Raw genomic sequence first — 71,764 nt, 5'->3', positions numbered from 1 at the left:
ATCTAAAATGGCCGCTGCACATGTGAATTGTTTGTTTGTTTGACTCTGCTGAATTTGAGACTCGCATTGGGAGCTCGCTCGTGTCAGGCTTTCTGAGGACATCACGAATCTTAGGCTAATTTTACATAGGCAAAGGTGAAGGCGAAGCCAAGATAATGCTTTATATATTTTCCATTTGTCTGGAAAGTAGGAGACTGAGAACAATGCCACCCACGAGGTAACCGCGGGTTACCATGGACAATAGCGTTAGCTCGAAACAAAGATGGAGGCAGCTTTGTTTGCCACATTAGTAGTATGGGTGTGTATTGTTGGAGTACACGAGTCAAAAACAGGCGTTCCTGTTAAAACTGCGAGTAGTAACGTATGATTCACGGGCCTTATACATTTAATCTGTGCACTGCAGTGGCTACTGCCTAAACTAACTTCATGTTTCCCACACTGATTGACCGCCATTGACCGCATCTGTCCTGGGCCGGCAGAGAATCAAAAAAATAGAATAGTGGCGTGTCACTAATTACTTATCGGCTGTAATGACTTGTTGAATTTTTGTTTTAGTCGCTTCTTCCCCTCTGCCTACTTTCCCATAGGGTCCTTATGTGTTTATAAACTTAATATTTTTTTGTTTATTGGGCAGACTATTGCAGTGTGGAGTTTCTGGGGGAGGACACTGTCGGTTGTCCCAGTATCCTGGCTCTCCAAAAAGGATGGGGTAAGAACATGTTTGTGTGTTTGGTGTGCTACTTTTCAATTGTACAGGGAAGCGGCTACTAATGGTTTCACTCACAGTTGCAGATGTGTTCCTGGCCAATGAATGAGTCAGCCAACGGATAAAGAGCTGTGTGGAACCTAACCCTGGCTGGGCGCTCCACAGAGTCCGGGTTTTCCCAAAGTCCACAACTGGTACTGTTTGCATTTTAAGCTATTAAAAAATACTGATGGGGGTGGGGGGAAGATCATGACTCATTATTCTGAGGAAAAAAGGATGTCTGAAATGTATTGATTATGGTACTTTATGCACACAGATCATTACGAAGGTGCCAGGCTCATGGCAAAAGTCTTTGAGCAGCAGTCGTCAATGGACGAGTGCCAAGACGTTCGAAAGAGACGGCGCAACACATGCTATCACTCCAGTGACGAAGGTAATATACTAAAGTGCATTCAACAGTCCCAAAAGAGTAGTACTTTTGAAATCGAGTAATCTGAGCTAATTTACTGATATTCCACTAGATATTCCAAGCCCCGGGCAGCCATTGGTCCCCACTATGCAGGCCTAAGACCAGGTGCCGGAGTTGAAAGGCCTCTGCCAGCGGTCCAGTACAATCCACGTGTGCTGTACAATCCAGGTATGCATGTTTGTGTTAAGAATGAAATGTCTATGCCTACTGCACACTGATAGTTGGACTATTTTTTATTTATTTTGAATACCATTTTACTCATCTTGCAGATTTTCCAAGCTTGTCCCATGTGGGCGAGCGGGGCCCAGTCCCATGTATAGCACCCCAGCCAGATCATACAGCACCCCAGCCAGACCAGGTAAGAGTGGCATGTACTGCTGTGGCACCATTGACTCCATGTACCCCTCTACCTAATCGATGCTGCTCTGCAGATGCTGGTATGGGACTACTTCATGTTGCATGCAGGGATATATTTTGAGTTTCATTTAGTTTTATGTCAATGTACTTATAGCCACATCTGTGTTTATCTAGATTTCCAGAGGTCTGTACATCAGCAGTTCTCAGAGATGCGGGAGCAACTCCGTGAGCTTGCACGGACTGTGAGGGAACTGGCCCAGAGCACGCGGCCTGTGGAGTCTGGAGCCCAGGGAGAAGTGCTGGATGTACTGAACCCTGCCCAAACGGACGAGGAGCTGCAGGTCTCTGTGGCCAGGTTGAAGGACCGGGAACATCAGAGGAAGATGGTGAGTGTCTGCAGGGCGGAACTTTGTCTTATTTTTGCAGTGCAGGTAAGGGTACAGTAAATGACTGTCTTTGTTTTGCAGACACAATACCTAGGTGCCATTGGTGGCAGAGACTTGGTGGACACAGTCCGGCGGGTGCTGTCAGCTGTAGCCACACATGCGGTGTGGAGCGCCTACAGTGTGCACGGGAAGAAGGGGAAGAAGCCACTGAAGAGTATGACACTCTTCAATGTTCTAACACGTAAGAAATGGTTCATATTTTGAATATTTTTTAATACATCGTCTTTGTTCCATGACCGATGTGAATTGAAACCATTACCTTTCTTGATAACTTAAAGGTGCAGTGATGGTCTCCATGCCAAAGGCTACGATGGCGTAGGTGGCCGCCCAGCTGCAGGAGACATTGAAACATGCCCCTGCTAAATGCAGAAGGGTAAGAGGTTTTTTTTGGTTTCTCCTACCCAGTGACACTGCATGGTTCCAAAGATTGTGTACCATTTTTTTGTGCATGTATGTGCGTTGTGTATTTACGGCCATTTCATTGTGTCTTTAGGTATCTGCAGAAGTCCGCCTGAGCACAGCCCATCCAAGCACAGTCCATCTGAGCACTCCCCAGCATTCTGATGAGGAAGACTTCCCTTCCTAGCTGCCCCCCAGCCCATCTGAGCACAGCCCCCCCCCCAGCCCATCTGACGCCCACCCGCAGCCCATCTGAGCACAGCCCCCCCCCAAGCCCATCTGACGCCCACCCGCAGCCCATCTGAGCACAGCCCCCCCCCCCCAGCCCATCTGAGCACAGCCCCCCCCCCCCATCTGAGCACAGCCTGCCTTTTTTTTTTTTTTTAAATAACTTTTTTTGTAAATAACTTTTTGTATTTTTTTTTTTTTAATCCTTTTTGTTTTTAAACTTGTTTATCATGTTGCAGGCCAGACATTGTGTACTTTTTTAATAAAATAAATTGTTCTTGACTGAATGGTGTTGTGTCATAACTTTTGTACCATAATTTTGCTTGCTGCATTGACTATGACATTAATAGGCTCTTTGCACAAGCTCCACTACTTCCTGACACTCTACAGGCGTATTTCTTTCCTGTCCTATACTAGTGGATGGAAGTGATTGATCAGGTGTGCTGCACACCGGATTCATCGCTATTGCTATCCAATAGTATAGGACGGTAAAGAAATATGCCTGTAGAGTTTCAGGAAGTAGTGGAGCTTGTGCAAGGAGCGGATTTGTTTTGTAATGCAAATTATAAATGTAGCCAACGGAAGTGTAGACCACGTTGCAGCAACGTAACAAAGTAATATATAAACGTGTATACAACGTTGCAGCAATATACATCGAAATCATCGCGGAAATCACAACGTTATGTGCACATTGCAGGCACGTTGCAGACACGTTGGACCTGCACGTTGCAGCAACTTGTGTGCAGATACCGCGTTTGCGTTGCATGCACGTTTAACTTGACGTTGAGTGGACCATACAAAAGTCTAAATTGCACGTTTCTGCAACATTGCTGCAACCTGATTGTGTTAGTAGGGAATGGATCAACTGGAATATATATATAGCCTATATATATATATATATATATATATAATTTTTGTAAGATGATGTTACATAGTGTTAGGTTACCTCCTGCAAGTTGGAACCGTTTGAAGGAGAGGCCTCACCCATGGATTTATTATCCATATATTTAGAATCCATAGGGGCTCTGTTGAGACAGAGTGCAAGAAACAATTATTTTCTGCGCGCCACAGCTTCTGTTCCCCACTGCGTCCTCATTACATGTCTGGTCCGTAAACACTTTTGTTTTGTAGTGTGTTTGCCTTCTGTATAGTTTTTTCTGTACAGTAATGTTTTATATTGTTCCTTTACTCCTATTTTCTTAAATTTTCCTATTGTACAGCACATGGTTTAGAAATAAAATGTACTTACCACTTACAGGTGGTATTATATTTAAAAGTCTTCAAATATCTTCAAATAGTCTTCAAATATGAATTGCTGATTAATCGTGTTGTATAAGGATGCGGTTGTCCGTCAATGTGAAGTTAACTCTGAAACAATATTCAACTTTGTGGAATTAGCCTACTTATATAGAATTATATAGCCATTGTGATGTCGGTCATTATTACGCGCACGGATATCTGATGACTCTTGTGTGGTTGTCATGTGGTGATTTGAAATAACGTTACCATACGAACTAGCCTAGAATTGATTCATAATAAGACTGGCCCCTGTATATATACAAATTTGAATATATATAGCCTACAAATGTCAACATTCTACCCCTACTGTAGGCTACAGGAACATCTTTCCAAATCATATCCGGACGTAGCCTGTAACTTACATGTTTGCCAATTTATCAACGTGATGCTGCAGCCTACGTTCAGCTTATGTGTTCCTATTTAAGGGAATAAGCATTAACAAACATGTCAAGCATAATAGGGCATTATTTTTATTAGATCTTTGAAATCATATTCCGACTCCGAATCCATGCCTGTTGCAAAATGTTCATGGTGCGCTTCTAGATAGGGTTAAGAAAATGAACTTTCCCCTTATGTCCGCTAGGAATGCTGTTATGCAACATGATATTTACAAATAGGCCAATAGCCACAGCCAAATGTAACCCGGGAGTGTCTACGCGTTTCGCAGTTTAGCGATAACACCATTGAGTTTAGGGTTAAGACCCTAACCCCTAACCCTACACCTGACCCTCACCCTAACCTCTATGGTGTTCTTGCTAAACTGCGAAAAGTAATCTCGCAACCCGGTAGCCAACACGCAAAGTAGGCTAGTGCATGGCGAACTGGGCTAGCTAACATTGGTCGCAGATGTCCTTGAGAGAGACCTTTATGGGAGGCTAGCTTGCAGCTCGTGTTTGCGTGTGTGTGCGCGTGTGTGCGGTCAGCTGGCCCATCCAGTTCTACTAGCTGTTTGACGTGAAGGACGGACTAGAGGTCAAAAAAAGTAAGGGGAAGGGGAATGCCAGGGTAGATGAATGAAGGAAGGAAGCAAACAAACTCACTATGACATGCCAAGTACTAGCCTGCTTCAAGAGCTCCATCATCATCCCTGTCCCCAAGAAAGCAAGGACGACTATAAGGACGACATCACCCTGACCACTGTAGCAATGAAGGTTTTTAAGTGCCTTGTGCTGCAGCCTCTCAAATGCATCACAGACCCTCTCCTGGACCCCCTGCAGTCTGCCTACAGAGCCAACAGGTCAGTGGATGATGCAGTAAACATGGCCCTTCACTTCATTCTCCAGCTGGTTGATGGACTTCAGCTCTGCTTTCAACACCATCTTCCCGTTCACTCAGGAGCATGCGCTTACCTGACCCCACCTGCAGGTAGACCACAGACTTCCTGTCTGACAGGAAGCAGCACGTGAAACTGGGCAAGCACATCTCTGACTCCATAGTCTCAAGACCAAAACCATGTTACTGCATGCTGCAGATCTCTCTATGGTACTGGGACACTTCATGCAAAAATCTGGTGTTCAAATCCTGGCAATTCATTGGTAGCGCCGGAATCCCGGCGACACCAGTCAGTAACGACTTTCGCAATCAGGCGTTCCCACCCATAGATATTCCCTAACCTGGGCTAGTGTCTCTCATTTGCTGCTATGACCTGTCACTCTTTCAATTTTGACCCATCGATATGCCAACAGAATACCTGCTTGGGTGGCGAAGTGGCACAGACTCTATTATGTAGTATGCAGAGCGCAGCAATTCAATGTAATATTTGAGTCTGGAGAGAGACTACCATCAGTACAGGCTCCCACCAAGGCTGTTTTCTTTCCCCTCTAATCTTCGCAATGTCACCATTAGCAGGCACAATGTTAGTCAATTATTGATAGGAACTCACCCAACAGCCCTTGAGACACCGATTAAGTTCCCATCTTTTCAAGTGGCCCAGCTCAGGATTTGAACCAGCAACCTTTCAGCCACCGGTCTGATCCTAACTGTACTGCCCCAAAGACCAAAGGAGGACAGGAGCGGAGGAGAGCAGAGGAGATTGACCCCAGGTGGACATCAAGTTCAAGTTTCAAGTTCAAGTTTTTTATTTGACACTTGTATGTCTCTCTGGGGTCTCCCTGAGAGATCGGGTGAGAAGTTCAGTCATCCGGGAGAGACTCGGAGTAGAGCCGCTGCTCCTTTGCGTCGAAAGGAGCCAGTTGAGGTGGTTCGGGCATCTAGTGAGGATGCCTCCTGGGCGCCTCCCTAGGGAGGTGTTCCAGGCGTGTCCGGCTGGGAGGAGGCCGCGGGGTAGACCCAGGACTAGGTGGCGGGACTACATCTCCGCACTGGCCTGTGAGCAGCTAAAGATTCCCCAGGCAGAGCTGGTTGATGCTGCTAGGGAAAGGGATGTCTGGGGCCCCCTGCTGGAGCTGCTGCCTCCGCGACCCGACCCTGGATAAGCGGATGAAGATGATGATGATGATGATGATGACTTGTATGGCAGTTAAAAACTGAAATGCATGAGTATTTTACAAGAATATTTACATTAAACCTAGGCTAACTCAAATTACCAATAGAACAAACATTCAATATTTAAAATGGTCATTCAAGATTCTTGTCAGGGAGGGGATGGGAGACATCCTGTATCTTTTGGTTCTTGTCCTGGGTGTCTGCAGGTGTGCTTCATGTCTGGTGTGCCGACCGGACACCTGGGCTCTGAAGGGGGGGGAGCCAGTTCTTGAAGGGGGAGTTCAGGAGGCTCAGTGCAAAGTCCCTACAGAGTAACTTTCTTCTCTCATGGAGGGTGGGGAGAGAGAGGGTTTGGAGAGCGTTTGGAGAGAGTTTGGAGAGCGTCCTGGTAGCCAGAGTATGACATCTTGTGTGACCGGCTGAGCTGTCAGTCATGATCGTCCTGAGCACTCCCGTCTAGTTCAGCCAACCAATAACTCATCTCTTGTATGATTCAGATAAGCATCCGCTGGCTACCCCATGAGGGCCAAATATACGTATATAAGATGAAGAACACACCTGTAAGTGGTAAGTACATTTTATTTATAAACCATGTGCTGTACAATAGGAACATTTAAGAAAATGGGAGTAAAGGAACAATATAAAACATACAAAAACTACAGAAGGCAAACACACTACAAAACAAAAGTGTTTACGGACCAGACATGTAATGAGGAGGCAGTGGGGAACAGAAGCTGTGGCGCGCAGAGCAAGACCATAACATGCTACTGGCTGTTACACAAGCAGGCTCTGCTCTGACCGAACGAGACTAGATCCCATGGCTGCAGACGACGTCCATGCCGCTAGCTCTGAGTAAGAGGATGTCGGTTAGGCTGTAAAATAGGTGTTGGTTTAAGGCCACTAGAATGTAGTGATTTGAACCTGTCTCCCCAACCTTAAACCTGGTCCCAACCCTGTTCTGTCCTCTGCAGGAATAAGACCTAGTCTCAACCCGGCCCCAGTGAACAGGTGGCCATAGCTTCAGTCAACTGAATTGATGGTGGTGGATTTGCAGCGGCCTGGGTATTCTCTTACAGCACAGACGGACGAACAGAGTGGACGGATGGAGGGAGGGATGAATGGCGGGATGGATGGAGGGATGGATGGACAGAGGGGTAGCTGGGCCTGCTTCTCTCTGCTCTGAGGGGTTGTGTTGTATCTTTCAACAAGGGTTCTCTTGTTGGACAGTGGCGTGGATTCAGGTGAGCGTGGGTCCCTTGTTGACGACCCCTCCAATTCTCGGGGCTCCCCACGCCTCGACACGGTCCCCCGAGGCCGCGGCCAGGCGTCCTGCTCTCACGTTCACCTGGGAGAGAGAGACAAAGAGCATCAGAATGAGGAAGAGGGAGAGAGGTGAGGCCAATAAAATGTCCTAAATATTTGAGTGTCTTTTAGACTGAAAGAAGAAAGAGACTCACTCCATTGACGCTAGCCCGGTTTGCACAGCGTCCTCGGGCGCCGGCAAGGTACAGTAGGTGCACCTGTAAGAAGAGAAGATGACTTGACCTGACTTGTGGTGCCGCGAGTGTGAAATCCATCCAATCAGCATAGACAGACATACGGATGCACATCCCGCTCACTAACTGTCACCTCGGAGTGTGTGTGTGGTGTGTGTGTGTGTTTGCGTGTACCTGGAGTTTCTGGAGTGGCGTTCCTGCCCTTCGGCTGTGGTCACGGTGTGGTCTTGGCTGCCGGAGATGATGTAGTTGTCGTCCTCAGCCAGGCACAGCACAGCCTCACTATGGAGATGGAGACGCTCCACCAGGGGTTCTGCCACTGTGTGACATCATCAATCAGGGACAGCCGATAGCATATGTCTGACTCACCAAGTAACATTGCGTGATGTCTTCATACTATTTGTATTTGATTAATTCCCATACATTCCTGTTAATCCCTGTGGGAAGTGTGTGAGTATTCCCAGAATTTTGCATCCCTATTCATACTCTTTGTATTTTGTGGCTGTTTTTGCCAGACCACCACAGGTTAAAATGGCGTCTCAACTGACAAGATGCCGCAGAGCCTGGTGACGAGTGACGGCCCCACTCACCTCTGGAGCCGAAGACGCTGACCTTGTTGGGGACGCCGGCGAGCAGCACGTCAGCCTAGTAGGACAGGCATCTCTGGTCAGGCCCCTCCCAGCCCCTCCGCTCCCCAGGTCCCACAGCCTCGCCGTGCGGTCGGAGGAGTCGGACGCCAGCAGGGGGCCGCCAGGCGCCTCACTGTGCCCCGGTGGGAATGCATGAGGCCCGCCCCGTCAGCAGAGTGTGCCCTTTGACCCCCTAGGGTCTGATGCTCTTGTCCCGTGAGCCTGAAGCGCACACCGCCCTGTCCTTTCCCCTAGAGGAGGACAGAGCGCACCGTGGCGATGTGAGGGGAAAGCTATTAGCCAACTCCAAATAGTACAAAATGCTGCAGCACATGTCCTCACTAAGACCAGGGGGGCACACACTGCACTTGTTACTTGTCAGTTTTAGATTTTAAGATTATTTTATTAGTCTATAAGTCATTACATAATCAAGCACCTAAATACATACCAGATATGCTTTAAGATATACACCCAGTAGGGCCCTCAGGTCCTCTGACACTGAGCTTTTAATGGTCCCTAGAGCCAGGACTAAGAGGCAGGTAATTTTTAAGCAAGATCTTAAAACACAACTTTTTAACATTGCTTTTACCACATAGTTTTACTTGTTTTAATATCTTTGTGCTCTTAATTTGAATTCTGTTTTATAGTTTTTATTCTATTTTACACTATCCTAAAATGCTTTTACTTTTATAGTTTCTTTTAAATCTGTTCTCACTGTGTTGGTATGATTTATGTTTTTATCTGTCTCTTTTTACGAATAGTGCTATATAAATAAAATGGCATTGACATCTGGAAAAAAGAACAATGACTTATTATTGATTTACATATTTATTGATTGATATATATATTTATGGAGTATATTGATATAGTGGAGGAGGTTTGGATAGGCATAAGGATTGTGCAGGGGGATTGAATGGATTGCATGGGTGGTTGGGGTCTGGTTGGAAGGATTGAATGGTTATTGTTTGAGGGGGGGGTTGCTGGTGCTGCTCTCAGTCAACTTCAGTCATCCTTTGGGATCTGTGAGGAGCAGGTCATGATCTTCCAGAGGCCGCTGAAGAATTTACGAACCCCCTTCTTCTTCATCATATTTTTCTTGTTGTTCACTTCCTCTGCAAAAATGATCTCTAAATTGAGTATTGTGTAGAGAAGAGAGAAGTAAAATTGTTTGATATGAAATATAGATCATATTATAATATATAGAAATAGATGCCCTAACACCCAAAATGTCTAACCTGCTGACTGCTGGACCGCAATGGCCTCCTTGATGGCCTCCTCAATGGCCTCCTTGATGGCCTCCTCAATGGCCTTGGAGATCTCCATGGCCTCCTTGATGGCCTCCACGATGACCTTTGGTACCTCAATTGCCACAATGACCTCCTCAATGGGCTTGGGGGCCACAATGTCCTCCTTGATGACCTCCTCAATGGTCTTGGGGATCTCAATGGCCTCCTTGATGACATCCTCGATGACGGTGGGGGCTTCAATAGCGTCCATGATGTTCCAGATGGCCTCAATGTACTCCATAATGACCCTGGGGGCCTCAATGACCTCCTCAAAGACCTTGGGGTTTTCATTTACCTCCTCCATGAACTCCTCAACCTCTTTGAAGGCCTCCTTAATGACCTCAAAGATCTTGTCAATGTCCTCGGGGGCCTCACTGGCCTCCTCAATGCCAATGGGGGTCTCAATGACCTCATCAATGGGCTTGGGGGCCACAATGTCCTCCTTGATGACCTCCTGAATGGGCTTATGGTCACCCTGTTTCTGGCCATTCACGAGCTCAATCGGCTTTTTCTGCAAGACAGGTTCAATGATGACAAAACTGCGTCAATGGATCAACTGGAATATATATATAGCCTATATATATATATATATATATATATAATTTTTGTAAGATGATGTTACATAGTGTTAGGTTACCTCCTGCAAGTTGGAACCGTTTGAAGGAGAGGCCTCACCCATGGATTTATTATCCATATATTTAGAATCCATAGGGGCTCTGTTGAGACAGAGTGCAAGAAACAATTATTTTCTGCGCGCCACAGCTTCTGTTCCCCACTGCGTCCTCATTACATGTCTGGTCCGTAAACACTTTTGTTTTGTAGTGTGTTTGCCTTCTGTATAGTTTTTTCTGTACAGTAATGTTTTATATTGTTCCTTTACTCCTATTTTCTTAAATTTTCCTATTGTACAGCACATGGTTTAGAAATAAAATGTACTTACCACTTACAGGTGGTATTATATTTAAAAGTCTTCAAATATCTTCAAATAGTCTTCAAATATGAATTGCTGATTAATCGTGTTGTATAAGGATGCGGTTGTCCGTCAATGTGAAGTTAACTCTGAAACAATATTCAACTTTGTGGAATTAGCCTACTTATATAGAATTATATAGCCATTGTGATGTCGGTCATTATTACGCGCACGGATATCTGATGACTCTTGTGTGGTTGTCATGTGGTGATTTGAAATAACGTTACCATACGAACTAGCCTAGAATTGATTCATAATAAGACTGGCCCCTGTATATATACAAATTTGAATATATATAGCCTACAAATGTCAACATTCTACCCCTACTGTAGGCTACAGGAACATCTTTCCAAATCATATCCGGACGTAGCCTGTAACTTACATGTTTGCCAATTTATCAACGTGATGCTGCAGCCTACGTTCAGCTTATGTGTTCCTATTTAAGGGAATAAGCATTAACAAACATGTCAAGCATAATAGGGCATTATTTTTATTAGATCTTTGAAATCATATTCCGACTCCGAATCCATGCCTGTTGCAAAATGTTCATGGTGCGCTTCTAGATAGGGTTAAGAAAATGAACTTTCCCCTTATGTCCGCTAGGAATGCTGTTATGCAACATGATATTTACAAATAGGCCAATAGCCACAGCCAAATGTAACCCGGGAGTGTCTACGCGTTTCGCAGTTTAGCGATAAATCACCATTGAGTTTAGGGTTAAGACCCTAACCCCTAACCCTACACCTGACCCTCACCCTAACCTCTATGGTGTTCTTGCTAAACTGCGAAAAGTAATCTCGCAACCCGGTAGCCAACACGCAAAGTAGGCTAGTGCATGGCGAACTGGGCTAGCTAACATTGGTCGCAGATGTCCTTGAGAGAGACCTTTATGGGAGGCTAGCTTGCAGCTCGTGTTTGCGTGTGTGTGCGCGTGTGTGCGGTCAGCTGGCCCATCCAGTTCTACTAGCTGTTTGACGTGAAGGACGGACTAGAGGTCAAAAAAAGTAAGGGGAAGGGGAATGCCAGGGTAGATGAATGAAGGAAGGAAGCAAACAAACTCACTATGACATGCCAAGTACTAGCCTGCTTCAAGAGCTCCATCATCATCCCTGTCCCCAAGAAAGCAAGGACGACTATAAGGACGACATCACCCTGACCACTGTAGCAATGAAGGTTTTTAAGTGCCTTGTGCTGCAGCCTCTCAAATGCATCACAGACCCTCTCCTGGACCCCCTGCAGTCTGCCTACAGAGCCAACAGGTCAGTGGATGATGCAGTAAACATGGCCCTTCACTTCATTCTCCAGCTGGTTGATGGACTTCAGCTCTGCTTTCAACACCATCTTCCCGTTCACTCAGGAGCATGCGCTTACCTGACCCCACCTGCAGGTAGACCACAGACTTCCTGTCTGACAGGAAGCAGCACTTGAAACTGGGCAAGCACATCTCTGACTCCATAGTCTCAAGACCAAAACCATGTTACTGCATGCTGCAGATCTCTCTATGGTACTGGGACACTTCATGCAAAAATCTGGTGTTCAAATCCTGGCAATTCATTGGTAGCGCCGGAATCCCGGCGACACCAGTCAGTAACGACTTTCGCAATCAGGCGTTCCCACCCATAGATATTCCCTAACCTGGGCTAGTGTCTCTCATTTGCTGCTATGACCTGTCACTCTTTCAATTTTGACCCATCGATATGCCAACAGAATACCTGCTTGGGTGGCGAAGTGGCACAGACTCTATTATGTAGTATGCAGAGCGCAGCAATTCAATGTAATATTTGAGTCTGGAGAGAGACTACCATCAGTACAGGCTCCCACCAAGGCTGTTTTCTTTCCCCTCTAATCTTCGCAATGTCACCATTAGCAGGCACAATGTTAGTCAATTATTGATAGGAACTCACCCAACAGCCCTTGAGACACCGATTAAGTTCCCATCTTTTCAAGTGGCCCAGCTCAGGATTTGAACCAGCAACCTTTCAGCCACCGGTCTGATCCTAACTGTACTGCCCCAAAGACCAAAGGAGGACAGGAGCGGAGGAGAGCAGAGGAGATTGACCCCAGGTGGACATCAAGTTCAAGTTTCAAGTTCAAGTTTTTTATTTGACACTTGTATGTCTCTCTGGGGTCTCCCTGAGAGATCGGGTGAGAAGTTCAGTCATCCGGGAGAGACTCGGAGTAGAGCCGCTGCTCCTTTGCGTCGAAAGGAGCCAGTTGAGGTGGTTCGGGCATCTAGTGAGGATGCCTCCTGGGCGCCTCCCTAGGGAGGTGTTCCAGGCGTGTCCGGCTGGGAGGAGGCCGCGGGGTAGACCCAGGACTAGGTGGCGGGACTACATCTCCGCACTGGCCTGTGAGCGGCTAAAGATTCCCCAGGCAGAGCTGGTTGATGCTGCTAGGGAAAGGGATGTCTGGGGCCCCCTGCTGGAGCTGCTGCCTCCGCGACCCGACCCTGGATAAGCGGATGAAGATGATGATGATGATGATGATGACTTGTATGGCAGTTAAAAACTGAAATGCATGAGTATTTTACAAGAATATTTACATTAAACCTAGGCTAACTCAAATTACCAATAGAACAAACATTCAATATTTAAAATGGTCATTCAAGATTCTTGTCAGGGAGGGGATGGGAGACATCCTGTATCTTTTGGTTCTTGTCCTGGGTGTCTGCAGGTGTGCTTCATGTCTGGTGTGCCGACCGGACACCTGGGCTCTGAAGGGGGGGGAGCCAGTTCTTGAAGGGGGAGTTCAGGAGGCTCAGTGCAAAGTCCCTACAGAGTAACTTTCTTCTCTCATGGAGGGTGGGGAGAGAGAGGGTTTGGAGAGCGTTTGGAGAGAGTTTGGAGAGCGTCCTGGTAGCCAGAGTATGACATCTTGTGTGACCGGCTGAGCTGTCAGTCATGATCGTCCTGAGCACCCCCGTCTAGTTCAGCCAACCAATAACTCATCTCTTGTATGATTCAGATAAGCATCCGCTGGCTACCCCATGAGGGCCAAATATACGTATATAAGATGAAGAACACACCTGTAAGTGGTAAGTACATTTTATTTATAAACCATGTGCTGTACAATAGGAACATTTAAGAAAATAGGAGTAAAGGAACAATATAAAACATACAAAAACTACAGAAGGCAAACACACTACAAAACAAAAGTGTTTACGGACCAGACATGTAATGAGGAGGCAGTGGGGAACAGAAGCTGTGGCGCGCAGAGCAAGACCATAACATGCTACTGGCTGTTACACAAGCAGGCTCTGCTCTGACCGAACGAGACTAGATCCCATGGCTGCAGACGACGTCCATGCCGCTAGCTCTGAGTAAGAGGATGTCGGTTAGGCTGTAAAATAGGTGTTGGTTTAAGGCCACTAGAATGTAGTGATTTGAACCTGTCTCCCCAACCTTAAACCTGGTCCCAACCCTGTTCTGTCCTCTGCAGGAATAAGACCTAGTCTCAACCCGGCCCCAGTGAACAGGTGGCCATAGCTTCAGTCAACTGAATTGATGGTGGTGGATTTGCAGCGGCCTGGGTATTCTCTTACAGCACAGACGGACGAACAGAGTGGACGGATGGAGGGAGGGATGAATGGCGGGATGGATGGAGGGATGGATGGACAGAGGGGTAGCTGGGCCTGCTTCTCTCTGCTCTGAGGGGTTGTGTTGTATCTTTCAACAAGGGTTCTCTTGTTGGACAGTGGCGTGGATTCAGGTGAGCGTGGGTCCCTTGTTGACGACCCCTCCAATTCTCGGGGCTCCCCACGCCTCGACACGGTCCCCCGAGGCCGCGGCCAGGCGTCCTGCTCTCCCGTCACCTGGGAGAGAGAGACAAAGAGCATCAGAATGAGGAAGAGGGAGAGAGGTGAGGCCAATAAAATGTCCTAAATATTTGAGTGTCTTTTAGACTGAAAGAAGAAAGAGACTCACTCCATTGACGCTAGCCCGGTTTGCACAGCGTCCTCGGGGGCCGGCAAGGTACAGTAGGTGCACCTGTAAGAAGAGAAGATGACTTGACCTGACTTGTGGTGCCGCGAGTGTGAAATCCATCCAATCAGCATAGACAGACATACGGATGCACATCCCGCTCACTAACTGTCACCTCGGAGTGTGTGTGTGGTGTGTGTGTGTGTTTGCGTGTACCTGGAGTTTCTGGAGTGGCGTTCCTGCCCTTCGGCTGTGGTCACGGTGTGGTCTTGGCTGCCGGAGATGATGTAGTTGTCGTCCTCAGCCAGGCACAGCACAGCCTCACTATGGAGATGGAGACGCTCCACCAGGGGTTCTGCCACTGTGTGACATCATCAATCAGGGACAGCCGATAGCATATGTCTGACTCACCAAGTAACATTGCGTGATGTCTTCATACTATTTGTATTTGATTAATTCCCATACATTCCTGTTAATCCCTGTGGGAAGTGTGTGAGTATTCCCAGAATTTTGCATCCCTATTCATACTCTTTGTATTTTGTGGCTGTTTTTGCCAGACCACCACAGGTTAAAATGGCGTCTCAACTGACAAGATGCCGCGGAGCCTGGTGACGAGTGACGGCCCCACTCACCTCTGGAGCCGAAGACGCTGACCTTGTTGGGGACGCCGGCGAGCAGCACGTCAGCCTAGTAGGACAGGCAGCGCTGGTCAGGCCCCTCCCAGCCCCTCCGCTCCCCAGGTCCCACAGCCTCGCCGTGCGGTCGGAGGAGTCGGACGCCAGCAGGGGGCCGCCAGGCGCCTCACCGTGCCCCGGTGGGAATGCATGAGGCCCGCCCCGTCAGCAGAGTGTGCCCTTTGACCCCCTAGGGTCTGATGCTCTTGTCCCGTGAGCCTGAAGCGCACACCGCCCTGTCCTTTCCCCTAGAGGAGGACAGAGCGCACCGTGGCGATGTGAGGGGAAAGCTATTAGCCAACTCCAAATAGTACAAAATGCTGCAGCACATGTCCTCACTAAGACCAGGAGGGCACACACTGCACTTGTTACTTGTCAGTTTTAGATTTTAAGATTATTTTATTAGTCTATAAGTCATTACATAATCAAGCACCTAAATACATACCAGATATGCTTTAAGATATACACCCAGTAGGTCCCTCAGGTCCTCTGACACTGAGCTTTTAATGGTCCCTAGAGCCAGGACTAAGAGGCAGGTAATTTTTAAGCAAGATCTTAAAACACAACTTTTTAACATTGCTTTTACCACATAGTTTTACTTGTTTAAATATCTTTGTGCTCTTAATTTGAATTCTGTTTTATAGTTTTTATTCTATTTTACACTATCCTAAAATGCTTTTACTTTTATAGTTTCTTTTAAATCTGTTCTCACTGTGTTGGTATGATTTATGTTTTTATCTGTCTCTTTTTACGAATAGTGCTATATAAATAAAATGGCATTGACATCTGGAAAAAAGAACAATGACTTATTATTGATTTACATATTTATTGATTGATATATATATATTTATGGAGTATATTGATATAGTGGAGGAGGTTTGGATAGGCATAAGGATTGTGCAGGGGGATTGAATGGATTGCATGGGTGGTTGGGGTCTGGTTGGAAGGATTGAATGGTTATTGTTTGAGGGGGGGGTTGCTGGTGCTGCTCTCAGTCAACTTCAGTCATCCTTTGGGATCTGTGAGGAGCAGGTCATGATCTTCCAGAGGCCGCTGAAGAATTTACGAACCCCCTTCTTCTTCTTCATCATATTTTTCTTGTTGTTCACTTCCTCTGCAAAAATGATCTCTAAATTGAGTATTGTTTAGAGAAGAGAGAAGGAAAATTGTTTGATATGAAATATAGATCATATTATGATATATAGAAATAGATGCCCTAACACCCAAAATGTCTAACCTGCTGACTGCTGGACCGCAATGGCCTCCTTGATGGCCTCCTCAATGGCCTCCTTGATGGCCTCCTCAATGGCCTTGGAGATCTCCATGGCCTCCTTGATGGCCTCCACGATGACCTTTGGTACCTCAATTGCCACAATGACCTCCTCAATGGGCTTGGGGGCCACAATGTCCTCCTTGATGACCTCCTCAATGGTCTTGGGGATCTCAATGGCCTCCTTGATGACATCCTCGATGACGGTGGGGGCTTCAATAGCGTCCATGATGTTCCAGATGGCCTCAATGTACTCCATAATGACCCTGGGGGCCTCAATGACCTCCTCAAGGACCTTGGGGTTTTCATTTACCTCCTCCATGAACTCCTCAACCTCTTTGAAGGCCTCCTTAATGACCTCAAAGATCTTGTCAATGTCCTCGGGGGCCTCACTGGCCTCCTCAATGCCAATGGGGGTCTCAATGACCTCATCAATGGGCTTGGGGGCCACAATGTCCTCCTTGATGACCTCCTCAATGGGCTTATGGTCACCCTGTTTCTGGCCATTCACAAGCTCAATCGGCTTTTTCTGCAAGACAGGTTCAATGATGACAAAACTGCGTCAATGGATCAACTGGAATATATATATAGCCTATATATATATATATATATATATAATTTTTGTAAGATGATGTTACATAGTGTTAGGTTACCTCCTGCAAGTTGGAACCGTTTGAAGGAGAGGCCTCACCCATGGATTTATTATCCATATATTTAGAATCCATAGGGGCTCTGTTGAGACAGAGTGCAAGAAACAATTATTTTCTGCGCGCCACAGCTTCTGTTCCCCACTGCGTCCTCATTACATGTCTGGTCCGTAAACACTTTTGTTTTGTAGTGTGTTTGCCTTCTGTATAGTTTTTTCTGTACAGTAATGTTTTATATTGTTCCTTTACTCCTATTTTCTTAAATTTTCCTATTGTACAGCACATGGTTTAGAAATAAAATGTACTTACCACTTACAGGTGGTATTATATTTAAAAGTCTTCAAATATCTTCAAATAGTCTTCAAATATGAATTGCTGATTAATCGTGTTGTATAAGGATGCGGTTGTCCGTCAATGTGGAGTTAACTCTGAAACAATATTCAACTTTGTGGAATTAGCCTACTTATATAGAATTATATAGCCATTGTGATGTCGGTCATTATTACGCGCACGGATATCTGATGACTCTTGTGTGGTTGTCATGTGGTGATTTGAAATAACGTTACCATACGAACTAGCCTAGAATTGATTCATAATAAGACTGGCCCCTGTATATATACAAATTTGAATATATATAGCCTACAAATGTCAACATTCTACCCCTACTGTAGGCTACAGGAACATCTTTCCAAATCATATCCGGACGTAGCCTGTAACTTACATGTTTGCCAATTTATCAACGTGATGCTGCAGCCTACGTTCAGCTTATGTGTTCCTATTTAAGGGAATAAGCATTAACAAACATGTCAAGCATAATAGGGCATTATTTTTATTAGATCTTTGAAATCATATTCCGACTCCGAATCCATGCTGTCCTGTTGCAAAATGTTCATGGTGCGCTTCTAGATAGGGTTAAGAAAATGAACTTTCCCCTTATGTCCGCTAGGAATGCTGTTATGCAACATGATATTTACAAATAGGCCAATAGCCACAGCCAAATGTAACCCGGGAGTGTCTACGCGTTTCGCAGTTTAGCGATAACACCATTGAGTTTAGGGTTAAGACCCTAACCCCTAACCCTACACCTGACCCTCACCCTAACCTCTATGGTGTTCTTGCTAAACTGCGAAAAGTAATCTCGCAACCCGGTAGCCAACACGCAAAGTAGGCTAGTGCATGGCGAACTGGGCTAGCTAACATTGGTCGCAGATGTCCTTGAGAGAGACCTTTATGGGAGGAGCTGGCATTAATCAAAGCCATGGACAAGATCAAGTTGGGAGTCAGACTGGTCGCAGCCAATCTTACTGGGCGCAGGTTATTCGGGACAACCCCATCAGCACGGGCTCTCACCTGCCCGGACAGCGGTCCTGTTGTTCGGCTACACCAGCCAGAGGCAGCCGGCCCAGCGCGTGGAGTGGGCGCTGTCATCAGCGGGCCAGGCCGCACCGTAAGTCCGAGGGCATTCGGGCTGTGCACGTCAATCCGCACCCATGGCCTCTTGATCTGCAGCGATCGCCTGACAGTAGAGGAATAACAATATCCCCCACGCATGAGTCGCGGATTATCCAGACAAGACGACGACAGGAGAGCGTGAGGGTGCCTGTAGCAGGGTGAAGGTGTATGTAGCTGGGTCAGGGTGTATGTAGCAGGTTAAGGGTGTATGTAGCAGGGTGAGGGTGTATGTAGCTGGGTGAGGGTGTATGTAGCTGGGTGAGGGTGTATGTAGCTGGGTGAGGGTGTATGAAGATGGGTGAGGGTGTATGTAGATGGGTGAGGGTGTATGTACCTGGGTGAAGGTGTATGTAGCAGGATGCGGGTGTATGTAGCAGGTTAAGGGTGTATGTAGCAGGATGAGGGTGTATGTTGCTGGGTGAGGGTGTATGTAGCAGGGTGAGGGTGTATGTAGCAGGTTAAGGGTGTATGTAGCAGGATGAGGGTGTATGTTGCTGGGTGAGGGTGTATGTAGCAGGGTGAGGGTGTACTGTATGTAGCAGGGTGAGAAGAGTTTGTAGAATGGAAGTGAGGGGCATGTTTTTCCCCCCACAACTTATTCTCGTTCTCTCCATTGCCAACAGGAGGTCAAGAACTGAGGATTCTGTGGTGGAAAATGGAGCTTCTTAACTCAGAAAAACAGAATAAATATTTTTGTTGAAATGTTTACTTTTCTCAGTTAAGTGATATGTCATTCATGCAATGGCCTCGGGAGTTTCATCTGTAATAGAGGAAGAATCTCCTAGATCAGAGGAGTTGACATGGAGGAGGTCTGGGTATAGTACAGCCCACTACTGCCATCTACTGTCCGCTACCGACAGAACTGATACACATGACTTCAAATCAACTGATATTTTTGAAAGTGAAAGTAGTTTTATTTCCTGATAGCTAAATCAAAATCACTCATCAGATATCCAAACCACATGTCACAGTGTAACATTCTCATTAGTTTACAGATAATGCTGATGGAGAGACAGACAGATAGAAAGTCAGACAGATAGACAGACAGAGAGAGAGACAGTCAGACAGACAGACAGGGAGAGAGACAGACAGAAAGACAGGGAGAGAGACAGGCAGACAAGCAGACAGGGAGGGAGATAGACAGGGAGACTGTCAGGCAAATGTGTCTTCAATATCAATATCAATAATCAATATGTTCTATTAATGTCAGGGTTAGGCCTACCCATGATTGGTTAAAAAGGAAAGGTAGTTTTTTAATTTAGCAAAACCATTTATTTTGCCCAAGAAACATATGCTTCATCATCTATTTCTGTAAAGCCCAACGGGGTAACGACATCTGGTTGTAATCAAAAATAATCTGGAAATCATTAATAAATGGTAAATGGACTGCACTTATATAGCGCTTTTCCACCTTATCGGCACTCAATGCGCTTTACAATGGCCTCTCGTTCATCCATTCACACACACATGGCGGTAGCTGCCATGCAAGGCGCTAACCTGCTCATTGGGAGCAATTTGGGGTTAGGTAAGGTCTAGCAACTAAGCTACAGCCGCCCCCAGATCAGATCATCTGGAAATAATCACTCTATTTAAAAGGGAAGTTTAAAGGTGTAGTCAAGAGTAGGCTGAAGCCCAGCGTTCTGGAAGATGGTTAAAGACATGAATGGTGCACTTTTCACTTTGGGAAACACCTACGGCAGAAATAACAATTCCAAAAACAAATATTCCCCACAACACTTTGCTGTGTCCTGCCTGTAGCCTACATGACATCATATACATATCTTCTATAGGCTATTATGCCAGTGATTGGGCTCCCTCCCTAATATTTTTGTGCATGGCTGGAAGCCAGCCCACCTAGTATAGTGTTTGTCGGGTTATCACTCCCTCCCTCCCTTTCTCCCTCCCTCCCTTACTCCAGACAATGTTGGCCTGCATCTCTCTGTTTGCACCACAAGAGGCAGTAGTCCCAACACACCAAAATCAAGAAGGACACCAAAATCAACCCACTGATCTCCACTGCACAAGTAGAATAGTTGTCAGAGCATTGGACTCCCACTCGGGAGACTGGGTTTCAAGACCTGGTGGGGATGACTTCATGGGACTGTACCCCAACCCTCCACATGTTCATCCTTTCACTCCAACCTTTTTGTGCATGTTTGGAAGCCAGCCAGCACACTTAGTATAGCGTTTGTCGGGTTATCACTTCCCTGAGGAATCATCAGTGTAATTGCTTTAGCCACTGACCGCTACCATTAATGTTATGGAAGCTGCTGCTAGTTGTTGTGAGCTCATGAGCTAACTGGCTATCCTGCTCTTATTGTGCTGGATTAACATTGGAAGCATTGGAACGGATGTGTCCAGGCGCGAAGACCAATCTTAATTTATCAGACATTATTTCATGTCATTTCAATTCACAGCTATTTCAGTGGTATGACTAGTTTCTGTCCTACCAGTCCAGAACAGAAACAAGCCAGCCACGCACATAAGCCAGGCTTGACCTGGCCTGGTTAAATGACAGCTCTGCCACCAAACATGCAACCTGCTCTGTCCTTCTCTATAAGCCTCTATATGTGTCTACTCCTGTATCCTATATCTTAGTATCGTAGGCTATTAGAAATCAACAGGCTAGATGATTTCGCCTGATTTTATTAACTCAGTAGGCCTACAGTAGGCTAGTAGCCTACCTAACCTTATCACGGTAAGAAAATTCGTTTCACATACCGGTCCAGCTGACCACGACCACGCTGACAACAATCCAATGAAAACAATTGAATGACAGTAACAAGAACGTTTTTGATTGATTTGTTTTGCTGTTGATTCGCACATAGAGTAGGCTAATGTTAAGGTAGGCTATCCCACCCTTTATAGTAGACTAGGTAAGGGTTGCTGTAAATTCGTGTCAAGGGGCGGTCTAGCGTAACGGTGTTTGTTCACAACCGGCGGGGATTAGACGGTAGGCTAGACAGCCTACTGTATGAAAGAGAAGGCTAGTATAGTGTACTGTATGAAAGAGAAGGCTAGTATAGTATACTGTATGAAAGAGAAGGCTAGTATAGTATAGGCCTACTGTATGCCCACTAAAAGTTAGCTGGTTCTTGAAGTTCTCAACGGAGTGTAACGAGTTGACAATTCGGTCTGATTTAGGAAATTGCGTTTGTTCTATTAATACATCCCTGGTTTGTTTGCGCGTGCGTGTGCGCAACAGCTAGCCCCGTAGCTACTTCACTACCTTAGCAAAAGGGTCTATTTTAACAAATGCTGGGTTTTGGCGCTTCCATTCAATAACTGATTTAGACGCGTTCTGTCCGAGTGAAATTATTTTTCCGAGGTAGTCTTCTTCTGTGGTGGTGGCGGTGCTTGAAGCTTCAAAGTGTATTAACACTGTATTCTGTGTATTAACACTTTGTATTCTGTGTATTAACGCACCGAAATGTGAGACCACAGATGTGTAGAGTGATCACAGATGTCGGTGTATTAACATGCGGAAATCAGTGACCACCGGATCTGATCTGGATCTGGTCACTGATGGTCACAGAATTCCGCATAACACCTGGTTGAATCAGGGCGACGCGAAACCTCCGGTTGGAAATCCGTCGGTTGCTCTGGGAAGAGGGGCCAGCAGCTGATGACACAGTGGAAGTCTGAAGTGCTAACAGTAACTATAACAGTACTCCTATATGCTAACATGGATATCTTATCTTATCACTATAGCTTACAATTAGAATCAGAATCAGAATCAGTTTTTATTCTTAAAAAAATTCTTTATTTAGTTTTTATAATTTGCCACCACCACCGCCTCCTCCGAGCCATGGAAGAGGAGAGAGAGAGAAGAGGACATCTCTCTCTCTCTCTCAGTGGTCCAGAGAGAGAGAGAGAGGAGAAGGAGATACCATCTAGACATCTCCACCCCCCCCTCTCTGGCTCACTGAGAGAGAACCAAGATCTCTCTCTGTGAACCTGAAAGGGGGGAGGAGGAGGAGGAGATGTCAAGATGATATCTCCTTCTCCTCTCTCTCTCTCTCTGGCCCACGAGAGAGAGCCAGGGAGAGAGAGGGAGAGGGAGACGCCCCCCTCTCTCTCTCTCTGGCTGCTCTTCCTCTGTCGCTCTCTGGCTTTTATACTCCTCCTGGCCCACGTCACAAGGCCGCTCTGTGACGTCACGGTTTGTAAGGCTCTTTTGACAAAACCACTTTGTGTGCGTCATAGAGTTCTAGAATCACTGTAAATCACTTGATTGGCACTTTCAGACAGGTGTGATGAAGGTGCTTTTGCAAATTAAACCGTGGTCGGAACAACAAGACTGAGCTGGGCAGCCCACCCACGCGTATAGCGGCATATCTCAATAAAGACTTTATTATAAAGACTTTGTTGCCATAAATTAGCTGGCTTATTCTAGCAGCCGATTCTAGCAGCCTAGCAGCGTTCCGTTCATAACAACGCAGGCGCCTTCACGAGTATCCTGGATTTGGCGTTAATATTATAATACTATTCTCTCGTTTAAAATAAAGCAACTGCCAAAAGTTAAAAAGTCTTTATTGAGATGTGCCGCTAGGGCGTAGGTAGGCTCCCCATAGACCTGGTCCAGGTGATATCCTACAGATAACTCCCCATAGACCTGGTCCAGGGCGATATCCTACAGATAACTCCGTTACTCTCAATGCAGTTTACCTGAATGCGCTTCCTCGGCCCGCTCAGAGTCTACAAACAAAACAGTTTCGTTAATCACCAAAGTAAACACATCGTTGGAAAGATGAAAGCCTTTTCTCCGAGGTCTCTACAGTTTGTAGTCCCCCACCTTTCAAATAAAAGGCAAATTTGTACACTTAAATGTCTAATATCCACAGCGCATCGACTGTCTTCTTCTACCGGCGATTTAAGATGTAATGCAGGTCTAGGCTCCCCAGAACTCCTGCCCTTTTCTTTATAAAATAATATTCTCTATTCTCTATTCAATAATCTAATTATGTCAAAATGTTCCAATATACATTTAGGTTGCAAAATTAGGACTTTATTCGTAGGCATATTTTTGTCATTATTTTTATTAGGCCTACACTGCAAATCTTTAGTGTTAATATTAACTGTCAATTAGAAATTACACACAAAACAGACATGCAGGATTGCTCCTCATTATTACAATTCTGTAACTGTATGACTTCAAAATTCATTTTTAAACCTAAGTAATTTACAAATGTTCTGACCCACTGTGACAAATGTACATTTCCAATAAAGTCCGGGTGGGACTGTAATGTAACAGCATTGTCACGTTATTTAATCACATCGTAGTTACGGATTTCAGCAGCAGTGAGGGCAACGTTCCCTTAGTCTCCCTAAGGTCGGTTATTTTGGTTATTCTGCGACTGTAAAGGCACGTGTCCGTTAGGTCCGCTGTTGGTGCCGTCGCCAATGTGTCCCGTCGGCTTTACGTACTGTGTTAGTAGGGTTATGATCATATACAATGGTTCAGATCAAAACGTTGACAAAACTAGCACTTTTGAGAAAGTCTGATAATTGCTCTACCACCGTTTTGGTCATACAATGGATGTGGATGGGCACCTTGAAAAATCTTTCAAAAACATGTTAAACTCTCGATTTCAAAGACTGAAGAGGATGTGCAGTACACCGCTGTGAAGTTGAACCCGCCCAGAGCTGCCCCCAAGTGGGCATATCCGGTCACTACAACAACATAACACACGTACTCATTTGAAATATTCGACCTGGCTTGAATACAATGTCCCCTGGCTAGTGTGACATACAGCATGGGTTGTGTGTTACTATACAGTACAGTATGTGTTGTGTGTGATATAGGTATAATTATGTGTTATATACAGTATGTGTTGTGTGTGATATAGGTATAGTTGTGTGTTATATACAGTATGTGTTGTGTGTGGTATAGGTATAATTATGTGTTATATACAGTATGTGTTGTGTGTGATATAGTTGTGTGTTATATACAGTATGTGTTGTGTGTGATATAGGTATAGTTGTATGTTCTAAAAAATCAATCAGACAGCTGCAGCTGATTCAGAACGCTGCTGCTCGAGTCCTCACTAAGACTAAGAAAGTAGAGCATATCACACCAGTTCTAAGGTCTTTACACTGGCTTCCTGTCTATCAAAGAATTGACTTTAAAATACTGCTGTTGGTTTATAAAGCACTGAATGGTCTAGGGCCAAAATATATTTCTGATCTGATCATATGCTATGAACCATCCAGACCCCTCAGGTCATCTGGCACAGGTCTGCTTTCTGTCCCCAGAGTTAAAACAAAACATGGAGAAGCAGCGTTCAGTTTTTATGCCCCACATATCTGGAACAAACTTCCAGAAAACTGCAGGTCTGCTGCAACTCTTGGTTCTTTTAAAACAAGCCTGAAGACTTTTCTTTTTGCCACTGCTTTCTAAGAGGAGTTATGTTTATCTGTATACTGCACTGTAACTTTTATTCCTGTATTCTATTTGTCCTGCTTTTTGTTTTAAATGTCTATAATGACTTGCTTTTTGTTTTAATGCTTTTAATTTGTCCTGCCTTTTGTCTACACAAACCCTGCCCCTCTCTTCAATCACCCATGCACTTCCTTCGTGATTCATGCCTTCCGGTTTCAGAAGAGGGACGCAGACAGGAAATTCATACCAAAATCACAGCTGACAAAAAGAGCAATCAAGATTGATCGGCCATGCTACACTGTGTTTTTGGGACTCCTACACAGTTTTTGACAAGACACTGTAAATCCTAACATTTGCACATTTGCCCAACAAGAGACAGTAGATAACAGATGCCCACAATCAGGAACCAAAATCTGCTCTCCAGACAGACCCAGAACAAGCCCAAGAGTGGACGCTCTCTTCATCTGAGGCACTGCCGCCCTCATGCTCAGGTAAATCACACACACACTACTGGGAGGCTATGTAAGATGTAACACACAGTGTCATGTACATGCAACCACCTCTAGATCATGAACTGGGCTGAGTGAAAACAAATGTGACTGATGGCTGATGAATGTTTCCCTGTGATCATGATTACAGATTTGGGATCTTGCCCCCGGAGCCAAGCCCATGATGACACCAGTTGAAGAACTAGTCAGTAGCTCAGGGATGGAGCTCCACCAAAACAGGTACACACACACACACACACACACACACACACACACACACACACACACACACACACACACTTCTGAATAAGTTGTCTCTTTCGTCAGACTAACCTTGATTGTCTCTGTTTCAGGTGCTGAAGGCCTTCGGACAAGCCTGAGCTCCATTCATTCACCCTCTGACTGTGCCTGATGAATGTGATGAATGTATTTCTCACATACTACAAGTGCAACAAGCAGAGAAATGTCTTGCTGTGAGCTCCTAGACAAGCTGGCATTGTGATTCATGTAGTTCAGGAGGATTTATTCTGGGTCTATCTGGGAGACTGTTTGTGTGATTACATTCATGTCTGTCCTTTGAGAGAACAGCGAGGTTAACCTGTTTTACAGTTATTTTTCTTTTAATGTATTGATGAAATATGTCTTAGTAAACACTCCCTATTAGTGAGACAAGCTGTAGAATCTACATGGGGTCTTAAACGGGAAAGCCCTCACTCCCTTGTGTCTATTGTTTATTGATAGGCAAATGTTTATGAATCAGATTTACAAATGAGGTGTCTGTTTACTGATGGGGCAAATGGTCTGCAAATGTTTACTAATCGGATTTACAAATTAGATGGCCAACATTGTAAATGAAGCTTGCATGTAATATTGTAATCTCTACCTTTGTACCTGTTTACATGAAGAATTGTGATATGTCTTGTCTATTGTAATCTCGTACGTAGACATGCTGTAAACCAGCCAACTCTCCTCTCCAGATAGGTGGGGTGACCTGAGAACCTAAACCCTGGGTGGATAATTGTCTTGGTAAAGTTAAAACACGTTAAAAACGATTGTAATTACTAAAATGTTTTAATCAAGACAACTAAGCCCTGGCGTCTGGTGGGTCCTAAGTCAGGACCAGCGAAGCAAGGGAATGATTTGGGAGGGATGCGCTTTCAAAGCATGCCCTGATGGGAGGTTTCACAGCACCAGAAGGGCGCTGAGCAGTGGCATTTTTATATGCAAAAAACATACAGAAACAACCAAGCTTTTAGGGACACACTAAATAAACTACAGAGCCATTATATGACAACAATGGCCAAGAACCACGAAGAGGAATGACAGAACGATAAAATACACCCCCTCAGGGCACAGCACTCAATAGCTACTCCCTCACTAATCAGTGTTTAGGCTACTACTAGCCTACTAGGCCTTAGCCCACCGCTCCAGGAAGCAAAGTTAACGCTCTCGAGTGCCGATTAAATCTAGGCAAAGCAAAACGCACAGCCATAACAACTGGTAATTAATCACAAAAGACCTACCTTATATCGTAACCCAAACTCGTTTAATCCACTTCATTTTGTAATCAATTTTCAACAAATAGCCTACTCAAGATCTCCGTTTTCAATGTTCATTGATGCTGCCAGTAGCTATATAGCTAAAGTGGGTAACGTGATTGACCAATAGGTGATGTGACGGGACAGTCAAGTTGTTGCATCATTTTACCTGGCCTACAATATTAAGTGAATAACGAGCTAGTAAGACCGGTCAACGGACCGTAACGTGGACTGTATTTTCATGAGGACTGTAGGGGGCAACGGAGCACTACCAAAATGCTAAACACGGATGAAAATGAAGCGATATGGCAGAATACGCATTTAAGACAGACAGTCTGAAAGTCGATTTTCGTGCCTTCTTTCACTGAAAGAAAGCGCACAAATCAAGTTTTAATTGTATTTGTATGGGTAGCCTAAGCCAAGGAGCAATCACCACTACTTCTGAATCTTCTGACATCCACTAATAATTCATCCCATGTATGCAAGTTTTTGCACTATGTCGTTAACATCACCAAAAATAACCGCACGGAATGAATTATCTGCCCTACTCTGCCTGGGATTGGCTAATATGGTGCCTCCCTTGGTTGAGATTGGTCAGGTGTTAGTGGTCAGTTCGATTGGTTAAAGTATATCAGGGTAAGGGTAAAAATGCATATATGATATCAAATGTTAGTGTCTCTTTAAGCATCCACAAAAATCTGAGTGAAAATAAACGTTCAGAACCATTCGAAAAAAGTGTTCGAAAACGGCTCATTTTGCTCTCTAGACCATTTCTCAGGAGTGTGGGCGCGTCAGATCAGGATTTCATTGACATTTTGATCCGCCAATGACAAACAATCTCATCAAAACTAGCAACGCACTCCGCGATCTGACGCGCCCACACATTCCTGAGAAATTTAAGAAGTGCCAAGTTCTTAAAAGTGAACGTAGCCTAATCTTTAACTTCCGTTTGTGTGGACATGTCGAAAAGGTAGGGGTCTGCAAAATGATTAATCCTATGCTTTTAGTCGATATCATTAGATAGCAGATGGTTGATGTAAACATTTGTATTTGATTTAACTGCTTTAAATTCTGTCAAATGCGCCATCTTCTGCAAGTCAAGTTGAGCACCTCAATTGATTTGACACTTAAGGGCCATCATAGTTTTATTTAAGCTATGTGAGTCTACAGTATAGGACGTGTTCTCTAGATATTTTAGACATTGTTGATACTTTATAAGTCGTTTTCCTCAGGAATGATGGTGACTCTGCTAGACTGCGTCTGTGTGATTCTGCTTATCCACACAGCAGACTGCGGTACAGAAATAATTTTCTTTCGTGTGTGTGTGTGTGTGTGCGCGCGTACGTACGTGAATGCCTGTGTGTATGTGTGTGCGTTTGTGTGTATTACGATCTTGCTATAGATAATGTATGTTTTATGAATTTCATATTGCCATTAAAAATAATGAAAAGAAAAGAACGGTCGTGTTCCCTTTCCCTTCAACGGCACTGATGAAGAAAAACGAGACTGATCAGACCGTGAAGCATAGGGGAGACATGAGGACAGTTAGACTATTGAGACTCACTTTTTATCTATTCTTTTCTCTTTAGGCCAGTTTGAGGTTCTAACTCCAACTCCTGAAATGGTTGTGGTGGTTGGTGATACAGTCATTCTGCCATCGTACCTCAAACCTAGCTTCAGCGCTGAGGACATGGAGGTAGAGTGGTTCAAACTTCACCTGCCAGACCCTCGTGTCCATCATTACAAAGATGGCCAAGACAATTATGAGGAACAGAATCCTTCCTACAGAATGAGAACAGCGTTGTTTAAAGAGGAACTGAAGAAGGGCAACACCTCCTTGAAACTGCTCTGGGTGAACGGCTACGATGAAGGAATTTACAAATGTTTTGTTAGGTCACTGACCTTGAAATGGTATGACGATTCCAGGATTCAAGTCACTATTAAAGGTAAAGTTTTTTTTTTTCAGTGAAGTCAAGTGTACCATCAGTAACTTGCTGTATTCAAATTGACTTATTTTCCAAACAGCATTTAATCTCCAGTTTATCTGTGTGTGTGTGTGTGTGTGTGTGTGTGTGTGTGTGTAGCTGTAGGATCCCAGCCAGTGATCTTCATTGAGGGACACAGAGAGTCAGGGATGGGGCTGATGTGTGAATCGAAAGGCTGGCACCCTGAGCCTGAGATGGTATGGCAGGACAGTAAAGGGGTCAATCTCCCTGCTGGACCTCCAGAGATACATAGAGACCCTGAGCAGGGTCTCTACTCAGTCAAACTGAATGTCATTGTTAAAAAGACAGATACCAACCGCTTCACCTGTAGAGTTCGACAGAGACAAATCACTAAGATGATGGAGGCAGAGGTTCATGTCCCTGGTGAGTTATTCATCCTTATATCTTCATCTGAGTAATATTCCATAACATTTAGGTGTGGGTTTCTACCAAAGGATGGGAGACAGCTAACGTGAAAATCTATTAATTGAATGTCTGCTTTGTTTTTACTCTCCCTGTCATGCAGAATAGATAGTTGATGATGTTGATTTGAGTTATGTATGTTTCAGATGAGCTGTTTTATCATCGGGACCCATGGAAAGTGCTCTTGGCTGTGCTTCTCTGTGCCTTTGTCATTGGATCAGCTGTGAGCTTCTATTTCCTAGTGAAAAGATTGAAAAGGAAAGGTAATATAGAGATGATTTGAAGACTCACAGACATGCTTTCCACTAAATGTAAACAATGGTTGTGTTTACACAGTGAGACTAACAATGGTATAAACACAAAAACCTTCTGTGTCTCCTTTGCAGACAGAGAGGCAAATCACCTCAAAGTCCAAAGAGGTAAGCATCATTAGAATTGTGGCAGAGTGGATGTAACTGCAATATCAGGACAGAAGCATGTTCAAGAGTACCAGAGGATTTGTTAGAACTGCTACCTACCATGATGCACACAGCCATTTAATATCACACGGACAATGCTGTCACTTACACTGTTGATACAAGACAAGAATAAATCTCAAATCCTGCAAATCTGTACATTGTACACTGTATATTGATACAGGGGGATGTGTTCAATTCAGTCATCTTACCAGCCACAGTATTGAGATTTCAATAGAGATTGAGATATGTTTATTGAGTTGATCAGTTCCCATACTGCTTTGGTGTTCAGATGTCTGGTGTTCTCACTGTTTCATTTATTCTTCATTTACGGATGAACTCACTGAGGAAATAAGTTATAGTGTCTTCAGCAGAGGATATTAGGAAGTGTGTTTATTTAGCTTATCACTACAGTTCCTAGTTCTCATACTTACAAACACTTTAGAGGATATACAGTACTCACTGCCTCCCATCTAAGCTCTATGTACAGATCACCTCACCTCAGAGAAATATGTCATGCTGTTCATTTTACTTGAGATCTTAATGGTATATAATTTAATTTACATTCCAATAATGGAGCTTATTTATATTCAAAACCATGTTGTGTGTTATTTTGTGAACATCAAGGATGGTCCTAATGATGTCACCACTGAACATGATAAACTGGTTGGTTGTTATTTAAATGGAGAAGCTGCTTCTCCATTCAAATGTACATCTTTACATCCATTACTCCATGTGCTGCATTGCTGTTAGTTCTTGACTGACAAGAAGGGTCAGTACTGTATTTTGTCTTCATCATACTAGTAGTGTGTTTATTTAGATTATCACTAGAGTTCCTAGTTCCCATATAGCTTCTGGTGTTCATGTGTCTGACGTTCTCACTGCTTAATTTACCGTTCATTTACAGATGACCTCACTATGGAGAAAGGTAAGTACTGTATAAATTATTCTGCAGAGCAGAAAGTAGGAAAGTAGGTATGTGTGCTTATTTAGGTTATAGTTCCTAGTTCTCATACAGCTTCTGGTGTTCATGTGTCTGACGTTCTCACTGCCTCATCTATTCTTCATTTACAGTTGATCTCACTAAGGAGAAAAGTAAGTATAGTGTCTCTAGCAGAGAAGAGTACTGTAAGTAGTGTGTTTATTCAGTAGCCTAGGTTCTGGTAGTGTGTTTATTCAGCTTATCGCTCTAATACCTAGTTCCCATACTTACAAAGAATTTTGGGGATATTCTCACTACCTATCACCTATCATTCATTTAAATAACACAGAAATGTCTTATAATATGTTCATTTTACTTGAGATCTCTTGAGGACACAGTTCTCATGGTACAAAAGTTGAGCAGTACAGTGGAACAGTCAGAAGGGTTCCTGCAGAGTGGCTGTAAGGACAGGAGCATGTTCAGGAATGTCTCCTCTTGAACAGGTTTTGTTAGAAGACTGCTAAAGAACTTGATGTCTTGATGCTATGCAGAGTTGAAGTACTACCCTGAGTCTCATTTACATGGTTGAGTCTCATTTACATGGTTGTGTCTCATTTACATGGTTGAGTCTCATTTACATGGTTGTAGGCAGTATGCAAATAAATAATGTTGCCTTAGTCGATTACTAGCAAGAAAGAACAGTAGACTGTACTGCTTACTGTCATCATTTTAACCTTGACTTTTTGAGGGACAGCTTTTCATCAATAATCATCTTAAGATACTTGTAACAGGATACTATCTCAATTACAGAACCATTCAAAGTGCACATATTGAAGTCAGTTACCTTCAAAGAGCAGGAGAATTGCATTTGTATTTGGTATGACCACAAATCTGACTGAAAGCATTATTTACAGTCTCCACCGATTTACAGTATACACCTATTATTCTGTGTGCTGTGTTGCTATTACAGTAGCTTTTGACTGAGGAGAAAGGTCAGTACTGTATAGTGTATTCAGCAGATGAGAATGGGTAGTGGTAGTGTGTTTATTATAGGGATCGATCTGAACATTTTGGCTGATAATGATAGCAGATTTAATATTGCTGTTATGGCCGACATTTACCGATGTCAATATGTTCTGTATAAAAACAAGCTTCTATGATAATCAAATTTTGTAGATACTGAAAAACACTGTAAACACTGTCTCTATTTCCAAAACATTTGGAAAAGCAGATAAATCACAGGTTTACACAGTTTCCTCTCAAAAACCACAGTCAACAGCAGCTAGACAGAAATAATTGTTCACATCTGCCCTGTTTTACACATTAGACCGATATTGATATATTACAAAATGACTACAGTAACATTGGCCGATACTGATATATTTGACGATAGTTCCCAAACAGCTTCTGGTGTTCATATGTATGATGTTCTCACTGCTTCATGTACTGTTTGTTTACAGATTACCTCACTAAGGAGAAGGGTACGTACTATATCACGGACTGTATACTCTAGAATATTATGCAGAGGAGACTGGGTATATGTGTAGCCCATACATTTCAACATGCCCTGTGTGGGTTCAGATACCGTTTTAACAAGATACACCGATAAAAATCGAGCTCTTCATCGGCATGGTTGGATGGTATTTATACTCAGGAGGGAGTTTAACCAACAACTTGCCACCTACTTGAGGACTTACAAGGACTCAGTTTGGTTACATAAAGTATGTGTGTATATTTAGTTTATCACAATAGTTTATTGTTTCCATACAGCTTCTGGTGTTCATATGTCTAATGTTCTCACTGCTTCATGTACTGTTTGTTTACAGATGACCTCACTAAGGAGAAGGGTCAGTACTGTATAGTGTATTCAGCAGAGGAGAGTGGGTAGTGGTAGTGTGTTTATTTAGTTTATCACTAGCTCATACTGTAGTTCCCATACAGCTTCTGGTGTTCATATGTCTAATGTTCTCACTGCTTCATCTATCATTTGTTTACAGATGACCTCACTAAGGAGAAGGGTAAGTAGTGTAAGGAGAGAGTAAATATATGTGTTTATTTGGGTTATAGTTCCTTCTTCCAAATGATCTGATGTTGTCACTGCTTCATTCATTCTTCATTTACAGGTGACCTCACTATGGAGAAATGTAAGTATACTGTAGTGTCTAAGAAGAAATATAAGTAGGCCTATCGTGTCTCTAGCAGAGAGGAGTCGTAGTGTGTTTCATGGTACAAAAGTTGTGCAGTTGGTGGAACAGTCAGAAGGATCCCTGCAGAGTGGATGTAGCTGCGAAAAATGTCTCTTCTACAGGTGTTGTTAGAAGACAGCTAATGAACTTGATGTCTTGATGGCATACATAGTTGCAGCACCACCCTGAGTGTTTGTCACATTTACACGGCTGCTACAAAGCATGATATACTGCTTTATCTCTTCACATCAGTATCTCTGGTCTGACCACAAATCTGACAGAAAGCATTGTTTACCATCTCCACCTGTCTTTACATCTACAATATTACTCCCTATAGTTCTTGTGTTGTAAATGCATGTAAATTTGCTTGTATTCCACAATGAAAATTTGAAATGAATACAGTATTACTGTTATAAGTATGAGAGGAAGGACGTGTAGGTAGACCTGCTGAGTGTTTGAGCTGTAGTAAGCTGTGGAAGGGCATTGACACAGTAGTGCGGTATGGGTAATGAGGTCATGGCAGATTGTGACATTGAGAGCTGAAGAAACTGATGTGACATCAGACATGCATCTATCCATATCTACAGATTTCCTTGCAGAACAGCTGGGTAAGTACAAGTAGAAACCTTTTAGACCAAGGTACAATGTATGATCTAGATTGGTGTTTAACTCTTATAAATGTGAATAATGTTGTAATGATGAATGTTGTGCATGAATTAGTGAGCGAGTTGCTCCTGTCTAATGATTTTTCTGTATTCATTATTGTCAAATCTCTTCTTTTGTTTTACCCAGATTTGGTGACCATTGGAGGTTGCCTAGGTAAATGAAACATACAGAATGGTAGTTAAATGAAATTACTCAATTACAGTACTCTCCCTGTTTCTGTAAGATAGCAAGGGTATAATGATCTCCCCCTGTTGGAGTTGGTCATATCCCTCATTTGTACATTTAAAATGTTCTCTATACTGGTGTTTCAGATAACGAAACCATCAGAAAATATGCAGGTAAGTGTGGTTTACAGCATTTATTATATACGTTTCTCAAATTGTTCCAAGATGGAACAGTCCTGGTGATCTATTAGCTTATCATAACTCAGTCATTATACTCATGAGCAATCATGTATATATGACTATAATCATAGTCAATGACCTCTAATCATTTCTAAACAATAAGAGGTGCTAATTCTACCCATATCATCATTGGCATTGTCACTGGAAGTGCTGTGTTTCCCATGTAACACAAGGGCAGCTCTCATATAATTGAAATATAATTGTTAGTAGTACAGTCAAAGTACAGTAAACTCATCATGACATCCGTGGATTGTTTCTAGATAGTGTTTAAGATGGAGAGTGTGTGTTCATTGACTGTATTCACCATAGTGTATGTTTCTCTCCACAGTGGAGATGACTCTAGACCCTGATACTGCATATCCCTATCTCACCCTGTCTGACGATGGGAAACAAGTTACGTATGGAGACATGCAGCAGAACCTCTGTGACAACCCAGAGAGGTTTGATACATGGGCCTTTGTCATGGGAAAGGAGGGCTTCTCAGGAAGCTTCTACTTTGAGGTGCAGGTGATGGACAACACTGGTTGGGGTTTAGGAGTGGCCAGAGAGTCCGTCAACAGGAAGGGATGGACTACAGTGAAGTCTCGTTATGGATTCTGGTGTATTAGGCTGGCAGACAGTAATATTTACTGGGCTCTGACTGAGCCTAGAGGGCCTACAGAGCATAGAGAAGTGGTAGAGGGCTCATCCGTGAACGAAATAGAGAGAGATGATGTCCCCCTCTACCTGCGCAAGAAGCCCCAGAAGGTGGGGGTGTTTGTGGATTATGAGGAGGGTAAGGTGTCCTTCTGTAATGTGGAGGCCAGGTCTCATATCTACTCTTTCACTGGCTGCACCTTCAACAAAGAGAAACTTTATCCATTGTTCTGCCCCTGGTTTGATAGATTCTGTGGTAGTATCAGAGCTCCGTTGGCCATCTGTCCTGTAGACGGTGTCATAGTCGAGTCACCAAGTCTTGTATGAGAGTTGAGTCCTGAGTGCTAAGTGGTGAAGACTATGTCCAGTCCACTGGTTGAGTCCCAAGCAGTTGAATCTAAATCAGGCCCCCAGTCACAAGTGGCTGGGACTCCAAACAGAGTGAGGGGTCTAAAGAATCTCTAAATGTGTCAAACCCTTTACTGAACCAGTCAACTTACTAAATATCTGATCTTTTCATGCCGCAGGTATGAAGTCTGGCTTCCACTTGTTAATGAAAAAGAGCACAGTTATGCTTGTTGCTCAATCCAATCCATGTAACCCAGTGAAAATCTTTGCCCTGAGAAATGATTTCTCTGAATGTATGTTCATGGCGTGAAACTCAGCCATTCATGACTGTCACTGTATCATATTTGTTTATTCTTGTTCGCTCTGAACTGGCCCACTGGATTTTTAATTCACAGTTCTATGCTATAAGGAATGTTTGCTACTCTCAGTTCAAGGTACCATACTGGTGGCATAACATATCCTTTAGGCCTATCATCTTTATTATTATCAGAATAAAGCTGCCATTTATTATGTTAATCAGCTTTGGCTATGTTTATGTTAATTGTGGGGTAAATACCTCCCTGCATAACTTGTAAACAGATGGAATGCATCCAGAATCAGGAGGAGGCTTGGCTACAGGGTGATTGTCTGGGGGGTAGGTTATTCATGAGAGGGGGGCAGACCTGCGACTAAAGACTATGGGAGAAGAAGCGATAAGAGGATATAGTCTGCATGTACACACAGAGCACATAGAATGTCCACAAGCCTACCTTGGGTTGAGGATGGTGCGTGGCTACACATATGCCATGTCCTATTTTAGTGCATGCGGTTAGCATAGAGTTTCAGTACTTGGATGCTTTTTTTGTTTAACAGGCAAAGTGCATAACCCCAGGAGGGGTCCGGTTGTGTTGTAGGTTCTAATCCTCTGAAGTACAGTATGAAAGTGTCAACATGACTAGAATCTTCCTCTGATCTGATCCATCAGGCTGACGTTGGGCTCTGAACCAGATTTGTACAGTATCAGACCTCTTTGTTATATTGCATTTATATTTTGTTAATTAAAAAAATTATAAAAAAAAAAAAATGATTTTAATACTTTGTCTGTAGTTTCTGAAACATAATCTTCTGACACATAGATATCCACGAACCGGAACCAACAGTCTCCTTTTAATCCTGCATTTGGAGGAAAGAAGTAGGTCGTATAGGACATTTTAGGAGGCCTTTATTTTGAAATGCCACATCAGAATGCCCCGAAAGTCTCTTGGAGACACCCTGGTGTTCTGTTAGTGGAATTATTGTGGCATTATGGGGGGGCTCCTTTTAATCCTAATCTGAGATCGGAGGAAAGTAGTAGGTTGTATAGGACATTTTAGAGGGCCTTTATTTTGAAATGCCACATCAGAATGTCCTCAAAAGCTTTGGGTGACATGGGGGGCGAAAGAGCGAATCTTCCTGATGTTGTAGAGCAGGAATCTGCAAGCGCGTGTAAGGGATGTAATATGTGTGGAGAACGACAGTTGGTCGTCCAGGCTCAGATTCCTCGCAGTAGGAGTCGGCATCACCACGGTCTCCAATGGTGATGGCCAGGTCCCGGTGCGGAACAGCAGCTCAGTCTTGTCCAGGTTGCAATTTAGGTGGTGTGTCGCCATCCACTCCGAGATGTCAGCCAAGCACCCAGGTATGCGTGCCTCCACTGCGAGGAAATGACAGGACCAGTTGGGTGTTGTCTGCATAGCAGCGATAGGAGAAGCCATGCGAGAGAATGACATAACCCAGAGATGTAGGCTACTGTAGTGTAGAGGGAATAAAGGAGAGGATCCAGTTCCAGCACCCTTGTGGAACCAGTCAGACTACACGGTTCTGACATCAGCCCTCTCCCTGTCACCTTGTAGGAGCGGCCTATCAGGTTGGATGCAAACAGGGAACGTGCAGAGCCAGTGACACCTTTCTTGCCTTTTGTCCCTATTCTGACTCATATATGGGGCAGTTTCACCGGAGTAGTCGCTAGGCACAACAGTGGCGAATGATTTTGGTGTCAGAAACCGTACCAATATAATCGGGTTGATGCTAGAATGGATCGTCCGGAGGGGGGGGGGGGGGCTCCGCTACATATCAACCAATCACAGCACTAGGCAGCTACTGGGTCAGACGCGGACACGGTTCAGGCTGATTTATGAAATTGGACGCAGGAGTGGAGCTACTCGGACGGCGCTGAGTGGGCCATGGATGTATTATATAAACTGGATACAGCCACTCCATTCACTGGCCGCTATCAACAATGAAGCCCTATTGAACCGCGCCATCTTGGCAAAATTTGTAGTCATTTGACTATTTCCGGTTACTTTTGACTTGCGCAGTTGTGCTTTTCTGGCCTTCCGGTTACTTTTGACTTGCGCAGTTGAGCTTCTCTGGCCGACGCGCGTCCACGAAAAAGTTCACATTTATCTGAAATGTAGACGCGCGTTCCCGGCTCTCTCTGCTCTCCCCGCTTTGATTTAGCAATGAAAACCGGCTTGCATATTAACCTGTTTTTGTCAAATATATCAATTGGAGAAATTATTTTTTGATCCTGGCATCTTAGTTTTAACAGGTTAAATATAATTGAACATGTTTTGTTTGCTAGTAGATGGTATTCATTCCGTTCGCGATAACGTTATTGCAGCCAGGCTAAATTCCTCCAGGGAGTCAGTGACAGGCGAGTTGAAGAGCTTCACTCCCCGCCAGCAGGAGCATTGGCCGCGGCTACCGCATCTTGGATAACCCGCTGAGTTCATGGCTGCTATTTCACATTCGCCCTTGATCAATCCCAATACCGATCCATGGTAACAATGAATCAATCGTTCAGATCAGATCGGAAGTGCTGCATGCATGTTACAACATCATTGTTAGCTTTATTAACATAACCATAGCCTACATTTATCTCTCTAGATAAATGTAGGCTATGGTTATGTTAATAAAGCTAACAATGATGTTGTAACATGCATGCAGCACTGCCGATCTGATCTGAACGATTGATTCATTATTACCATGGATCGGTATTGGGATTGATCAAGGGCGAGTGTGAAATAGCAGCCATGAACTCAGCGGGTTTTCCGAGATGCGGTAGCCGCGGCCAGAGCTCCTGCTGGCGGGGAGTGAAGCTCTTCAACTCGCCGGTCACTGGCTCCCTGGAGGAATTTAGCCTGGCTGCAATAACGTTATCGCGAACGGAATGAATACCATCTACTAGCAAACAAAACATGTTCAATTATATTTAACCTGTTAAAACTAAGATGCCAGGATCAAAAAATAATTTCTCCAATTGATATATTTGACAAAAACAGGTTAATATGCAAGCCGGTTTTCATTGCTAAATCAAAGCGGGGAGAGCCGGGAACGTGCGTGGACGCGCGTCGGCCAGAGAAGCTCAACTGCGCAAGTCAAAAGTAACCGGAAATAGCCAAGTGACTACAAATCTAGCCAAGATGGCGCGGTTCAATAGGCCTTCACTTTAGATTTCGATTCCTGGGGGCTTGGGAGTGGGCGCACTCCGCATATCTGCTCGGGCACGCTTACCTGGATTGCCAGGGCTGCCAAACGATTCCACTGTGAGCATTTGATGACGTGTGGCGAAATTCCCGCCTCTCATCCATCCGGACGATCCATTCTAGCATCAACCATGTAAACGTAGCCTAAGAAAGCTCTGCTGTCTTCTTTTGACATGCTGACCCCTGTGGTTGGTTGGAAATAAGCACCAGTGTCCTATGCTACCTCCTTCCTAGACTCACGGCATCGCAAGACTACCTCCATTCCAGCTCTACTCCAGCCTCACAAAGGAAAATATGTTTTGAGAGAAATGGTTGCATTTTCATTTTTAACCGTTGAATGCTTCAGAAAGATAAACCGCCAGCTGGTAATTTAACTTATACTGAAAACCTGAAAACTGCACCGGTCCAAGTAACAACATGTCTATTTAGGTCAGCGTGTCAGTTTACTCTGTGTTCCTCCTCATCAAACCCTTGTGACTGACTCCATTCAGCATCTTTGACTTCAGAGTGCACATGTTGCTGGACAATCAGTCACTTACTTTGAAGGGGCCTGCACTTAGCATGAGAGAGCAGCTGTGATAAGCAGTGGCTGAAGGTGACCTCCAACTGTAGCCTATGTGTGCATGTATGTGTGTGTTCTGGTGTTTGCCCACACTGGCACCAGAGCAGCCATATATCAGCACTTATCTTCCCTGAACCAATAACCAGGTTGGAGCCAGTCTTCACAGTCCTGTTGTGGAGCTGCACTGTTGCTGAATCTTTTCTCTATGAAGAAGACTGAGACGGGGCTACCTTGGTCGCACACACAGACTTCACATACAGAGCTGAAGATAATACTGATTTGGAGCTTCTGTATTGTGTCCTGTCGGGTCTGTCTCTGGGAAAATGGACCGCAGAGAAAGCTTGCAGTCCCTGGAGGACCAGCTGAGGTGCCCTGTGTGTCTGGAGAGGTTCTCCGAGCCTCTGATGCTGCAGTGTGGCCACTCGTACTGTCGGGTCTGTGTGCGCTCCATGAACATAGACCCCCTGGGCCAACTGCAGTGTCCTGTGTGTCGCTGTGCTGTGGACGGTGACAGCCCCCCGTCCAACGTCAGCCTAGCCAGGATCCTGGACACCCTTACAGAGATGAGCGGAGCGGAACTGGCCCAGCCTGAGATCTGCCCTGAGCACCACAACCCCCTGAGTCTGTACTGTGAGGAGGACCACACGGTCATCTGCGGGATGTGTGGAAGCATCGGGGCACACCGCTGCCATAAAATCACCCCAGTCACCAGTGTCTACAGTCGCATGAAGGTAAACACTCAGGCCTTCATCACTAATGGCCAGCAGAACAGAGTGGGGGGAAATATCAACAGTGTATGGTACATCATTCATTTTATATGAATGTTAGGTTGCTTACCCATTATTTATTGTGGACGTGACAAATGAAACCCTCTGCATTGTTGGTGGTGGTGTGGTGCATAGTGCATGGCTCTCACTGTGTGTTTCAACTGTTGACACAGTCCTGATAGCAATGCCTTGAAAGGATCTGTACGATAACAATGCCAAATATGATAGCCCAATCAGCCACCAGCTGCCACTTACCTTTGTGCAGTGATGAAGTCATGACTTTGCTTAAGAAATGTGCCAGAGCCATAAACAAAGTCAATGTGACCTCTGGGAGCAGTTATTGTCTTGAGGGTTAATCCTCCTTATCTATAGCCCACAGTCTGTTTTGTACAGATTGATAGCCTACTGTCTCTGTTCTGATCTATAGCCTACTGTCTCTGTTCTGATCTATAGCCTACTGTCTCTGTTCTGATCTATAGCCTACTGCCTCTGTTCTGATCTATAGCCTACTGCCTCTGTTCTGATCTATAGCCTACTGCCTCTGTTCTGATCTATAGCCTACTGTCTCTGTTGATTTCCCAGGAGGACATCTCCTGCTTGATGACTGAATTCCAAACACAGAAGCGGAAACTGGAGGACCAGATTTGTAAAATGGCCTACAACAAATCTCGCATCACTGTAGGTGATGTGTTGATGAAGGGTTATGAATGGTTTGATTTTAATAAGTGAATCAATTCCAAATACAATTCTTATGTCTTGTAATCAGTTTCAAACATATGACTAAAGACAGACACATCACGTCAGGCCCAGGCAGATAGAAAGGGCAGTCAGGTGATGTCTGAGACCTGCGTATGTTAAGCAGCCCCTCCCGTCCTCTCCTGCTGTCAGAATGAGTCGGACGTGCTGAAGTGGGTTATCCGTAAGGAGTTTGGGGAGCTGCGGCGCTGCCTGGAGCTGGAGGAGGCTGGGTTCATGCAGAGGGTAGAGAGCACGGCAGCGGGCATCATCTCCTCCATCCAGATCCAGGCGGATGATCTCACCCATATCCTGGCCAAGTTCCAGGAGGCCGAGGGAACACTGGAGGCCCTGAGCAACGAGAGTCACCTGGACTTCATCGTGGTGGGTGTTTAGACTGCAGAGCCCCAGTAGACCCCCGAGTAGACATAGCACTTCCATGGAGTGGAAATTTGAAATAATCAAATATTATCTTTGACCTTTCCTCGCAGAAATATGGATCGATTGCTCCTAGGTAAGGAACATCCTCTGTTGAATTAGACTTTGATAAGATAAAGATGTAGCCTTTACTTCATGTTTATCTTTGTGTACCTAACTGATGGGTACATCACTTTCTTGCTTGATCTGTAATCTAGATTCCGAGAATGTCAGCAAAGACAACGGAGAGACGAGAGGACCTACAGTTCCATCAACTTCAAACCAGGGTTCAATCACAACGACGTCAAGATCTCAGTGTGGAAGAGATTACACAGGAGGGTTCTGCCTGGTAAGGAGACAAATCAAAAGTTAGTATGCGTCAGGTCGCATAACAGAATGTGCAATATTGACCATCTGTGGCACAAAATTGCTCTACTGTACTGTATATACTATGGTAAGGGGTTTACATGAGGTTATTATTTGACCAGGAAATGGTCCTGGCCCCAATCGTATGATGTCTGTTTGGTGTGTGGGTCTGAATGTCTCTGTGTGATTCGCCATCTGTGTCCCTGTCCACAGCCCCAGTGGGTCTGAAGCTGGATCCCCTTACGGCTCACCCCATGTTGGAGCTCAGTCAGGGAGACACTGTGGTGGGGTGTGGAGTCCTCCTGAAGCGGCTGGCCAACAACCCTGAACGCTTCAGTTACAGCTACTGTGTGCTGGCCAGCAGGGGCTTCTCCTCAGGGAAGCACTACTGGGAGGTGGAGGTCGGGGAGAAGCCCAAGTGGCGCCTGGGCCTGATCAAGGGTACTACCAACAGGAAGGGCAAGCTGCCCAAGAGCCCAGAAAGTGGTGTGTGGCTGATTGGGCTTAAAGAGGGCCGTGTTTATGAGGCCTTCACTGCCCCTCGGGTCACCTTACCTCTCTCTACTCAACCCACTAGGATTGGGCTGTTCCTGGACTATGAGGGAGGATCACTCACATTCTACAATGCTAACAGCCCTGATGAGCTGGGCTTTATCTACACCTACCACACCGAGCTGCAGGGGAAGGTCTACCCGCTGTTTGATGTCTGCTGGCATGAGCGGGGAGGAAACAAACACACCATCTCCCTGCCTCAACCCCACAAAGACAAATGAAGGGATCAAACACCAAACGGCAAGCTTGGTTGAAGATTTAATATATGGATAAATTATATTGAATTGTACCAGTTTGCAATAATCACTATAACCAGTAGGTGGCACTTATTCTGTTATACAAAACCACAAGTTTGTTCCAGGAAGTAGTTTGCAGCAGGCAACCAGTTTGGATTCTTATCCAGATTGGAGATATGGTTTCATTTGCGAAGAAACAGTCACTATGTTGATGTTCTTTGAATAGTATCCAAAACTGAATTGTACTTACAATATGAGTTTGCTTTGTCTTGTTGCCAATTTGAGTTTTTACTTTGGAATATAGTTGATTCAAGGTTATAATAGGGAGTTGATTGTAATGTGAAAATTTCACTTACCTTGCATACCTAGTGTATGAGTTAATGGCTTAAATTCTTTAACAAACTGGAGGGTAATACAATTATATCTACTCCATAACTAGCTGTTTGGTCCATTACTCATTGGCCTTTTCATTGTTCAGTGGTTCAACAAAACCTGTAACAAAATACACAGATTCCACCCTCTAAAAGTGCTCCAAATTATAGTCCATAGAGCCATTGTAACTGAATTCATGGGATGCCTTACTGCATATGAATGCAGTACACACACCCTAGCTAGCCACCAGACTGGATTAACCAGTTATACTGAAAAGTGTCAGGCAAAGAGTATAGATTAAAATGTGGCAAGAGATTAACAAAAGTGTATTGGCCAAAAACCTTTATTTTCAGTCATTAAAAATTAGTCACAGAAAAATCCAATTGCAATCAAAAATGTCAATAAAGTCCATACATAAAAAGACATCTCCCTTACTAAGAAAATAAATCAAGTACACTTCTTTACATTGTACAAATCAATATCTGTGGATGCATACTGTACAAGCCATTTTCATTCACTCCTTAATCATGTAATGCAATATAAAGCTTCATTCTCTCTAGCAGGTTAGTGCAATGCAAAGCCACTTAGAAGGCTTTGGTGCAAAATATCACGAAAGTAAGCATTTTCAATTGAACAGAGTAACACACTTTAACAAAAACCTATAATTTTCATGAAACCTTATAAAATACAGTATCTGTTCACCACCATGGTTCAAGGTGCTGGTTTCAAAGGCCACAAAACAATTGATCACTGGTCAGTAATGCATGGTTATGAAGCGCAGCAGTGCTTGGTATTAATGCATGGTTATCAAGCACATCATTGGTCAACATTGATGTTGTATGAAGGGCACCGAATCTTAGAAGGTTGGAAGCATAATAAAGACTGATTGGTTCAGGGAGTCTTTACTTTTGAACCAGTGACCCACACACACTCCTACAGCCAGCGATTGCACACATACATGGTGGCAACATTCTAGACAGAAAATAGGCTTACTCTTTTTTCTTAGCCGTTTGGAGGAACAGCACAATTAATACATTGTCTACATCTGAGGTATAGCACTCAGAAAAGAGAGACTCTTCAATTGTATGGAATGTGTGTGTGGAATACAGATTGCCTGACAACAGATAGACAATGTACATTTGTTTGAACAACATATGTTTGAACAACAGTGCAGATGAGTATGGTGGTCAGTAGAGATGATCACACTGATGAGGGAGCAGTGAATATCAACTACTGTACATGATGAGAATTAGTAAAGTGACTTCTCAAACCCATAAAATATTATGCATGTCTTGTTACAATTCCTCAAGGCACAGGACATACACCGAGAGAATGTCCCTGCAGCCTTTCTAGAGGAGATTCCCTGCAGAAATTCATTAAGGCTTATCCTTGAACTAAATGCAAAATAATGACAAGCACCAGTCGCAGAAATCCCCTGATTGCACAACTCCTCACAAGAGCTTTCTGTTCACTGGGTTCACCTCAAAGGACACTTAGGGAAGCCTTATTCTCAAAATTAAACAAACATAGCATTGCTAGTACTTTGCTGTTGAGATTGCAAAGTCACTGCTATGGAGATCCAGTCAATACAAGAGGAAGTGTCTGTCTCCAGTCATGGGACTTGTGTGATTTGTTGGCAGAAAAGGGGGCACAGCAGTCTGCTCGACGGGGCCCCTTGCAGGGGGAGAGGGCAGGGGCAGGCTGGGACTCAGATCAAGGACAATCCCAGTCACACAAAGCTGGAGGTAGAGGAGGGAATCTACGGGGAAATGAAGGCCACACAAACCAAGGCCACGGAGCTGTAGGGAAGAGGAGGTCCCGGGCCGGCTCAGGATCTGAATACGTGAACAGCTCGTATCACGTACTGCCTGCAGATGGGGCACTCGTTCATCCGCTTGCCACACTTGGTGCAAGTGACCATGTGGCCACACTCCAGCAGGACACAATCAATGGGTGAGTCCATACAGATCTTACACAGGTTCTCTTCCACACCTGGAGTGACACTGGAGTCTGGGAGGGCAACAGGGCGAATACCATTAGGACATTTAAAATGAGTTTGTTTCAGTTCAGCACTGAATACCTATGTATAGTACATGGAAATGGTTTGTGTATAAAGTTTCAGTCAATAGTGAAACAGCTTCTGCCACTACAACAAATACTTACTACACTGAATCTAGCTGATAAAGGACTGCTGAGTGACACATTGAGCACAAGCCTCATACCTAATGATTGAAGTCATTACACAGTAGGGATGAGACGGTATGGATTTTTGCGGTACGGTACGTAGTAACACGGTACGGTTTACGGTATTTCATGGTATACGGCATTTCACCTCCCCAACACACATAAAAAAACAAGTATTTACTATATATTATATATTAATAGCAAGCTTATATTAAATTACAAAATTAACTGTTGCAAGCAACTTGAAATGTGAAGTTTCAGCAGCGCATTATTGTGTAATACCGTAAACACAGGGAATGTCACGGTTCTAATACCGTGGACATTTTATACAGCGGTTCACGGTTTAACGGTATACCGTCTCATCCCTATTACACAGTGTCAACTTTCATCTCGTCTTCACATAGGAAATAAACTCACCTGTGCCATCATTGGTACTCGAAACTGGAAGAAAAAGGAGAAAATAATCGATTGAACTTTTAGCCTTCAGGTGGTAACAAATAAAGCCTACTACAACTTGCTTCACGTACTCAACCAGGTATTGTATAGTTTTCCATTTCTAGCATGTGAAGAACCTCTTTCCATCTCCAGAGCGCGCTGTTCTCATCTGGCTACACGTCTAGGCCCCAGGCCTCCTTCCTTACCCAGGTTCTGGAGCTCCCTCTGGTCATGGTACAGCCGGGTCACCCTCTCCATCAGCTCCCACTTCTCACAGCAGCCCTTGTAGTTGACAAAGTTGCGGGCCAGGATCTCCTTGAGCTGCCGGACACTTAGGGCCTCGATGTCCTCCACCGAGGTCAGGTCAGACAGGGATGCCCTGCGGCCAGGTGCCAGCACCTCCTCTGTGTCCGATGACTAAGGGGGAGAGGGAAAGTACAGGTATTAGTCAATTTCAAACATTAGAGCTTTGCTTATTGACCTTATTCACACGGCGGCCATTTTGCTCTTACGTCATGCTCAGGGTGGGAGAATGTGGAAGTATCCATAGACCATATAGTACAAGTTTGTTATAAAAATAACACTTCAAGATTCAAAATAGTCAAACTTGTACTATATGGACTATGGATACTTCCGCATTCTCCCACCCTGAGCGTGACGTAAGAGCCAAATGGCCGCCGTGTCAATAAGGTCAATTGAAACACATACAGCTAATCTCTGATAGGACAATGTGTGTGTTATGATGACAGGCAGGTGCTCAGCGGTTGGTTGGGTATCAAGTCTGTGATAACATTAGGAATAAGACGAGTCTACGTGACCATATGAGTAGGCTGTTGACAGGCTGTTCAATCTGTAATGACTTGGTCAGAGGTCACATGGCTTTCGCAATGCTATGGGGAATCTGCCACATGACATGCCAAAACGGATATCCATCACTGGGGATAAGAATAGATTACTGCACTGCTACGAGGGGAACATTCTGACAGGTGACTAACAGAACAGACCATGCAGACATGGGAATCCAGCCATCACATAACAAAACATGGCTCTACAATGGGACTCGGTCCAGGCACAAAGGTGGAGATCGACAAGAGTCATAAATGTCCCATAGACCAGTGGTATCAGTTAATGTGTAGACCTACAGTAGTATCATTTATATTTGGCGAATCGTCTTGACTCAGTTGGTCAGCTGGGCTGTGTAGGCTATATTATTTGATGAACAAATATTGAAAACTAGATATTCAGTATCCTCAACACACCTACCATATATTAAATTAAATTCATTTATTGGAAAATGGATATTAAAAAGGTATCAAAACATGGCCAAATATTAATCAGATTGTAGGTTGGCACAGATACCATCAGGAATAATTTCATGATAATGGAAATGAACAACATGGTTCAAGTGTTAAAATTGACTTGTTGTGGTGAACACAAAACAAAACACTTCCTTGACTGTGTTGATATTTAACAAGAATGACATTGCTAATCTATATCCCATAGAGTCCTATAGAACAGCAAGTCGATCACAATAACCTTTACCCCACCCAGGCTCAAAATGAACCTTACTACTTGATAGCACTGTTGTGTGTGTGTATGTTTGTGTGTGTTTGTGAGTACACACGCACACACAATGTAGGCCATTTTATTTTTAAATAAACAGCCTAGAACACAGGGCACATCAAGGAACTGTGACTATAATAAACGTTGTCAGGCCAAACATGTAGGCTACTGTAGACTAGTGGTTTTCTGTCAGTGAATGGAGAAGAGGCTCCATACTCCCATAGAGGAAGCATTGTCTGTGTTCGATAACTTGCGCTTGGTAACTTGAGCTCAGAGAATGAGAATGCTAGATGCATTTGGGAAGTCAAGAGCTTTGTCATAGTCTAAACCCATGTCTTTGTGACCCTCCTAAGTTGAGATATGGCTGTTTAGGCGTAAGTCATGGGAAGAACACTCGTTTTCACAGCTCCGGCAAATGTGATTGTGTTACTAGCGAATACAGAAAAAGGGACGTCCGAATGGAAAAACGTCGCATCAGAACAGAACTGTTCCCAATTATATTTTGAGGTCGCACAGATAAAAATTCAGGAGCATATGTGACCAAAACGGTCACAATTTTGAGCCCTGAAAGGTTGTTTTAAGGAGGCTAAACCACAATAACCATCTGTCTTAAGGGGGCTCTGGCCCATCTCACTTAAAGGGATAGTTCACCATATCTAAGGAGGGGAATGGAGTCCACCGTGATGACTTAAGTGGAGCCGGGGATGAAGGGTCAGTCCGTACCTGCTGCTCCTGCTCTCCCTGCACCTCTGTGTCTGCCTCGGTGCTTAGTGTCTCCTCAGGACCAGAGGTCACCAACCCCGATGGGGGAGTCTACGAGCAGAGGCCCAGAATAACCATGCACAGTCAACTACATACATCCATGCTCTGGGGGCCGGTATTACTATCATGCAACACACAACAATGAAGTGATGGACAAAATGGTAAATGGTTAGGAGGATGCTGTTGCTGTGCTGAGTCATGCTACGGCTCAGTGGTCTAGGGGAGCCTTACCGGACTGTCCTCCGGGGTCTGTGGTTGGTAGACAGGCTCTGTGCTCTGTGGGTTGGGGAGTGTGGAGGGTGCGGTGGTGGTGGTAGTGGTGGTGGGGACATGAGCTGGAGCAGGTTCATGCGGGGTCATGGGGGGTGGAGTCTGGGTCTGGGGGTCTACATTGTTAGGGGGAGGCAGACTCTGCTGGCCCAGAACCAACTCCACAAGCTCCTCCTTCTCGCGGCACATCTGCGTGGAGACCTCGTGCAGGTGGAGGTAGTCTCGCAGGTCCTTAACCTTCAGCTTCATCAGCTCGGCGCGCTCAAACAAGGTGCCGTGGAAGCGCTGGCAGGTGTGGCACAGCCGCGGCCGGGACTCCAGCTGGGCCGAACACCTGCCGCAGAAGTTCTTCCTGCAGTCCACGCAGACGTGCTACCGGAGACGTGGGAGAGATTAGTTCATGACATTTCTAGTTGTAAGCCTGCGAAGAGGGCGGAGGCAAGGACCAGCTGACTGGAATAGCTAGTATGGGCTAAAGCAGCGCTCAAAATCCTTTTAGGGCCAGCGCACTACAGGGTCTGACGCATGTGAATACAATGTAGACTAAACAGCAACGCATTCCCTTCCAAGGCGTGGGTGTGAGATGGCTCTGGGGTCCATTGAAAAGGCAAGCAAACTAGGCTAGAGGGACCAGAGCAGAGTGTAACCTACAGTACAACAGCAGTGAAAACTAAGACAAAACATCTACTTAAAGTGTCTTAAAAAGTACACAGGGAGTCAAACAGCCTGCAGTTCTAACTGCCTCGAATGTAACATAATGCATCTTATGTAACAGCCTACAATATGTTACATAAGAGATGATCAGAGTAATGTGCCAAACATGCCATGTAAAACCAGGGATTTGCTTATGCTAAGAAATGACAAGACATGTAATTGATACCAGGTATTGCACCGATATGCGAGATAAACTTCAGGCCTTCAATTCATAGTTTCTCTGGTGAGCCAGGACCATTGTGCATCCTGTCCCATTGTACACAACACACAAAGGAGACCAGACTGCCAGCTGGTCAGAGAACAGACAGAGAAACCAAGAAAAGCAATTGTTCGTAAACAACTGTTTCACTCCTTTCCCTCACTTTCCTGAGATAATGACGATGAAACCGAATCCAGCAGCCTGTTGTTGTTACACACCTCTAAGTTTCAAAAGCTTTCCGTAGAAAAAACTAATACTATCATGATGTAGGGCCGGTATTTCCGGAACTTACCCTCAGTAGAATCTATCACACAAAGAAAACACCAAAGGCCTCAAAATTCAAGCACGCCTCCTTCAATTCTCACCCTGAGGCCTGTTCAGTTTCAGGCTGGTGTATGAAAAGTTTATTCAGACTCTGGAAGAGGGAACGCCGCAGTGCAAGAGGAGTGGGAAGGGCTTTGAAGGTTTGTACCTTTCTGGCCAGGGTGTCGAAGCGGCCTCCGCAGGCATTACACGTGTGGTCTGCGAGCGGCGGAGAGGAATGGCTGCTGTAGCCTGAGTTGGTATAGGCTTGGTGACGCGTGCTGCTGCTGGTGTTCTCCACTGGGGTAGTGTCCAGACAGAACCAGTTACAGCAGGAAGCCCACATACTCCCCACCTGGAAACATAGACAGAATACGTGAAGGAAGGAATGGATGGAAGGAAGGAAGGAAAGAAAGCAAGCGAAAGAGCAGGCAAGCGAAAGAGCTTAGTGTAGGGCTCTATCAATGACCGTCAGAGTGTTGGTGACCCCACAAGTAAGCTGCTGTTGTTCTTCTAGTTGACAAGTACCTGGCTTTTGGCTGCAGAAGTAGGGCTCCCATCATTAATTCAGGGCATGTGTGCAGTCTGAGCTGCGGGAGGCTAGCCACACTGTTCTTGATAGCATGATACCCTATCTCCCCCCGAGGAAGCTAACTACAGCCTGACCAGGCAAGTCCTGATATGCAATTGACTACACGTAGACTATACTGACAGTGATAGCCTATTTTCTCACTATGAATGGTATTCATTGAAGTTTAGCCAAAATAATCTGCCCACAGTGATTGATTAAGGCAATATTTCCACCAGCCATGCCCTAGCCACATGTGCAACTACGTCTACTTGAAATATTGACATAGGAGTAACATGTGAGGCTAGCCTTTCCTTACTCATTTAGGGTAAATTGCCTTTAAACTGACTTTAAAATGCTAATGTGAGAGGACCACAATAGGCTAATTTATTTAAATCTCTCCTCTGAGGTAGGCCTAATGCTAAACATAGAATCTCAGACCAGTCTGCAACAATACCTCACAACAAATAGTTGTTTTTACTCTGTGGGAAGAAACCTGTGCAGTACTATATGCTGTCGTGGCGGCCAAAGCCAGGCAGAGCAGACAGGAGTCACCACTCATCCATAGCAACAGCTGCTGAGGACATGTCTCCCATCAGACTGCAACAGGTCAGAAAAACAGGCAACAGCTGAGGGGGAAAGTGACTGGCTGCCTCAGGCATTCAGAACAGCAGCGACTCTAAACAGCTAGAACACAAGCAGCTGGATGAAAGCTTTCATCTTTGACAACAAAATAACGTTACTGTTTCATGATTTATGTGAAATCTAACCCATGCTTGGTAAGCCTAAAGCAAGCTACAGTTCTGATCACTTGCTTAACTTGTAGCTAATATTTACATAGGTAAGCTAACTTACTAGTTGACAAGTCTAACGTTTATGTCACCATCACAAAACTAGCACTAAATAAGTTAGCTAGCACTAACTAAGAAGCCGTAACAGCTGGGTGTGTGTGTTTGCCACACACTTGCTAGCTCCTAAATTGAAAAAGTTGTCTGCCATACTAGTCTAGCTAGCTTACTAGCTATTCACTAACGTTAGTGCTAGCGTCTCTGTGATCTTTAGCTAGTGCTAGCTAGCTATCTTACCTCGAAACGGTCCGGCAGGCAGGGTCGCAACAAAATGGTCCGTGTCAGCAGCTAACTGTTAGTTAACTAACTTTTCGATAACTTTTCTGTGTGATTGGCTTGATAGACTGTTCTCGTGTCCACACGCATACAAATATTTTTGTTGACTCGAAACGAAACATGAAGATTGGGCAGGTGGTGACATTCGACACTCCACGACAGCCTCCCCTGGCGATTGTACTTTGTAGCAAGTTAGTGCTAGTTGCTAAACTTGAAAAGCGTGTGCAGAGCTTCCATGAGCTTCGAGTCCATACACATTTCTAGAGAAATAGCATCCTCTATTGGACACAAGTGATACTTTATTAAACCAGAACATCTACAAAGCATGGGGGTATTATGCTACAAAGAAAGGTGCTGGAGATAAGTCTATCTGTAACATGTATACGTTGAATCATAAAAATACAATAAAAACTCTACGGAGGGTAGCTACCAACATCGTAAGCCTAATACCACGTGGCCTAATGCACGGCCCTTCCCTTGAGGGAACCAAACCCGACATGTCTAACAAGATTAATTTCGGACCCGCGTCAAATAGCAATATACTGTACATTAATTCCGCACATTTCAAAAAGCTCTGCATTATTTTTTTCTTTAAAAACACATATATTAGACAGCTATAAACACATTATGAAACACGTGGCAGACACACCAGAACTGAATTTAGAGCGAAGATTTATTGACAAATATGTGGTCAACACAATGGCCTAATACTTTTCGTCTTAACAAGGCTGTTCCGATTAAATGTGAACGCAATATACATCATTCATGCAAGACTTTTGATACTCATACTGGTACCTTCATCAGATAAAAAAAGGCTTTCGATTTGAGCAACAGAGACAAGAATTCGGTTATGTTGTTTTATTCAAAAGATGATACCAAAATTCCAAAGCCTGTGACGGTCATATGGGCGTTTTCCATATGGAGCAGTACCTGAATTATATTCCCTACACACCAGCTTCAAGCAATACTCTTAAATTAACTTTCAGATTAGAGTGAGATTTCCTTCAGCCTGATTCAAACACTCGCGGGAAAAAAGATTAAAACACTGGGTTGGTTTCCTAGACACAGAATAAGTCTGGTCCTACACTAAAATACATCTTGACTTAAGATCCTCAGTTTCCTGTTCCCTAGACTAGGCCCAGACTGCCCAGGAGGCCATCCCTGCATGTCGAGCTACTGCGGTCTCAGGTGCATAGTACTTTGTCCCAGATGGCATTTACATAATCCTCTGCATTATTTCTTAAAATGGTTTGCTAATTGTGAAAGGAAAGCTCTGAAGCTGGGTTGTTCCCTGCATGCTTGGGGAAGAAATCTCCTTTTGTAGATGCAGTTGCTAGAGCAAATTCCACACTTGCAAAGAGGGGGAAAAAGGCATTGAGAGAGTACAGTCATAACCGAAGAGCTTTATCTAAAACTAGATACGTTCTCCATTGCCTCAACTCACTCCCCCTCCCAATATTTAAACAAATTCTTAAGAAATAATGTAAGATGATACATTTTATTGCCATAAACAGTGTAGGAAAAATGAACCAAAAAGAATAAAAACAGCTGATCTTTCTATAGTACAATATGAAATATGTATCACTTTCTCAATTTCATATCCAGTAAAATGTAAATAAAAATGGTTGCAACACACAAGTTCTCAAAAGCAATCTACACTTGATCTACTGGTAGGCAGATTACAGCACATCTTAACCCATGTCTCCATCTGACAAATGAGAGCAGTTGTTTTTTGTTCAGCACTTTTCCTATGTTAATCTGGTACATCTTGCAGTGGTTTAAGTGATCCATCTTTCAGATAAAATGTATTAACGGTCAAGCTGTGGAAGAAGAACATTGCAAGACAAAGACTGTAGCATTAGCCTAAACCATGTTTTGATTTAATCAAGTGAGCATTCGCTCTTCTAAACAACATTATTCATTACTCCATTATTACAGAAAGCTATTTCGCCTGGATTGAACAGACTAAGATCAAAAATCTTTCAAAATTGGGTTCCAAAATTACACAGACAACAATAAAGGATCAATTTCTCTTGGCAATGTAATCATTTAATATTTTAAGACAGTGGACCTTTGAAGATGAAATGATTATCATTTCACAAATAGAGCAGAAATTTAGCAGGAAAATATATAAAAGAGACCAAAGAGCAGCCATGACTGCTATGTCTAAAACTGCTAATCATTGGTGAACACAAAGGATTGCCTTGGGAAAGGTAAGAGAAAATTACACATCAATGTCCTTACCCAAAGGCAACAGAATGAAACTGAAGCCACTGTCCAGAGTTCCTTTTGATGTGGGGTATGGGTCAGGTTGACATGTGCCTATACCCTACCTCTCATGGCAGCCTTGGGTCCAACTGCTCTTTACCCAATTAGATGATGGCCTGCTTTGTGTTAGCGAGCAGAGTGAGTAACCCAGTGCCTGACTCCCCAGCCAGTTTTCTTTGGGAGAAGTCTTTGAAAGATTTTTGGTGAACAAAGCCAGTAGATCCAGTGTAGCCTTCCAGAATAATGCAGTTATTCTGCACTCTTTGAGAATGGGAAAAACAAACAAAAAACAGAAACAAGGTTAGAAAGGTTCAATGCGTGGAGAGATGTTACAAATTGATAAGAGCCGACAATCAAACAAACCCTACACTAAAATTTGTTAAGTAGATAAGATCTCAACAGCTCCACTGATAAATTGTTAGGGTACTTTTTGCATGCTCCAAAAAAATAACACTGGCTTTATAATGGTACTAGAATGCATTGTAATGCGTCAATTTAGTTAGACCGTATAGGAGCTGAATACAAACAGGAGCAACACTTTTCTGAAGAAGCATGCTTGGTTGGTGTGTGTAGGGGCTGGACACTGAATATATTCTCTTAAGAGAATTGCAATCCCCATAATTCTAAGCCTCATAAAGAAGCACAGCAGTAACTGCTGCTAACCAGATAAACATCAGAAATTAAATGTCACATTATTTAATGTGTACAGGGACAGTAATGTGATGAACTACGCTCTCGAAGCATAGAGAGCACATCACAAAATCTGTTCAATTCCAACAATCAAATCAAACCTATAGTAGTAAATCATACAACAAAAGATCTAAGTCAACCATTTGGATTGCTTTCCAGCTTATCCATCTTTAATTGTGGCCAATAGGCTCTGCGCACCAGCTCCACTACTTCCTGAAAGTCACTTGGCATCTTTATTTCCTGTCCAATATGATTGGATTAAGTGATTAATCAGGTGTGCGGCAGACCCAGCGCACACCTGATTAATCACTTAATCCAATCATATTGGACAGGAAATAAAGAAGCCAAGTGACTTTCAGGAAGTAGTGAAGCTGGTGCACAGAGCCTATATGTGAATGAGCCTTCCCCCAACAGAACTACAGGACAAAGCAGGCACTAATCACAGGGAAGCAGAGGTGTACGTAAAAAACGTTAACAATTTGACATGCATTCACAAGCTGCTCGATGTGTGCAGGTGTGTTGTATCATTTTTCAGAGTGTGTGTGTGTGTTGTCTCGTCTTTTATTCCTTCTCGAATAAATATTTTGCTCAAACTGAACTCGGAGAGGAAGAGGGGGGTTCTGCTCACGCCAGGAAGGAATGCTAACTGAAGCGTTACCGTATCCCATTGGCATTGTACATTTTCTACACTGTCCCCGTCTTCTCCTCCGCTCCCCTCCCCTCCTCTCCTGGGCTCTGAGGCCTGGCCAGTCTCTTATGGTTCGTCTTTGGGAATTACCTCCTCCCTCGGCTTGGCTCCGCCAAATATGGCAGAGTTGGGGTTGGCGACTTGGTTTAATGGGGCGGCCACCGTGCGTGGCTTCAGCTGTAGCCTTGGTCTCTGTGCCCTCTCCTCTGCAGAAAAATAATAAGGTCAAAAACGAAGCTCATCACTTTAAAAATGGCAGCCAGTTAAGTTTAACCTCAGCATTCTAAAAACATCAAACGCTGTGTTCTCATCTCAACTTACAGGGCTTGATAATCAATGAATAACCTGAACCTAGTACAAAGCTAAAGAAAAGATTGTGCTACCGTCAGAGGGTTCTCTGAAGTCCACCTCGCCCCCGCGAGGTGGACCGTCTCTGTAACGTCCCATTGAGCCGGCGCCTCCGCCAGCTCCAGCTCCGGCTCCGGCTCCAGCTCCAGCTCCAGCTCCCCTTCTGTCACCGGGGCGGCTGCCTCCTCGACCTCTCCCTCCCATGTAGTCATCATCTCTGAAGCCTGTACGTACGCACGAAAGTATGGCAGGAACGAAAGATTAGCAAATGCCTGATCAACTCTCTGTCCTGGCCCAACACCTGGAGCTGCCCTGCAATGTGACTAATGAGGATGAGTTGGCGCTCCTGTAATGGGCATGATGGGGAATGATGACCAAAAAAGAAAATAAAACCCTGTGCAGAACCTGTGTACTCCTGAGTGGGGGGGAAACATCGCTTAACCTCCTGCTTCACACTTGTTGCTATTAACAATTCTATTCACACATCTCTACAAGGGAATTTGCTGGCTCGGCGCACTCTCTACAACCTGCACTGCTTGAATCACTCATCGCACCTCCTCCAGACTGCTGGTAGTCATCTCTTGATCCTCCTCCGGGACCTCCACGAGAGCCACCCCGGCCTGTTAGGGGACAGGTCCGAGTTTAACAAAGTGTAAGCTGGGGCAGGGGTAAGGGTTCCTCCTCCTCAGAACCAAGGGCTAGTGATGACAGGCTCAAGCTAGGGGTTAGTAGTACTAATGCTGCTTTAGACTCTGCTGCTAATAGTGCTCTACTTCTCCTGGCAAAATGTAGAGAAAGGGACAGGCTTCTGAAGATTTAGGTTGCTGGGTTAAAAGGAAAGCACCATGCACTTGAGCAAAAAAAGATTAAGATGAATGAATCGTGTACAGGTCGAGGACACAACACTTTGAAGAAACAAGAAAATTAGTATTTTCCAAATAAAATGAATGTGCTTGCTGAAAGCAGTCAAAAGATTTAGTTTTGATAATATGACTATTTAGTACCATTAAATTATCAGCAGAAATGTATAGAAATTGTAAGAAAGGCTGGAAGGATAGAGAAAGAAAGAATGGTTAATTAAGTGGGATGAAAGAGTGGGGGAGATGATAGCATAATAGCATGAATAGCTCAAATGTACAGGTGAATAGTATTGAGATTTTTCTGGACAGAAGTTGAAACTGAGTATTGAATATTAAGAAAGGCTGGCGATGGATACATGGATAGGCAGAATGAGAGGGGTTGACTATAGTGACACAAAGGAGGTACAAAAGAGCATGAACATCAGATGAACTATAATCTTAATTTATGGCGAATTATATGTCAGAACGCCAACTAACACCTCGGTGAGTTTCTTGTCTTTGAAATTGAGTGTGTTTTCTGAATGATTTTTCAGGGTGCCCACCCACATCCATTGTATGACCAAAACGGTGGTAGAGCAATTATCAGACTTTCTCAAAAGTGCTAGTTGTCAACCTTTTGATCTGAACAATTGTATATGATCACAAGTAACCTTAAAACAGGGCTAAACATGATTTTCCCCTTTACTACTCCTTTAAGCTAATTTAGGTTAACAAGCTAACATCTGCTAAAAACAGCATAGCATTATTTTACGGTTAAAAGTAATTAATTACCTTGGAAAAGAAAAGGCTGTGCCTCCGGTTCTTTGAGGGGTTAAACTGAATTTGTGGACGTTCACATAGCTTTATCCACAACCTACACTTGACTTTTCAGGGTTTGATTTTGGTTTTGGAAAGGGGAAAAAAAATGTTTTTCACCATTACAAGTGCCCCAGGCACAATGTAACCATAGCGAGCTAAAAGTCCACAAAACCAGCTTGAAAATTAAGAAAATTTGAAACTTTTACATTGAAGTCAACGCAGCGCCGCCATGAAGTGTCAGAGCGCTGTCGGAGTCTGTCCTGTGACTGGCCAGTCTGCGTTTCGGGGGTGTGGCTTAGCGAAGGTTGAATTGCGCTTATATTTTTTACTACTATGTGCAATAAAGTAATTTTGGTAGAGCAACAGTCACTCTGCAGTCGTACAAGCCCCTCACACATCAGGAAAAATAAACAATAACCATATAAGCGTAGGCCTACTACTTGAACATGAACCGAAAATACCTCTACAGGCTTTAGCCCTATTTTCGGACTACCTGGGTATGTAAAGTTATTGTTTTGTTTACAAATCGTTAATTCACCCAGGGCCATCTCGCACCCTGTCACCTATTTAGAATGTGAATAGATGTCCACCGAGAAAACGCCCCATCAATTCAGGTAAATTTGCACTTGTTAGAATGTGACCAGAAAGGGGGCTGTACATTGCTGGGGATCTGACAGTAATATGCAAGGTTATGCAAGCTTACTTTTTTGTGTAATTAAGCTACTTTCAAAAGTATAAAGTCGCAATTATAAGGATTCTGTCAATGTTATTGCTGCGTGTGTATGATAAAATCTTGCAAAGCTAGAAGTATAAATATAATCTGTTTGTTTTGTCCTGAGGCGGTTAAAATACTAGTATTTTATTGTATTTTGAGGGGGGAGGTGAAAATTGCCTACATGTGAGGTGTGAGAATAAAGAAATGTATGACAAAGTGGTTAGTAGCCAAACATTCAGATTCAGGGGCTGGAGTCAGGCTAAGTGGAGGAAACAAGAGTTGTTTTTTACTTAACTTGCTTTGGTGGAAAGACATGTCATCACTGCAATGTGTACACAACTTTTTAAATCCAAAATCCACCACGCTGAATGTGAATGTCTGTTGGATGTCCAATATGAAACCAACTTTACCTCGGACCGTAGTGTTCTCAGTGAGTGTTTACGCAAGTGTTTACCTGGCTGAATTACTGCATGTGAAACATAACTTTCACATGCCTTTCAGTAATTCAGCCAGATAATAAACGCTTGCGTTTGAAACTACGGTTCATTCATTAAGGTTGGGGTCAAATTTGGTAATATGATTATTTTGGGTTAGTTCTTTTCAACGCCTTAAAGTTTCCAGATTAATCATGAGCGTTAACAGCCCTAATATGAGAGATAGAGGGGGGGGGGGGGTATGGTAGCCTTAAACATGTACTAAGGAGCTCTCCTATAATCTGTCTCCACAATGACCAGTTTTTAATGTTGAGGAAATTGAATGGTAGTCTATAGGGTCATTTGGGAAAAAGTAAAAGTGGTATTAAAATGAGAATACAGCACAATGAACCAATTACTTCACATTAAAAACTTTGATTGGGGACTACTCTGTAAGAGGGGTAGGACAGACGGAATGGGGGGAACAAGACACAGAAAAGGAAGAAACTAGCTATAAAAAAGTATGACATTTTAAGTGGTCTTGCTTTCAGCAAGCACAATAAAATGAGACGGCAATAAGATGTAGTGTGAATGGATGTATTCTCACTATAGGCAATATTTTCAAAGCAAAGCCACAAACGGAGCACTCAGTGCATAAGAATCTGAGTCTGTCTTGGTTACGACATATTACAGTACCCATTATCCAATCAATCACAAAAGCAATTAAATACACCTAATATAGATAAAATATTGCATTCCCCCAGACTGAATAAAATTTCCTAGAAAAGCCAGATAGGCAGACAATTCTTGTGAAGATCAAAAAGTACCTCTCTCGTCTTTTCTGAAGCCAAATCCTCCACCACCCCTCTCTTGCTTTCGGCCTTCTGCTATGTCAACCCTGAGTGACCGGTCTCCAAGGAGCTGGGTGAAGGAACAGGTCAAGACATTACACATTTGACATGGAACAACTCGGAGGTAAGGTTCTTTGGACAGGACATGTACATTTAACAACATGGTATAGTTACTACTTGATTAATTCTTGAATCATGCACACCCATGGCATGTTTTGAACAATATATTCTAGACATGCTTAGGAATCTAGCTACTTGTATATATGCACTCTTGTATATTGTGTTTTAATTTCTTGTATATTTTCTATCTATTGTGAATGTGTATTTAGCCTATTTTGATTGTTTCTTTGTTGGCTTTTGTATACTGATGCTGTAACAATTTCCCCACAGGGATCAATAAAGTACCTACCTACCTACAGTACCTACCTAACAAACAAAAAACATTTTCATACAAATGTGCGTATTATTGGTACTCACAGCACCATCGTACGTCAAAGCCTCTTTAAGGGATTCCAAGTCATCGAACTCTACATAACAAAAACCTGCAAGAAAAATAAAACCGCAATCAAATAACATGTACCAAAATGGTTATACTACAATAAGATGGGCATTACATGAACTAGGGCTGACCCGAGTACCATTTTACAGGCTTTGAATACTCTGATATGAGTGAACGAATACCGAATAGTATTCGTTCTCAACCCCTAGGTGGCAACATTGCAGTCTATATCTACCGGTGTCATTTCCTTGTTGTGCAACTTTCGCTTCCTGCTACTTGTAGATTGTAAGATTGTAAGCTAGATTGTTTAGCTTTGCTAGCTGAGTATTTGTTCATGAGTTAATCATGTGCGGGTTTATTTTATCATGGTTTGTGACTGTCAGTTTGCCCAATTTTAGGTTTTACTTCGCGTTCCTGACAAGTAGTTTTCATTTTCATGTTCTGGCTACATCCATAAATTCTTGAAAACCACTTCCACTTGTTTTATTAAGATCTGTTTTGTACCACAATAAACTAGAGGTTGATAGAAGCCTACCAATGTCCAATCCTTACTACAGCGTTATAGTAGAATACAGTCGTGCAACTATGATGATGATCATCATCATTCAAACTAAATCATCACAGAGCATGTGAGCGGAGCGGGTGATTTCAATGGAGTGTCAAGCAGAGTGTTTTCCAAACGTCAGAGCGATCGCCATTCTCTCCCGCTCCAATTCTGCTTCGATCAGACAATGTCAACTCGTTCACTCTGTCGAGATCACAAATCGGTCAACTGCGGTGAAGTGTGTGGATTCGAATGTCTGGACCCAGTCTAGCTCAGATTACAAGTTTGAAGCATGTCCAATCCTTTCTGTCAGTGAAACAATCGCATTCATTTACAGCTGCATGAGGCTCTTGGAAAAATAATGACAGCCAATCAGAATTGACTATTCATCCAAACCATGGCATGTTTAATACTGACTGCGAGTCTGTTAATATGACTGAATTTTATTAGTAGAAAAGAAATTTCAATGAATAACCTAATGATTTTTTTTTTTTATGAGCCTACTTTAAAAAAAAACAAAAAACATAGGCCTACACAGAATCTACCGGCCATCAAGCTCCATAGTGCCATTATCACACAAAGCATACATTTGATTTAAGTTCATTTTATTTTAAACTTGGAATTATTGGCCTAATGATAGAGCCAGATAATGATGGCCGATGAAATGTTAAGTTGCTTGGAGGAGACAGAGGTGGATGTCACTGTCAGAATATGAATGAAATGTATTCATAGCCAGGCCTATTAGGCCTATATCTGAACTAAATGCATAGTTAATATCCTCTGTGTGTTAGAGAGACATGTATAGTGTCTCGTTGTGAAGGGACCATTTCCAAATGCGATAGGGTGAAATAAAAGATTTTTGGCGCTCAACTCCGCTCACATGCTCTCATCATTCAAACTAAATATAGACCTGTCTATTCGTTTGCATGTTTTCTTGGATATTAACAGATGAAGCATATATCCATCTGATCCCTCTCATTTGTTGTGCGCAAACTTTAGTTTCTCTCACTTGCTGAGGGAGTGGGTGCAGGCCAACTCACTACACTATTGAAGAAAACAAATAAACAAAGAGTTGGTTGCAAAGAAAAATGTGTCATCTCAAATGTTAGGAAAGTTGTGATCCCACTTAGATCATCTTTGAAGCCAGACAAGTATGTTTTCTTCACGCACCGTAGCGGGTAGAATAGGCTACAGGAGAGCATGGAGCCTGGTTTTATGGTTGTGTTCCAACTTGAAATAAATATGTTTGGAGACATGAATAGGCTATATCAATGTCCATATAAAGTAGGCTATTACTTTAAGTTCGTCACATTGTGCTATTCTTGGGTTATTTATTTTTAAAATGTCAAATATCCGTTCATGAAATAGTAATTCCATTGCCCTCTGCTAAAGTAATATGCTGTAAAGACAGGCTGAAGTACTATTTTAGGGAGAGTGAAGTGAGTAGCCCTGCGCAACAAATGCAAATTGGCTGCCGCTGAGTTGTTGGGCATCTGTTTTAGACTAGTAATATAGTCGGTTGCAAAACCACCGTCTAGTCATCAGTGAAAATTGTCGCTGCGCACATCCCTAATACCGAACAAATAGAGAAATACTTGAATTACTCAGGCCAGCCCTAGCATGAACATATACATTTATCCCAATATATTCATGGAAAGACAGAAGTTGACCTTTAAACTTGTCTGTTTCTTTGTCTCTGACTAGTCGGACGCTCCTGACGTTGACATCTTTGAAAATGGCGTCTATGTCTCCTTGTACAGTGTTGAAGGGCAGGTTGCCTACATATGCTGTGTAGGGGGGCTCTGTGGGCAGATCCTTCTGCCTTCGGGGTCCTCCAGCTCCACCTCCACCTCTGGGTCTGTGTAGAAACAAAATCCCACATGAGAGCACACACATAGGATTGTTCAATAGCAGAAGGCCCTTCCATCTTACAGGCTAGATCATGTTGAGAGGTGGCTTACGCAAGTGGACAAGTCTCTTGCACTCTCCAAGTGAACTATAAAAGGTAGAAGATGCAACACCTACAAGGGACTCTCAGCTGTCATGTCTAAAAGTAAATTTGTTTACTGCAATGAGTGGAGACAAAGAAACACACACACACAAGCAGGAGCAGTTGTCAAAGAAATGTATCGTCTATATTTCTCCCATCCAAGCTGTCCGTCCTCCAAGGGCAGTGGGAAGCCCACATAAGCAGCCCCCAGGGACCAAGTCCAAGTGTTCATGTCCATGTCTTGGTCAGGGACAGGACAGTAATCTATTCTGTTCTGCAAGTTTTTATATTGGAGGTCTTTTTGTGGAAGAAACCCATGTGAGCACGGAGAACATGCAAACTGGGGTAGCCCACCTGAGCACGGACAGGTCTGGGGAGAACATACCCCCAATACCAACAGCGTCCGATGCAGGAATCGAACCCAGGACCTTCTTGCTGTGAGGCGGCTGTACAAAACACTGTGCCACACGTGATCTAACGGCTACACCTGTAGTCTAAGCAAAACACAAGCTATATGAAGTTGGCCAATATCTGCCCAAGGTAGCTAAAGAGAGGCATGGTAGTAATACGAGATTGGCCACTAACCTTGCTGTAGTACCCACCATTTGTTTTGTTTTTCTAATGAAAAGGCGGCCTCTCTACAAATGGGGAAAGGTAGGGCAGTTCCAGCCAGCCAAGGAGCTGCTCCCTTTCTGCTGGCAGGGACACTCAAGCCTGAAGACAGGGCTGAAGGAAATGCAGACGAGGTCCTGCATGCCTGCAGCATTCCTTTGGTGTCAAAGCAATCTGGACTACGAGGCACATCATTGAGGTAGGCTCACAGTTATAGGTGTAGCTCACAGTTCCCTGTTTGGGAGGGTAGGTTGGTCATATGGGTCTTTCCCACACTGCCTACTCATCTATCCAACTTCACATATCTCTTGAGCAATGGCACAACAGGACACCCGATACAAATTTAGCGTCCAATCCGCTGGAAAAAGTATTGTCGTTCCCTGGGGATCAATAGTGTCCATCTATCCATTATTTTGAATTTCTCTGGATGAGCTACATGTCTGCTCAACTTCAAAAAGTCTCAGAATTAATGACATTTCCTAGCTTTCCTTTGAGTGCGTGGCGTTAATATATGGCTGCGTTAGGTAAAAGTTAGCTGGCAGTTTATTAGCTAACATGTTAGCTAACCAGCAAGGTAGCTAGAAGTAACCTTAACGTTATTGAAAAATCCCAACCTAGTGTCAATTGATAAGTGTTAATTAATGTTCACTGTGCTCACGTTATATGAGCAACATCTAATCCAAATAGCACGAGCGTTTTATTTGTTCTGACTGGGCGAGGAGTAACGTTAATGGAGGCAAGGCAGGCAGGCCTAAAATGCTAGTGCTAACTAGCTAGCAAAGAGTAGCTAGGTGGCAAGGTAGTTCATTTGATAAATGTTGCACTGCCGATAGCTAAACGAACACAATATAGCCTACAAGTCAAACCACTATCGGTACTTAAAAAGCGGACAAATATATGTATTTGATAGCTGCAGTCAGAGCATGCACGAACGCGGCAGGTTCACACCATTACACACTAGCTACTGCTGCTAAGTTATCAGTCGGCCATTCGACGCAGTTGCCTGGTTTACTGAGAGGACAACATGCAGCCCATGTGGGCATTTTTTTCATGGACCGCTGGCGCCAAGTGCCTTGCTCTAGGCAAAGGGAACTACCTCGTGTGTTGGAATGTAGCAACCGATATTATTAGATCTATCTTTGTCTATCCTTCATAGCTAGCACATCAAGTCGCAGGCGTTGCGCTATGAAATGTCTCAGTTACATCTTGATCTCCAGCTACCTAGCAGCTAACCAGCTAGCTCTATGACTGATCCCCGAGTTTTCCCCGCCCTCACCCCTGGCTCCCCATTCATCTAAGCGGCGAGAAGGCTTTCTGCTTGTAGATAGTGTAGCTAACGGCACAGCTTGCCTGGCTGGCGGCCTACCTTTGCAAGGAAATTCAAGAGCGCCTCTGTATAAACGTGAGGCAGTGTCATTTTCGTGCATTATCCCAATGCAACGCCGACACTTTATTCACAGAGGCATTTTCTTACCCTCGTCCTCCACCAAAGCTACCGTAAGCCCGATCCCGGTCATCGTAGTTATCGTAGTCCGCCATTGCCGTGATTGCTGTCCAGGAGAAAGCAACGGGGGGAAAAGAGGGACCTCCAATATAGTTGCTGAAGTAGTTGTCCTTACACTGCCTGAGCTGTTGTGTAGGTAGTGACTGACATGAAGGCTGAGCATCTAAATTTGGGTGAGTAAAATACTACATCGCAAAATAAATGTATTCGCCTTTTATATCACCCCATGAGTTTCAAATGATGAACTATTTTCCAAATCTAGGCCCATTATTCAATTTAATGTAATATTCAATAGTATGCCAGTAGAATCAAATCGCCCTTGGTTCCCCAAGCTTATGGATGAGGCATGTGATAATGCCTACTTTCTAAGTTGATACTTTTGTGAATGTGTGTAGAATCTATAGTACATTTCTAAGAGATCTCACTGATTTTAGCCGGTTATTCATTGCACATCAAGTTGATATCCAATACACCAGTTACCCTTCAATAACGAAATACGTGATAATAATATTTTTGAACCTGAAGCCTATTTTGATTTAGTAAGCTATGAGAGGTTATTGACCCTTCACCTCCCCGAGGAGCCACTAGGTGGAGGCAGTGCTCCACCGTGAAATATAGGATCTTGCAATCTATTCAAGATTGAAGATCAGTTCAAGATTCAGGATTCAACACGGCTGACACTGTTCAGCAGTGTTGTCAAAAGCATTCCTGGTTATGTGCTTGTCATATAGTGGATGCTGCTGAAAGAGATACTAGATTCAAAGTCTGTCATTTTAAAAGCCACCACTGAGTGATTATAACCTAGTTTAGTCGGCCTATCTAAGCATGGTAAGAATAGGAGGACCAAGTTTTGAAACTGCAAGAATACAGCGTCTCAGAACTATATTCTCATTAACATGTAAGCCTAATGAAATTATGTGATTGATCACAGTTGAGAATGTCAGAGTGGTACAGAGAGAAGCTTTGAGATAATTTGATTTGGCTTTGATTGTTGTGAATATCTATATTATTAACTACTGCACACCAATAACCACAGACACCATTCACTTGTCCACCACCCCTTTAAACATACCGGCAATCTTAAGCAGCCGGTGGCATTGTCAAACACATCATAAACCATCTGGTGGCTGTCTCAGTCATCTTAAATATGTTTAGCCAAACCAGTCTTCTGTCCTGTCACAGAAGCTCTACAACTGAAATTAGCTATTTTTAATGTCAGATTGTTGTCTAACAAATCCTTTTGGTTAATGATTTGATAGCTGAAAAGAATGTGCATTGTATGTTTTTAGTTGAGACCTGGCTAAGCAACTCTATTGGTGTAGCAACACTCAATTTATCAGTCAGTTAGACAAAACAAGAAAGGAGGAGGGATTGCAGCCATTTTCTCCACTCTGTTTGTAATGACATTGACCTGGGTGCATTTGCATCATTTGAATATCTTGCTCTCGAGCTCAAAGCAGAATTATCAGTTCCGTCCCTCTCCGACGAGATGGTACGAACAGGCGGTGGCTCCGGTGGTTGGTGTCTTTTGGCTTTCCTGCAGCAGCATTGGAACAGAAATGGCTGGGAGCTCCACACCGATGCTCTTCTGTGCTGTCTTCACCACCCTCTGGATGGTATTCCTGTCATGGCGGGTGGTGTTGCCACGTGAGGCTGTGATGCCTCCAGTCAGGACATTTTCAATGATGCTACGTTAGAAGTTCACAAGTGTTTTTGTGCTCATACCACATCTCTGCAGGTACCTCAGAACGTAAAGGCGTTGTTATGCCTTCTTTAGGATGGGCTCTGTGTTGTGTGTCCAGGTCAGGTCATTAGAGATCTGCATCCCTAGGAATTGGATGTGGCTCACTCTCTCCACTTCCTCCCTGTTGATGATGATAGGGATGGGGGGTGGCTTTTTCATCCTCTCCTGAAGTCCACAATCATCTTTGTCTTGCTAATGTTCAGGGCCAGGTTGTTGTCTTAGAAATAAAAAGACACTGGCACCACCACTAGAACGGGTGCTGGATGAAAAGACAAGCGTCACAATGGGCAAAATAGAGTCCGAACACCGGCAGAGAGGACAGTTTATAAGTATCTTTATTAACATTTTGATCTTACTCGATTTTCATCAGAATAAAGATTACAGCTACGTCGGTCTGACATTACGGTGATTACGGTCTGACACCTCCTGGAGGAAGGCTGATTCAGATGAGACATTGGGGGAGATCAGGCTTGTCACAGTGTTGTCGTCCCTCGTCTGCAAACTTGATGATTTGATTGCTGCTGTGCTTGACTGAGCAGTCGTGGGTGTACAGTAAGTACAGCCTGGAGCTCAGGCCAGCAGCCTCGAGAGACTCCTCTGCTGATGTTCAGTGTGGAAGAGGTGTTGCTGCCTATTCTTACCACTTGTGGTCTATCAGTGAGGGAAGTCCAAAGTCCAATTGCATATGGAGCTGCTCAGGCCTACACCTCTCAGCTTCGGCACCAGGTTGATTTGATTTGCAGTATAGAAACAGTGAAGCAATTTTAGTACAAGTGTAGTAGGTTTTCCTCTGCAGTACAGGCCGTGACTCCAAAGGTCAGGATCTATTTTGGTGGTGTCATCCGTGTTAGGTTAGGATGTGGAAAGGAGGGGTTGAGTAATATTCATTGCACCAGAGCATTGCACCATTTATAATTCCATGTCCGGAGACCTGTCTCTTCCCAAGATGGGAACAACCTAGAAAATGGGTTAGGGTTAGGGTTATCTACAGGGAAATCTGTACTGATATGGCTGACCAATGAAAACTGTAGGCCTGTTGGCCAAACCTAGTTTAGGCAGGAAGAATGTAAATCTCGTGCTTATAAGACATAACATCAATGTGATAAGCTCAGCTTTGTGTGGACTGTAACCTGCTGTATCACCTTGCATGAAAGCAATAAACCTGGATTAACGTTTTCTCGTCTGACATCCTCTTTATTTAAGGACCCTAAATTACAGTAAGATAACCCTTCTTTGAATAATTATTGATCAAGTAATATGTGTAAATGAAGTTCCTACATCACAAGCTAAGGGATGGAGTCTGAAGGATAGATTGTGATACAATTAAAACATATTAATTGGTGTTTTTCCTTGCACTATTGGTAAGATGTAAAGAATAATAATGTAATTGGGACACTGTCCTCTTGGAGGAGCTGTGGGTGTTTTTTTCTGTGAGAGCCTACAGGCTGGACATTCAGGTTCCCATTGACAAGGCTGATGAAGATGCAATTATTTGATAGTGGGTCTTGGAGAACCAGCTGCAGTTTATGGCTGCTATATATGACATATATACAGTGTGGGCCTTCTCTTTTCTAATTATAAGAACCTCAAACAAATATTTGTGGACAACAGTTTTTGCTTATTGACAGTCATGGAACAAGAATTTAAGAGAAGTGGGTTGTGATTTATTAGCTTGTTGTCACTTTAACATGTGACATATTTTACTTGCATTTGCTATATTTATTGATAATAGGCCTACTCATTTGTGTCTGGAGCTGGCATACCCTGTATAGAAATGCATAACATTGCACATGTTCTACCATCTGTGTGCTACCGACTGTGCATAAATGATTATAGAAGTAGAGAGGAACTGCTAGGTAACAACAACTGCTAGGTATGTGTGAGAGATGGTGGTAATATACTCATCAACAGACAGTTGCTCAGTTAATGTGTTGTGGGTTGAATAAGCTGTTTTATGTGGGAAGGTAACATACAGACTGATGACTGAGCCAGCTCACACACAAAGAGAAATCATTGGCACCGAAGTATTTCATCTTTCCACTGCGAGATGGCAGGCTTTTTAATGGATAGATACAGTAGATACTTGAATAACGTGTGGGGAAATTGAGTCAAAACAGCAGCAGTGGGGGGAAAAGTACAGCAGAATAAAGAGTATACATAGAAAATATAGATAGTAGATTAAATTAAATTACAAGACATATATACAGTATGCATAATATAGAATACATCCATCCACCCACCCACCCACCCACCCATCCATCCATCCATCCATCCATACTGTACATACATACATGCATACATGCATACATGCATCCATCTTGCACATTAAATGATTCTTGAACAACCAGAGATGGGAAAGAGTGACCAATGGTGCAGTTGGTTTATGAACATTACCTTCTCATAGTCACATTGGAAAAATCACATAAATCAAGTAATAAATCAAGTAGGCAAGCCTATGCATTGCATCACAAGATACAAAATACCTATGAAGCACCGTCAGCTTAGTGATGAGAGAAACTATAACCCATAGCTCTATGAAGTGCAGTTATACATCTTAATTTAACCCTAAACTTAACCCTAACCATAACCCTAAATGGCCTCTGAATATAAGGGAGCCTTTACCATTTCTACACAGGCCGTAGCTGTATCCCATCTAGCCACGACTGTGAAACACAGGGTTAGCAAAAGAATGGTAAACAAGTACGGAGCAACCAACTTACGCTATAAAACAATACGTTTTCATGTTTTCAGTTGGTGGAGTAGCCTTATAATTATTTTGGTTTGAATATTTGTATGTACAGTAGATCAAACCTATCAGTTTGTGTAATTTGATTTGTTTGAAAATATGTTGGCCATAGTTATATACATTTCTGTTTCCTTAAAAATGATTCCTCAGTTAAAAGCTGTATGACAAGCTAATCACCTGTCTCGGTAATGTTCTTTGAGTTGAGATTTCCAGCATGATTATGGTATTTTGTGTAAAACAGAAATGTGTGTTAAAATGTGAAATTATTTCAACAAGTTTAACAGAAATGTTTTGAGGGTACTTGGGGTTGTAATCTAAACTAAAGGGGATTTGATACAGCCCAACATTAATTATCGTGAAGTAATGTTTTCAGTGCCGTGTGTTTGTTTGTGTGTTTGTCTGTTAGCAGGATTACGCAAAAACGGCAGGACCAAAACTCAGTGTAGCATGGTTTAACTTAAACCATTACATTTCATAAACTCATCTCCAAGGGGGACAAGTCCACCTACAGGTGGGAGATTGAACAGCTGCTGACCTGGTATGGCTGGAGTAACCTGGAGCTTAACGCTCTAAAGACAGTGGAAATGGTGGTCAACTTCTGAAAGAACTCAGCCCCCCCCCTCTCACCACCCTGCATGGCTCCCCGGTTGCCACTGTGGACTCCTTCCGCTTCCTGGGTACTGTCATGTCCCGGGACCTCAAGTGGGAGCTGAACGTCAGCACCCTGATGAAGAGGGCTCAGCAGAGGATGTACTTTCTGTGGCAGCTGAAGAAATCAGCTACCATGTACCATGATGGTACAATCCTACACCACCAACACCACCTGGTTCCCCGCCGCTTCAGTCAAGGACAAGACTAATTTGCGGCAGGTAATGCGCTCTGCGGAGAGAGTGATCGGCTGCGCCCTGCCCTCCCTCCAGGACCTGCACGACTCCAGGGTGCTGAACCGGGCCAGAAAGACCATGGCCGACCACTCCCACCCGGGCTACGGCCTCTTCACACCGCTCCCCTCTGGCAGGAGGCTGCGGTCGTTAAAGACTAAATCTGTTCGACACAGGAACAGTTCTTTCCCCACGGCAATCAGCCTTATAAACATGGCTCCCCTCTGACTCTCTCCCCCGCCCCCTGCAACATTTGCATTAAACTGACTTTGTGGTCCAGTTTCACTGCTACTTTTTGCACTATGTTTGTTATCACTGCACTTAACGAGTCCTGTCATGCACTGTCCTGTCCTTGCACTTGTCCATTGCTGTATTGTTGTAAGCACCACAGTGTCGAAAAAAAATCCTATGTATGTAAAGTACAATGGCAATAAACAAATTCTGTTTCTTAGCTGTTAACATTAGCTAACTAGGCTAGCTAGCCACGAGAGGCTATAGCCATAACATCCCCCTCCCCTCTCCCTCTACTCTCTTCACGTAAATTGAAACTGAAATCTGATTCCTCTAGACTCCGCTTTGTGCTGCGTGCGCATGCGTAGGGGAAGATCACAGACACTTGTTTGAGTTTGCTGACTGACAAACACAGCCGGCTATTCACCTCCATTCATTATTTGGACTAGGATTACGCGAACATTTCCAGACCGCTTTTTTTTTTTTACTTGGTGGAGGGATGTAGCATGGGCCAATTTAGAACCCATTCAATTTTGCTGCACACAGAGCCACGAAATGCATTGAGGGGTGGAGGTCTGTGCTCTCTGAGCGCCATTTCTAGTTTACAAGTAGACCTACAAAAAAAACATAACGTGAAATCGAAATGTAAAATGAAAAGTTCCAACCCAATAAAAGTAGGCTAAGATTGAAATATGTTTTAGCGTTGTCAATGTAACGTGATGTTGCATGCTGTCCTATTCCTATTTATACCATGTTGAGTCCTTGCCTCTTGCACTCCAAAACACTTACCATGTGACATCAAGAAGTCTGTGAGGGTTCAGGGCTTGAGGGTTTAGGGGGACCATTGGGATTGGGCCCAATTGCACTTGCATGAGGTGCCAATTTGAGCTGTGTGACCACTCACTTTTCAATCCCTAGTTCTCCATGGTCAAATCATGCGAGAGAGGTAGTTGTTGCTGCCCTCTGGTGGTCCGTTGGAAGTATTAATAACTCCTATACACTCACAGCGAAAGAGAAATTTGTGGATCCGCCCTGTAATTCAGATCGGCTCCAAAATCTTATCAGGTCCAGGGTACCTTGGGCGGAATATATGTACCAAATATGGACATCGTAGGGTTATTTGCTTTCGAGCTATCGTGCAAACAACATACCCATTCAGCCAGCCAGCCACCCACATACATACAGTGCACAACCACACACACACACACACACACACACACACACACACACACACACACACACACACACACACACACACACACACACACACACAGCAGTGAACGTCCTACTTGTGTGCCTCGTGGAGGTGCAAGTAAATATTATAGCCAATAAACATATACCTGTGTAGCAATCATTATGACAATAATCAGTAATTAAGAGCAATAATAAGGGCCATCTATTATGATTGTTATTTAAGAATTGTCATACAAATGTTATTGTGCCCCTAATTCATTTTTGAAGAAAGAAAAAGAGATGGTAAATGGTAAATGGTATGCACTTATATAGCGCTTTTATCCAAAGAGCTTTACAGTGGCCTCTCATTCACCCATTCACACACACATTCAAACACTAATGGCGGCAGCTGCCATGCAAGGTGCTAGCCTGCTCATTGGGAGCAATTTGGAGTTCAGTGTCTTGCCTAAGGACAATTCGACATGTGGACAGGAGGAGGTGGGAAATTTAAATGTTGAAAAATGTATTTATTACATAACACTTTCATATTCCTATTCTAAAACAGAAATGATAAATTTTCATCTAGATTGTCCAAAAGCAAAACGAAAGCAAGAAATCGAGACCTGTAGGCTAAGACTGAACTCTTTAAGAACACTTAAATATCGCTATTAGTATACAGCGCACTGACTACGGTAGAACAAGGCTATACTAGGCCTACCACTAACAGCAGCAAGTACATAAATAGTCTCAAAAAGTAGGCTATAAGAAAAAGGTCCTATATGTCCGACTAAATGACAATGACAGCATTAAACATAGGTTTTTCCCTCCAAAATCCCTGTAGTCTATGAAGACCTAAGAAAATCTGTAATAGCCGTCTTTGATGCCATCTGCAAAGCACTACATTGCTACTATGCCAAAATGAACAGCACTGGAGAACTACATCTGCATGACGTCGAAGAAGATAACGGAAGGCCTTTGAAAATGTTGCCTCAAAATTTCAGCACTGGACAGCGCCACACGAGTTACGGGAAGGAGCTGTCATCTTTGCTTTTACACTACGCACGTCACCACCGGACAGCGTCGCTGTTGCTTTACACAATATACAATTCATCACACCCTCGCCCGTGTCTCTGACTCCACATCATGACGATCTATACACTGCTTAGAGCAATCAGATTCGTACACGGAATTCCACTTCTTTCCTTCGAGTTGGCTCCTGCAATTCATACACTAGTCTCTCTTCTTGCAAAGTATAGTTGTAGAAACCTTGTGACAGTCGAAATAGGGTTGACCATCCAAGTCAGGTTCGTCCTCATGTTCTTATCATGGGATCAGTTACTTTTGCTTGTTGCTCCATCCGATAATCCTTAGACTACAATTTGCTATTCATGCTTGTATGCAGTACTGCATCGCTATATAATGATGAATATACTGTATATGTACACATT

The 71,764-nt window shown here is 43.8% G+C and overlaps 4 protein-coding genes and 1 long non-coding RNA gene across 7 annotated transcripts in view; 3 read left to right on the top strand and 2 right to left on the bottom strand.

The window, feature by feature from the left end:
• The window catches only part of LOC311317987, a 2,677-nt gene extending 766 nt beyond the window's left edge, over window positions 1-1,911 (top strand). The window contains exons 2-7 of the long non-coding RNA XR_014630781.1: window positions 635-709; window positions 787-900; window positions 1,023-1,139; window positions 1,228-1,343; window positions 1,445-1,533; window positions 1,707-1,911. This is a non-coding gene — a long non-coding RNA (uncharacterized lncRNA). The remainder of the gene's footprint in view (window positions 1-634; window positions 710-786; window positions 901-1,022; window positions 1,140-1,227; window positions 1,344-1,444; window positions 1,534-1,706) is intronic.
• A 27,369-nt stretch (window positions 1,912-29,280) lies between these two features.
• LOC311317387 (butyrophilin subfamily 1 member A1-like) lies at window positions 29,281-35,105 on the top strand (the record flags this gene model as incomplete). Its single annotated transcript, XM_084448470.1, has 9 exons — window positions 29,281-29,470; window positions 29,896-29,928; window positions 30,872-30,892; window positions 31,039-31,059; window positions 32,347-32,367; window positions 32,713-32,766; window positions 32,884-32,904; window positions 34,050-34,076; window positions 34,471-35,105. 9 exons carry the CDS (start codon window positions 29,281-29,283, stop codon window positions 35,103-35,105), a joined length of 1,023 nt encoding a protein of 340 aa, XP_084304596.1.
• A 4,412-nt stretch (window positions 35,106-39,517) lies between these two features.
• On the top strand, window positions 39,518-42,252 carry LOC311317282 (E3 ubiquitin-protein ligase TRIM50-like; the record flags this gene model as incomplete). Its single annotated transcript, XM_084448357.1, has 6 exons — window positions 39,518-39,925; window positions 40,544-40,639; window positions 40,850-41,080; window positions 41,188-41,210; window positions 41,332-41,462; window positions 41,693-42,252. The coding sequence occupies 6 exons, from the start codon at window positions 39,518-39,520 to the stop codon at window positions 42,250-42,252; spliced, it is 1,449 nt and encodes a 482-aa protein (XP_084304483.1).
• Window positions 42,253-42,978: 726 nt separating this feature from the next.
• On the bottom strand, window positions 42,979-50,910 carry rffl (ring finger and FYVE-like domain containing E3 ubiquitin protein ligase). 2 transcript variants are annotated; one of them, XM_084448835.1, is made up of 7 exons: window positions 50,723-50,910; window positions 49,239-49,424; window positions 47,815-48,225; window positions 47,545-47,634; window positions 45,465-45,675; window positions 45,241-45,264; window positions 42,979-44,649 (listed from the first exon to the last, which is right to left on the bottom strand). In XM_084448835.1, the coding sequence occupies exons 2-7, from the start codon at window positions 49,413-49,415 to the stop codon at window positions 44,468-44,470; spliced, it is 1,095 nt and encodes a 364-aa protein (XP_084304961.1). In that variant the 5' UTR covers window positions 49,416-49,424; window positions 50,723-50,910; the 3' UTR covers window positions 42,979-44,467. The 2 variants fall into 2 exon arrangements, with proteins under 2 accessions (XP_084304961.1, XP_084304962.1); XM_084448836.1 differs by lacking the exon at window positions 47,545-47,634.
• A 524-nt stretch (window positions 50,911-51,434) lies between these two features.
• eif4h (eukaryotic translation initiation factor 4h) lies at window positions 51,435-63,591 on the bottom strand (the record flags this gene model as incomplete). 2 transcript variants are annotated; one of them, XM_084448804.1, is made up of 8 exons in its annotated part: window positions 63,512-63,591; window positions 61,106-61,293; window positions 58,870-58,934; window positions 58,369-58,462; window positions 55,283-55,375; window positions 54,791-54,979; window positions 54,498-54,613; window positions 51,435-53,290 (listed from the first exon to the last, which is right to left on the bottom strand). In XM_084448804.1, the coding sequence occupies exons 1-8, from the start codon at window positions 63,574-63,576 to the stop codon at window positions 53,279-53,281; spliced, it is 822 nt and encodes a 273-aa protein (XP_084304930.1). In that variant the 5' UTR covers window positions 63,577-63,591. The 2 variants fall into 2 exon arrangements, with proteins under 2 accessions (XP_084304930.1, XP_084304929.1); XM_084448803.1 differs by lacking the exon at window positions 51,435-53,290 and having other exon boundaries at window positions 54,474-54,613.
• Between the last annotated feature and the right edge of the window lie 8,173 nt (window positions 63,592-71,764).

This window comes from Borostomias antarcticus (assembly GCF_949987555.1).
Source record: "Borostomias antarcticus genome assembly, chromosome: 1".
Lineage (NCBI taxonomy): Eukaryota > Metazoa > Chordata > Actinopteri > Stomiiformes > Stomiidae > Borostomias > Borostomias antarcticus.
Note: the sequence above shows the minus strand (reverse complement) of the source record. Positions and strands in the feature narration are given on the sequence as shown.

What these genes read in the sequence shown, in the direction of transcription:
- rffl (XM_084448835.1), bottom strand. Translation starts at nt 49,415, where the DNA reads ATGTGGGCTTCCTGCTGTAACTGGTTCTGTCTGGACACTACCCCAGTG. An exon ending in AGACCCCGGAGGACAGTCCG is followed by an intron (nt 47,635 to 47,814) that starts GTAAGGCTCCCC and finishes CTCTGCTCGTAG; the next exon opens with ACTCCCCCATCGGGGTTGGT. An exon ending in GAGGGAGCTCCAGAACCTGG is followed by an intron (nt 45,265 to 45,464) that starts GTAAGGAAGGAG and finishes TTTTTCTTCCAG; the next exon opens with TTTCGAGTACCAATGATGGC.